The sequence below is a fragment of the Zingiber officinale genome, chromosome 1A (assembly GCF_018446385.1).
Source record: "Zingiber officinale cultivar Zhangliang chromosome 1A, Zo_v1.1, whole genome shotgun sequence".
Classification (NCBI taxonomy): Eukaryota; Viridiplantae; Streptophyta; class Magnoliopsida; order Zingiberales; family Zingiberaceae; genus Zingiber; species Zingiber officinale.
The window spans coordinates 109646903-109718991 of NC_055987.1; the positions used below are offsets into that span (position 1 = coordinate 109646903).

At 38.1% G+C, this 72089-nt stretch overlaps 2 protein-coding genes, 1 long non-coding RNA gene and 1 pseudogene across 3 annotated transcripts; 1 reads left to right on the forward strand and 3 right to left on the reverse strand.

The window, feature by feature from the left end:
* The first annotated feature begins 9410 nt into the window (after positions 1-9410).
* LOC122008948 lies at positions 9411-15280 on the forward strand (annotated as a pseudogene).
* An 874-nt stretch (positions 15281-16154) lies between these two features.
* LOC122001481 lies at positions 16155-17388 on the reverse strand. The gene has a single exon (XM_042556249.1). The coding sequence runs from the start codon at positions 17007-17009 to the stop codon at positions 16155-16157; it is 855 nt and encodes a 284-aa protein (XP_042412183.1). The 5' UTR covers positions 17010-17388.
* A 2140-nt stretch (positions 17389-19528) lies between these two features.
* On the reverse strand, positions 19529-20456 carry LOC122008956. The gene has a single exon (XM_042564895.1). It carries the CDS (start codon positions 20431-20433, stop codon positions 19570-19572), a length of 864 nt encoding a protein of 287 aa, XP_042420829.1. The 5' UTR covers positions 20434-20456; the 3' UTR covers positions 19529-19569.
* A 5039-nt stretch (positions 20457-25495) lies between these two features.
* LOC122008962 lies at positions 25496-26846 on the reverse strand. Its single transcript, XR_006119432.1, has 3 exons — positions 26473-26846; positions 25963-26037; positions 25496-25663 (listed from the first exon to the last, which is right to left on the reverse strand). It is a non-coding gene; the product is annotated as an uncharacterized LOC122008962 (long non-coding RNA).
* Between the last annotated feature and the right edge of the window lie 45243 nt (positions 26847-72089).

Consider the following 72089-nt stretch of genomic DNA (forward strand, 5'->3'; position numbering starts at 1 on the left):
GTCAGTGCCCTCAAGACGTGGTGTGATGGTGAAAACTAGGACGAACTTCTATGTAATGAAGGTATATTACACGCTCGTGATATTCAAACCCCTTGCGACGTTGAGCTGTCCATTATGATCCATTTCTGAATTTATTTTGGTGGCTCATGCAAAATTTACGTTGGTTGAAAAAAAAATAAAAAATTGATATAATCTCTTCAAGGTTTGAAAAGAAGATAATCGCTGACGAAGCAACAACAATCTAGACTAGTACCAGCCCGGATCTTCTGGACCGTAACCCTTGATTCGCTCCTAGACCAAAAGTTGTTGATAGGCAATTCAAATCTTCTGTCCCGAAACTCCTCCGTCCCTCTGTCCCACGCAGAAAATGACAAATTGGAATAGTATTTCTCATGAGAACCACGTGACGCCGAAGACCAAAAAAGTCAGAATCGCCAAAAACCTCTTCTGCGAGAAACGTGTTCGACGCAGCCTTGTGCCCTAACCCTTTCTCACTGTTCTCCTTCCCAGCTTCTGTCCCGACGAAGGCCCGCTGGTGCAAAATCCCTCTGCCCCTCCAACTGTTGACGGCAACAGGCGACACCATCGAGGCTGCTCCCGTCTCCTTCCCACCTTCGACGCGGCCCCTTCCTACGTTCGACGGTAGCAGACAGCACCCCACCTTCGATGGGAGAAGGCAGCACCATCGACATCTCCTTCCGAAGTCGACGACCTCCCCTCCCGAAGGTCGCCAGGACCTCTAGCTTCGTCTCCGGCTTTCCTCCACGAAGATCCTCCTTCGTCTCCGCCTTTCAAGTATAGTGTTCTAAAAAATTTTACTTCTTTTTCCAAGTTCTTTATCTGGTGGAATCATTTTTTATTTTATTTTATTTTTTTCTGTGTTTTTGTTTCTGCTTCTGGTGGAATCTGTATTCTTTATTTGTACTGTGTGATTTGTCTAGTTAATAAACAGACAAATTTGGCCCGTCTTACACTGCGGAAGGATAGTAACGATTGCAGAAGTTGGCCAATAGTAATGTCTGATCCTGCTTTCTCTTTTCTTTTTCATTTTTTTTGGTGAATGTCCAAATCCTTAGCGATACTTGTTTAGAGTCTTGCGTTCTTATTATGCCAATGAGACGTCTTGCACCCGAAATGTTTGATGAATTGTCTTTGTGATCTCTTACACGTTATGACAAGTTTCAGTAAATAATTATCGTCTTGATTTACCTCATGGTGGGAAGTAAGTTGGTCTTATTAACATATGTAAGCTTTATATCATGGATGTTTGTTTCAATCTTTTTCAAACTATTCACCATTGAAACAAAGAAAGAAAAGAAAAACATAGAGGGGCAAGTGTATCTTCAAAAGTCAAGAACAACAAAGAAAAAGAAATTAAAGTACGGAAATCAAGTTTAAATTTTGAAGAGACAAATAAACCAACTTGAAGTGATGAATGGACGTTAATTTCTCCAGGGTTTACTAGTTTTCTTAACTGAGAACCATCTACCTAGTTTTAACTTTTGTGTGTTTGAAGATGTTTCAGCAAAAATTATTCCATTATGCTTCCATAGGTGACAATGAGGCGTGTGCCACACTCTCCAACGAACAACGAACAACAAACAACAAACAAAAGGATTATAACTTCAAGTAAGGCTGAATTAGATTTTTTTTTTCTTTTTTTGAAAGAGTAAGGTAGAAAAACAAAAGGTCAAGTAAAGAATCGCCATTACATCTGTTGTACACCTACTATTTGAAACAAAACCTGGATATTCAACTCATCAATTTCTCTCGTCTCAGACTCCTCAAACTTGTGTGTGTAAATTCATGAATTATGAGGGGACTTGGACCTCCGAAATTTTTATAACCCTGTTGCACCTTAGTTAAACCCTTTGCCTAAAAAGTTCATACTTTTATTTAAGATTTGTTTAATATGTTCATCATTGTTTATCATTTAAAATATTCTTTGACTATGCATGTTGATGCTTAATACATACCCCCGTGCTTTTAAATAAATCATATATCAAAAGACGACTCTATTTATTAACTACACAATATTTGTCCAATGTCGACGACCTCCCCTCCCGAAGGGACATAATTTGTCTAGCATACTTATCATTATGAGGTACATTATTATAAGTTGCACATAAATTAGATGATACTTTTTCCTTTACTTTGAAGATTCAATTTGTCTCATTTCGGACTCTGAAGGGGTTCTCTTAATTAGCTCTAATTTTGTTGAATTTTATTTTTTAGGTTGCTGTTGAATGACATGATCAAGTAACAGCAGTATCGACCATACCAAATTTAAAAATGTACAATGCAGGTACTACGGACTAAGAGCATTGATGCTAGTATCTAGATCAATCAACAACCTAGGAAGACTATATTATGGATGTAAGCAACATGGATGGTTAAAGTGGGTGAGGTCTGATACTAAACTAAATGAAAACACCAGTGATATACATTCAAGGATGTTGCCAAGAGTGGAGCCGGAGGTAGAAAGTGAATACATCGCTTATCCTCGACACAATATGAGAAATTGGAATGTACCATTTATCGTCTGGATATTAGTGACAGTGGACTTATTTCTTTTGGCTGTATATTTGTTTTGTTTGTTAGTTGATCTGGTTTAGTGGTAATGTGATAAAGAAATATAATTATGGATGATGTTGACATGTGCTTTTTTTGTTTATTGATGGATATTAGTTATGTATTCTTTAGTTAGTTTCGTATGTCAACAAATGATGTTATGATATTATCTTTGCTTATCCATGTCTAAGCTATCTTTAGCACGCATTGCCGAGATTGCTTCCCACTTTGAATGTCGTTTTTGTTAATCTCAAAGATATTGTTGATATACACGACCATTTTTTCTAATGGATTTTAGTGAGCTTATAGGACTTGATCGATAGGGACAAGGAAGATGAGGAATCGGGAAGAATGGAAAAAATTCATGAAGCAAAATTGTTACCATGGCTATTTTTTTTAATATTACAAGAACAAGAAGCAAAATTGTAAGATGATAGTTACCATGGATATGGATGTACATACTATTGCTATTACTAACTTTCACACAACTATTGATACAAATTTGAAGACGTTTATGCAAATTTGATCAACAATATAGAGAAACACGATTCAATCACCGATGCATGTCGGCAGAGGAGATCGCCACGGAGATGCACCAAATGCTGGGAACGATTCAAGAGGAGGCAAACTGAAACATAGCCAACTTCGCTTCTTTTGTGCGCTTTAAAATCTTCTTCTTGCAGCATGTGAAACTAGGTATTCAATTATCAGGAGAGTTCTACTGATTGAGAATATATACAACAAATAAATCGAAATGTTGCATTCAAAATAGAACGATTCAAGAATCTGAAAACAAATTCTACAAAGTCCCTAAGTTCATATAGCTTTCAAACAAATTATGGGTTATTCGTAATATCATACACTAATAGAAGGGTTATCTAGACCATAGACTAATGGTTTCGAACGATTGCTGAATCGATCAAAACAATGGGGAATTAGTAAGTCATATAAACAACACCAATCCTAAGTCTTGATTGAAATTTGATACAGAAACAAATCACAGTGCATTTCTCTAAAACAACTGAAACCCCACAATAACTGCTTCAATCAACTTAATAGTGCATACATATGTGGAAAACACACATTGATATTGCAGTGCTAATTACTTAAGATATCATTACATACTTATTAGCACACACAAGTATATTGCTATAGTTACCATACAATTACAGATACAAAAAAATGCCCCCTAGAGTAGCATTTAAAGTGGCTAGATGTTAGCTGATAATAACACCACAAAAGCAATTTCAAGTATCATGATCTTCAAGTTTAATTCAAGAAGAAGTCGTCAGCAATTTTAACATGGTAATAAGAATCACGACTTGATCACAAAGAACAATATGGGTTAAACAAGATTACTATTTACAACTGACATATAGCAGATCAATTATTCATTCAAGACGAGTAAACAAATCTACTAGGCTAAGAAACATGCATAAGATGAAAAGATCACTCAACATACAATTTTCTTAAGCGGATAACTATAGAAAGAGAGTTTCAAATATTCAGATGGGTTCTGAAACACACTTTGCATAGCATACAAAAACCTCAACTTTGCATAACATATTATTGCTATTACTAACTTTCATACAACTATTTATACAAATTTGAAGACGTTTATGCAAATTTGATCAACAATATAGAGAAACACGATTCAATCACAGCCAAAATTGCGGACTCATAGTTCAATAAATAAGAAGAAATATGTATATTTTACAAATGTCGTTTTAGTTACTAGAACATAGTTTGACATACATTAGAATGGAAAGGAGACATCAATCATCACTCTTTGTTGCGTAAGAATAACCCTCCTCCGACCTACGATGTGCAAAAATAAGATATTCAAAATTAGGAAACAATTATCTTTGTGTACATCAATGCATGCTAATATAACATAATAGAAACATATACCTATATTGACATCAATCACTCTTTGTTGACATGCATTCCATTGTAGCAACATCCACACAATTGATGTCCCTGGATACTTTTTCCTTAGATACTCTCTAAATCCTTTCAAATTATAAAACAATTAAATATCCATTAGAAGAGTTAGTTTCTTACCATCGTTCCTGGTCATTTGTCTGAAAATAGCCAATATCAGAGTGAACCTGAGATAGTTGTGTTGACAAAAGTGGTTGAAATTGAGTTTCGGCCATACTCAAACCTTCAACACTAGGCATGCTGGATATACTTTCATAATGCTCTTCTTTAGCTTGGTATACAAAAAAAAAAAAATAGAATGATTTAATTATATATATTTTCTCAAATGAAATGGCAATAAATAAACAACACTTTAATAAGAAAGGGGGCAAAACCTTAACAATTGTTGAAGTTTGGTTATTTTTCCTCGCCGCTTTTCTTTGCTTTGAAATCTTATCTAAGCCACTTTTCAATCTCTTGCTGAAATCACTTTCTTCTTTGTTTTAATTCCTTTGACTCAAAGAGAGTTTCCTTCATCAATTTCAAACTCTCTTTCAATAGAGTGTTAGACAATTGGTTCATTAATTTATAATCTCTCATCCACCATCTTAAACATACTCAACAAACCATCTTTAACAACCTTGTAAGTGTCTTCCCTTTCTGCTGCCTTGGTAGCCAGTTGAACATACAATCCACTCAATTCTTTATATCGCATACTGTTGCAAGTTTTTGGATCCAAACTACCTTTGTTTGCAACAAGTTCAATAACTCCAAAGTATCCATCTTTTACTTTTCGTGTCCACCTTTTCAATATATACTCACTTGGGATTTTCATGATATTTTTCATCGTAAATACTTTCAAAATATGAGAACACAAAATCCCAGCAAAATCATATTTTCTACAGCTACACTCAATCTTTTGACCCCATGAATAAAGTGTAACTATATGATGATAACTCTTTTTGTGAGAAGTAACTTTGTATTTTGTATGTGATCTAATATCCTCATAAATTTGTATAATATAATCATGAGATTTATATCACTCTTGTTCAAAACACTTGTATGCCTCAAGAGTAAAAATAGAACATGCATGCTTTAAAATTTCAATTGGATACAATAGACATGGAACACTTGTATTTGATCTAAAATCAGCTTTTAACTCCTCATATCGATGATCATCAAGCAGTTTTTGGAAGTGATTGAAAAAGTCTAAAAACTTGTGTTGATAAGTGACATGCCTTTTTAGAATACTATTCATGTTCTCATTTCTTTGGGTTGTAATCATATCTGCACAAAACATATGTCATCCATATACTAAAGCTCATTTTTCTTTTATGCAAAACATACGTCTCAACAAATCATTGTCTTCAAGTGCATACTTATTCAACATCATGTTCCAAGCTGAAATAAAATCTTCTTCTTCATCAAAATCATATATACACGAGGTAAAATCTTTAGTAAACTCTTTGAACTCAGAAAAAACTCCACTCAAATGTTTTGCCGCATTTTGATAAATGTGCCAAATACACAAACGATGATGTGTTTTAGGCCATCTGTAAGTCAAAGCCTTTGCCATTGCTGTATCTTGATATGTAAGAATAATTATTGGTTTTTTTTTCACACATAGCTTTTGTAAATGTATCAAACAACCACTCGAATGTCAAAGATGTTTCATCATATAATAAAGTTGCACCAAAAATTATGGATTGCTTATGATGATTAACACCCACAAACAATGCAATTGGATGACTTTCATTGTTCTTCCTGTAGGTTGTGTCAAAGCAAACAATATCTCCAAAATTGTCATAATCAACTCTCATCTTAGCATCACATAAAAAAATATTAGTTATGAAATCATCTTCATCAACTTAAATAGCATAAAAAAAATTAGGATCATCAAACTGTATTTTCTACAAATATTCCAATACACCTCTTGTATCACCAACTATGATATTTCTTGTTCTTTTGGATCGCAAGTAGTTGTTGTAATCTTGAGGAATAAAACCTAAATTTTCCCTCTCACCTACTTGTTTCACCATAAGATTATGAGATACTTTTGGGGGGATTCCCATATCACTTGCCATCTCAATCTGTATTGCCGCAGAAGATGATATATTCCTATAACTTTTGTAGAGGTGAGTTTTGTTTGGGCTTGAAAGATAATGATTATGCTCTTTAACAAATTGCTCCACATTCAAGTTGCCATTTTTTCGACAACTAATCTTCATTTTAGCCTTACAACCAAACCTTGTTTCAGGACGATGAGATTTCACATAAACATCTCATTTGTCTTTTCCCCTTTTTCCTTGTGCACAACAAAAAAAAATCCTGTCAACTAATTTGCCCGATTTATCATTGTGGCTTTTACTCCTTCTTATACCAAATCGAACTTGTTTAACATATTTCAAATAAAATTCATAGGCATCCTCTTCTGTCTTAAATTCCATACTGATTTTTGGCATCAATTCTTCTATGATAGATGTGTCAAGACTCATCAATAACATAATAGAGTCCGTACCCTCATCAATAACATCAAACTCATTATCTTGACAATCTTCATTTGCATCAAAATTCAACTTACGACAACTTGTAGATTCAACCAATGACAATTCCATGATAATTACCATGATCCTGAACAAAAAAAATAATCAAGAAATGTCTATATTTTCTACACATATCACAATGCGAATTCTACAATGTGATGACAAAATAGTTATAGATAATAGTTACACAGATCATATTTTTTACCAAGAAATTGGCACAAATGCAAATTGGCACAAGAAACTGAAATAGAAAGAGAAAGTGCAAATTGACACAAGAAACATATATAGAAACAAACTGATTCAAGATTCAAGAACACAGCACATACTGAAACTTGCCATAACGTGTAAGAGATCACAAAGACAATTCATCAAACATTTCGGGTGCAAGACGTCTCATTGACATAATAAGAATGCAAGACTCTAAACAAGTATCGCTAAGGATTTGGACATTCACCAAAAAAAAAAATGAAAAAGAAAAGAGAAAGCAGGATCAAACATTACTATTGGCCAACTTTTGCGATCGTTACTATCCTTCCGCAGTGCAAGACGGGCCGAATTTGTCTGTTTAAAATGATTCCACTAGATAAAGATTTGAAAAAAGAAGCAAAATTTTCTAGAACACTATACCGAAAGGCGGAGACGAAGGAGGATCTTCGTGGAGGAAAGCCGGAGACGAAGCTAGAGGTCTTGGCGACCTTCAGGAGGGGAGGTCGTCGACTTCGGAAGGGGATGTCGATGGTGCTGCCTTCTCCCGTCGAAGGTGGGGAGCAGCCTGCTACCGTCGAAGGTGGGAAGGGGTCGCGTCGAAGGTGGGAGGGAGACGGGAGCAGCCTCGATGGTGCCGCCTGTTGTCGTCGACAGTTGGAGGGACAGAGGGATTTCGCACCGGCGGGCCTTCGTCGGGACAGAAGCCGTGGGAAGGAGAACAGTGAGAAAGGGTTAGGGCACAGGGCTGCGTCGAACACGTTTCTCGTAGAAGAGGGTTTTTGACGATTTTGACTTTTTTGGTCTTCGGCGTCACGTGGTTCTCACGAGAAATACTATTCCAGTTTGTCATTTTCTGCGTGGGACAGAGAGACAGAAGAATTTCGGGACAGAAGATTTGAACTGGCTGACATGATGGGATCTCATGGATCCTACCTTTATGGTCCATGAATTTCCACCTTCGAGTCGTACTAGAGTCAACGAATTCATAATCCAAAGAATCAGGGGGCGTTTGGTTTAGGGTAATAGGAGTGGGGAATGGGAATGAGAATCATTGATTCCCATTGTTAATGTTTGGATTATAGGAATAAGAATACAAATAAGGGAATGAATCCTTGAAATTGAGTAATAACTCAATCCCATGTACCTCCCCTTCAATGAGTCATTACCCTATTTTCATCAATCAAAATATTTCCTTATTCCAAAAATACCCTTGACTTAAAACTAAAATTTTCTCCATTAATATCAAATATCAAAATATATTTATTTATTTTTTCTTTCATATCACTTATCGCTCCTTGTTCTCTCTCATTATATTTTCTCTCTCATCATAGTTTCTCTCTCATCATTTTATCACACACTATCTCTCTCCTTAATCTCTCCTATCACACTCTCTTTTCTCTTTTTTTCTCATTATACTTTCTCTCTCATCATACTTTCTCTCTCCTTAATCTCTTCCATCACACTCTCTTCCTTCTTTTTTTCCTCATCACACTTTCTCTCTCATCACACTTTCTCTCTCCTCAATCTCTCCCATCACAATCTCTTTTCTCTTTTTTCTCATCACACTTTCTCTCTCCTCAGTCTCTCTTATCACACTTCCTCCTTTTTTCCTCAACACACTTTCTCTCTCATCATACTTTCTCTCTCATCATACTTTCTCTCTCCTCAATCTTTCCTATCATATTCACTGTTCTCTTTTTCTCTTACCATAATTTCTCTCTCTTCAATCTCTCTCATCACACTCTCTCTCCTCATTTTTTTCTCACTATATTTTCTCTCTCTTCATCCTCTCCCATCATACTTTCTCTCACACAAATTTTCTCTCATCATGCTCTCTCCAATCACACTCTCTTTTTTTCATTTTCTCTCATCACACTTTCTCTCTCTTCATTCTTTCTTATCACACTTTCTCTCTCATAATACTTTCTCTCTCATCATTCTCTTTTATTATATTTTTCTCTCACATTCATCTTTCTCTCACATCTAATTTTTTCTCTTAATTTCCTTTAAGGGTAAAAAAGGAAACTTTGATTTATTTCGATAGAAGATATACAACTAACTAAGCATTACTTTTAAGAGTGATATACATGCTCATACCCATTCCCATTCCACAATACAATGATTCCCATTCTGATTCCTATTCCTAGGAAAGAACCAAACGTCCCCTCAGTTTAAAGTCGACCCAAAATTGGAATATCTGAATTCTACTAGCTGTTTGGGGGGCGCTTGAGATTGCTTCGAGTCGCCAAAGCTTCAACCTTTGATGATGAAGCTCCCATGGCATTGTCCGATGACATCCTCGTCTCCTCTTCCTCTTATTCTTCGCCTTCCCCTCTTCTCCCTCAGACCAAGACCCTACACCTCAGCCAGTGCCTCTGGGAACAAAGCTTACATGACCCTCACTCAGGAGCTCTCCGACGCAATGGCAACATGCGTCGCCTCCGGCTCCATCTCTCATGGCCGGATGCTCCACGCCCGCCTCATCTTCGCGGGCCTCGAGGTCTCCCTCTTCCTTCAGAATCATCTTCTCAACACCTACATTCACTGCGGCTCTCTTGATGACGCGCTCCGAGTGTACGGCGGCATTTCCTTTCCCAATGTCTTTTCCGGCAATATCATAATCAATGGTTTCACGAAATTTGGGCTTTTGTGTGAAGCAGTGGAGCTGTTCGATAAAATGCCGGTGAGGGACTCTACTTCCTGGAACACACTCATGGTGGGTTACTTCCGTGATGTTCAGCCCTCAGAGGCGCTGAGGACGTTCATATTGATGCTCCGGGATCTTAATTGCAAACTAAATTTGTTTGCCATCGCCTTCGTGATGAAATCATGTGTCACGCTTGGGTGTCACTGATGGAGCCTTCAATTGCATGATTTTGTTGAAAAGTTAGATTTTGGAAGACATCCAGACGCTGGGGCATCGCTAATTGATATGTATGTAAAGTGGAGCCGTTGACCTATCTTCGCAAGTGTTTGGTATGTTAAAAAGTCCTGATCTTTTCTGTTGGAATTGTATGTTGTCAGGTTATGCGAGTTCCTATGAAGTTGGATGTGCAATTAAGGTGTTTGATAAGATGCCTGAGTAAGATGTTGTCTCTTGGAACACCATGATTTCACTATTGTCTCACTGTGGTCAAGAAAGAGAGGCACTTCCTATCATAATAGATATGAGTACTGAAGGATATGAGCAGAATTCTATGACATACACTTATGTTCTTGCTGCATGCACTAGTATCCTTGACTTGGGATGGGGAAAGCATCATCATGCCCACATTATAAGGTCTCAAAAGAGCATTGATGTGTTCTTTGGGAGTGCCCTGGTAGATATGTATGCTAAATGTGGTGATCTAGGATCAGCAAAGAGAACATTTGATGGCTTGCATGACCATAATTCTGTGTCGTGGACTGCAATTATTGCGGAGTATGCTCACTCAGGGCTCATGGAACAAGCTATTGAACTGTTCAATGAAATGAGAAATGTGCCTATGTCCTTGGACCCCTTCACGCTGGCAACTGTAGTTAGTGCTTGTTGCACTAATTTGGATTTATGTCTTGGTACTCAGATTCATTCTATTTCATTGCGTACTGGATCTTGTTCATCTGTTGCTGTATCCAATGCTCTAGTTATAATGTATGGCAAATGCGGCTCTATAGAAAATGCTGATTCTGTCTTTCAGTGGATGCCTGTTAGAGATATCATATCATGGACAAAGTATGATAACTGCATATTCTCAGATGGGAAATGTGAATAAGGCCCATGAATATTTTGATTCCATGGAAGACAAAAATGTAGTCACATGGAATGCAATGTTAGCTGCATATATACAGCATGGCAGTGAGGAAGAAGGTATTTGTAAAATACCGGGAAATGACGAATAATGATAAGGGAATTTTCCGGAATTTTTAGAAATTTTTTGGGTATTTTTCGGAGCTTGTATGGACGAGTTAACCGGGACAAAAATGGGGTCCGGAAAAGCCTGTTTAGGCTACCCATTTAAGCGAGGAAATGTTTTATTTCTTTTTGTTTTCTTTCTTTTCTTTTATTCCCTTCGCCGTTTCTGCCCTGTCGCGACCCGAGCCCTAACCACCTCGCGCCGACACCTTCCTTCCTATTTTCTTCCTCTGCCGGCACAACCACAGGTGGAGCTTCTCATCGCCGGCCGACGAGAGCCAACCGAGGGTCTCCGTTCCTCTCTTCTGGCCGACTCCGAGCTTTTACCCTAGCGCCGGCCACTGACCTTGAGCCCTAGATTTGTCTCGGCCGTGGAGATCAGGACGCGCCGCAGCCATCTCGCGTCGCTCCGGTCGCTACAATTGGCGCCGACGCCCGCCGCCCATCCGAGGCCCTTCCTTTGATCACCGAGAAGAGCCCCTTCCTCTCCTCTTCCGCTCACCGATCAGCCGACCGAATTCTTCTGCTCTAGATCTATTCCGCGTGGTCTTCACTGTGCCCTGCCGATGCTGCCATCTCTTGACCCGAACAACGCCGACCTCCTCCATGCTGTGTTCTAGTTCCAGATGCGGAGTCTGTTCTTCCACTGATCTGGAACAAAGATTTGGGCTTTTTAGTTTACTGAGGTGGATCTTGATGAATTGTTGATTTGGTTTGCTTGTTCTAATTCCAGCAGCAACTATCTCTTGGCATGGATCAGTGAGTACGAGGGTAGTCTTGTGCTGTGGATTTTGGTGGATCTGGCAGTCATTGACTTCAGCAAGTTTCAGCAACTTCATGTTCTTAAACAAGGCTGTAAATTGAGGTAAGTGTAGGGATTTGATATGTGTTGTGGATAATGGATTGATTTAGATATGATTTGATTATGTGGTGATGTGTAGGTTTGAATTGGAGGTTGTAAATGGTTGTTGAGTATAAATTAGGTATGTGTTGAATTGGAGATGATATGGATTACTAGATGGTCAATATATCACTAGTCGATGCATGATTAGTGTGATTAGATTTAATTGCTTAGAATTTAGTCTTGTGGATTTTATTTACCTATTTAAATTCTTATGAATTGTAGCTAAATAAAATATATTTATATTGGTGACACAGGACTTTGACGCGAGACGAGTATCTTGACGTCGTGTTCGGAACAGATTGGACTTTTCTATTGGAGGCGGGTACCTCTTGACTTATCTTTATGATATTGTCTATTGGATATGCATAGTATTTTATAGCTGCAAGCAATGATCATGTTTGCCTTGGTATGTCACGGTTTGATACCCATAGCATGATCTGTTGGGCGTTTGTTATGTATATATGTTTACGTTTCAGGATTATTGCCATGAGTACCTTGGTTCCTAGAGTAAGTGACATACCATACCTACTGAGGTTCGGACTAGGTTCTGGATTTTATTTTTCTGGCATGTGTATCTAGATTATCTGATACCTAGGTTTTTATACCATACCTGACTTGTGTACCTCTATTTGTATATCATATCTGATTTGTGTACCTAGACCCTTTTTCTTCGATCTGTGCGTATTGTTGGTACATATGCTATGGAAGGGGGATATGTTCAGGATCTAGGTTGTTATATCATAGAGCACCTGTATACCCTAGATCTGTGGATTTGACCTACTGATACTGTGGTACCCATATTATGTATATATGGATATGGATATGTTGATCAGTTTTGCTATGCTTAGTGTCATGCATCATGATTGCATGCTGTGCGATTGTCGGCTCCACTATGGTTGAGCACATCGCCAGTTACATGTACTGCACACACCACCACTCATGGGTTAGTGGTATATCAGACAGGTGTGTGTGGCGGTTCTGCTGTTTGGCTCCGTTGGTCTGAGGACTCAGCGTGGTAGCCGGCAGACAGTTCCGCTCTGTTTGGCTCCGCTGGCATTTAGTGTAGCAGCGTGGTAGCCGGCAGATGGTGGACTCTGTTTGGCTCCGTTGGTCAGGTGACTCAGCGTGGTAGCCGGCAGAGATTTCCTCCCCGTCATCATGTACCGGGAGTTGAGAGCATTGAGCTCCCCCATTTATGATTTGGGGTCATAGGACAGGAGTACTCCGACAGCATCCCGTCCACTCGGTCACTCATCAGGAGCAGTGACGACAGAGTGCACGGTTGTCACAGCCCTACCCACTCGGACTCGCCATTTGTGTGTGAGAGGACTGACTGGCGTCAGGGGTGACTAGGACGCATCATTAGCATCATATGCATTGATGCATTTATATTCTTACGATTGTGTTTGCTGCATTTGGTTGCTGCATTTTGGTTGGATGCATACTTTTGACCTGCATACAGGATTATTGACACTTTCGGTTGACGACCCTTTTGTCTGGATAGGAGTTCCTGGTGAGTACAGCTTCCTCAGTTACCTTTCAGTTTTGCGTATTCCCTATATATGATTAGGAAGCTGTATTCAATGTTTGTTGCTGTTAGATATATCTTACTACTCATGTCCATTGGTATTCGCTGAGTTGTTGAACTCACCCCGTTGATACTATCTTTTTCAGGTACGAGGTTGGTTTTGGTGTCGCTTGGAATATCCTGTCTGCTGGTACCCACGTCACATCAGAAGACTTGTCAGTTTCACGTATGTTTTGTTTGTTTATGTATCAGTTTGTTTAGCTCTGTACTCCGATTTTATTTTTGGAGTGTTGATGTTGATATGTGGTATTTTGTATTTGTTATTGGTTGTGTAAACCTAGCCGGCTAGCAGTCTTTGTGTTTTGGGTTTGTATTTGGTTTTTGTCATTTTCCGTGTTTTGATTTTGTATCAGCCGAGTAGGCTGTATCATATAACTGCGTAGTTGTGTGTATATTCCAGCCGCCTGTGGCTGATGTATATTGTGTATGTAGAAAGTTTCAGATTGTCAGCCGTACAAGGGAGGTGCTACCGAAATTTCTTCGGACAGGGACTCCTCCGGAGCGTGACAGTATTAAAATGTACATTATAATGCAACGAGAAAGTGCTGTAAAACCATATTGGGTTACATTCTCTACACTGTTTCGTGCTTGTGCAGAGGTGGCGGCAGAGAGAATTGGTAATCAAATAATTGCACATACCATAAAAATAGGGCTCAATTCCGACATATCAGTTGCAAATGGGATCATCACAATGTACTCGAAATGTGGAAAGATAGTTGAACTGTGAAAAACATTTGATTCTATTTTGGAAAAGGATTTGGTATCATGGAATTCCATAATGACTGCGTATGCTCAACATGGTCAAGGGAAGGAAACAATAAAAGTTTTTCAGAGAATGATATCCAATGGAATAAAACCTGATTACACAAGTTATGTTGCAGTTTTATCTGGTCGCAGTCATTCAGGACTTGTCGAAGAAGGGAAGTTTTATTTCAATAGCATGAGTAGATCCTATAATATAGCTCCTGGCTTAGAGCATTTTGCTTGCATGGTGGATCTTCTCAGCCGAGCTGGATTGCTAGAAGATGCGAAAACTGTGATAGGCAACATGCCATTAAAGCCAAGTGTTAAAATTTGGGGAGCTCTCCTTGCAGCCTGTAAATTACATGGCAACAAAGAACTCACAGAGTATGCTACAAAGCATCTATTTGAGTTGGACCTTAAGGATTCTGGAAGTTATGTGCTTTTAGCTAAGATGTATGCCGATGCAGGGAATTCTGATGATTCCGCTCGAGTGAGAAAGCTCATGAAGGAAAAGGGGATAAAAAAGAATCCTGGATGTAGTTGGATTGAGGTTAAAAACACAATCCATGTTTTCACTGCCGATGACCCGAGCCATCCACAAATTGGCGTTATTCTTAAGAAATTATATGAGCTAATTAAGGAGATAGAAGCAGTGGGATATGATCACAAGGCAACTTCAGGTTGTCAACGTCATCACAGTGAGAAGCTGGCAATGGCATTTGGTCTAATTAGCTTAATTACCTGAGTGGATGCATATCCACATTATGAAGAATCTCCGAATTTGCTGTGATTGTCACACTGTGATGAAACTAATATCATTAGTAACTAAAAGGGAGCTTATAGTGCGCGATGCCAACCAATTTCATCATTTTAAGGAAGGATCTTGTTCTTGTCAGGATTACTGGTGATCCGAAAGCATCACGTCTCTTTTCATTTTTTTTTTGTTAACATTTATGTATTATCTGGGTTCACTTGCAACCAGAATGCATGATTCTTTTAATCAGTGAATTCAATCTTTTATCTGGTTCAACTACGATGAATTTAATTCATCCTAGTTAGGAAGTAAATACTCAGAAGCCCAATATGTGATATTAAAACATATGCTTTCTTGTGATATTTGTGCTCGATAAGTAATATCCTTCATAACATGAAGTCGTCGAATATAATTAACATCAGTAAATCAAAGAACAAACATTTTTGGAGGATAGAATGAAAACTTGACATCCATCCTTCAAAAGATAACATAATCTAAGATCAGATTTGAGTTTTAATAATCACTGTTTTAGTATGATTGTTCATCTTGATTCCTTGTGTCTACTAATGCATGTGTGCATTTAGATTTGGAGAGACAAGAAGAATCTTTACAGCATTTTAATGAAGTTAATATTTGCATATAGGTCAATGAAAAAACCAAGAATACTTTTTAAAAGATTTGTGAGGTACTTAGTCATCATGCTTTTATCATTGATTATTCTAAACACGGGTTATTCAGTCTTAAATAATGATTTAAATTATTTCATGGATTTTCTAAAATCTGTTTTTCTTCTTCTATGATTTAGTGAATAATAAGGAAACAAATTCAGAAACAATCCAAGGCAAAAGAGAGTCCAACAGATGAGTGAGTGGCCCTTGATGTATAAATTTTGTATTTCAAGTTCAAGAACTGTTGCTTTTATACGCTTTTTACACTCAAATATAACAACAAAAATTGGATTGCATCAGCACATCCTTTAAAATGCAGATGCCAAGGTGGTGATCAGTTACTAAATGCTGGATGCCCTTCTAGACGCTAAGAATGTTGAGAATTGAAGCTCGATTCCGAATTAATCTCTGAAATAAGCTCTCCAAACCATTCTCAAGGTCTCCAAGACTGTTCTCTATTGCCATCAATTGACCTCGCACCATTGTGATCTGCTCGATGTCTGCATCTTTAAGGTTGTACGGCAAGACATCCACGTTCCAGGACTGACACAAGTTCTCACAAGCCACTCTCGTGGCCTTTGAGGAAAGTGACCACTGGCTACCTTTTGTTCTTTGTGCAAACATTGAATGCATGATTGCGCAAAGGAGAGACCTAGTGATCACGCTTGCTTCGTTCAGAAGCCTCATGATCACTGATAGCTCCATAGGTTCAGTTTCAGGTTGACATTTGCCCTGGACCTGCTTCATGTCTTTGTATCTCTTCTTGATCACCTTCTGCATTGCCTTTCTCGAACGAATATGAGCCTTCAGTCTATCTTCCAGGGAATTCTTGCCTCTTCTCCGAACCAATAACTGGAGATCCTGAATGCTTTCTTTAGTTGAGCTGACTGCATCCTTAATTATGCCAAAGAAGTCCAACAATTTGATCGAGCCATCCAGATGTTGCTGCCATGTTTTCTTCTGTCCAAGGTGGAGCAGACCTTGTTGGATGCTTGGGAGGTGAAGAAGATCCTCCATGCCATCATACACTTCACCAAGGTGTCTCAACCCATTGCAGTTCATCTCCCTCGTCACCGAAGATGCCGATGGTTCTACACAAATTCTAAGTTTGTGTAGCTCTTCTTCAACTCTGACCGTAGTAGGATTAGCTTGGGAAGGTAAGCTGACTGAGCGAACATGAAAAGTCTTCTCTTCTGTTGAAGCCGAACAGGCCATTGCTGCTTTCTTTTCAGCCAATATCTTGAAGGATTGGAGCTAGAAGGGGAAGATGATGGATCTGTTTCTCAGCCTTCTGCTCTACTTTCTTATATATATACACACTAAATGCTCATCTAAACAAGCAGACAACTAGAATCCTGGTAAGCTGAGCCTTGCATATCAGTATAAGATATGCATGCCAACACACTTTTGTTCTTTATTATACATGATTGCTACTTTTGTCTCGACCATTAAGCATAATTATGTAGGGTGCTTGCCTCAAGTTATCTGCTAAATTATGAGCATGATGGTGGATCCTGGACCATCTTTTAGCTATTCTAATTAATCTTTCTTGTTGCTACTACTACTACTTCAGACAGAATCATGCATCCTGAAGCTCGAGATGTTCTATATGTTGCAAATTGTCTTTCAAATTTATAATGTAATTAAATGATCCATTGTATTTGGAACTCTAGACATATGCTCTTGGCTAGTTTTGTTGTTGTTTCATGCCAACATATTTGCGATTCACCGGTGGATTTTTCAAATGCTAGTTGTCTGTGACTTGTACGCCAAAAATATTTATCTAGTGGACATGATACGATGTGTTATAGTAGAAGTTGGCCTCTGATCCTAATGATATCTATATTTAGGATGATGATGCTCCTTACAATTATACTCAATTTTAGAGCCTTAGAAATTTAGTTAGCAAGCGTGCTAGTTAATCATTAGGGCTGTCACAAATGCATGATGATCATTTTAAACACTGGATTTGACGTCTTATGTATAACCATTTTGTTGTCACAGTAGAACTTCATTGATTAGCTAAACTCACATATTGTTAATTAGGACCATGACCTAATACTTTTCCTCTACACTTAAACCTAATTACAACAATCCACTTCTTGCTAATCTAGTAAATCAGATTAAACACTCTACCCTATCACGACAAAAAAAAAAATGCCCTAATGTGAATTCTCTATTTGTAAGAAAACTTGGCCAATATAGGAGTTTTTTTGTCAGATTATTCTTGAGGTATCATAGAATCATTTGCTTAAGATCATTATACAATGGATAGCTAATGACAATCATCATAAGATGTATTCTTGAGTTACTAGCATTTTTGAACTATCGCAAAATTATCTTAAGATGAGGGTTAGTTATTAATTTGCTATCATTTTGCTTCATTAATAGCACAGTAAGGTGAGGTTTCTTATACCATCGTATGTTCATAACTCCACTCTATCTTTTTCTAAGAAGAAAGAATATGGAAGAGGCTAATAATTTTTCTTACACAAAGTTGATAGTAGTTCTTTATTAATTAATTATCAATGTCTGGAATCAAATTCCAACCGGATCGAATCCACCAATCCTCTGTAAATTCACGTTCACTCTGCTGAGCGCATATAAAGTTTTGACTTTATAGTAGAATTTCACCTAAATAAATGACAAATTGAAAGTATTGATAACCAATTCTTCTAATAATATTTAGTATATTCCTAATTGTTTCATACAATTGTTTAACTTGATCTTAGCCATGTGATTGGGTCGTGCTCAGGTCGAATATGACCTGATTCATCTTGGGTCATGCACGATACAACACAACTCAAAATTGGGCATGTTTAACACCCATGGGACAATCACGCTAACTAATAAAAGTAATACTGATAAGAAACAAAACTGGTAATAATTACTAAAATAAAATTTTATTAAACATTTTTCATTTTGTATTTTTTAGATGGGTTAATGTATAAAATTTTATATGAACATTTTGTAAATCATATATATTGAGTGAGGCTAGGTTTGGCACAGAAGCATCATGACCTAATTAACCAACATGACACATGGGTCGGGCACCCATCACGGAACATAAGCCAAGCCGTGCTCGGCATGGTTCAAACTATGCCAACCAAGTACAATGTGATGCACACTATTTGATGTACTTCTACATTTTTTTCCCTTATTCTACCGTGAATATGTACATCTAATGACTAGCGCATGAGGTATTGCCATTATGAGATCTGAGGTTCAAATCTCGCAAAACTGAGATAAATGTCTTCCTTATGTGCTAGTCATTATTCCAAAGGCAAATAGCCGTCCGTGATTTATCTCCTCCATGTTGGTCCTGGAACAGATTGACAGGGTGATCGGAGCGAATGTATTCACCTTTGACCACCATTAGTTTTTGTTTAGAGAGGCAACGAACATCTTTGACAGACTAGCAATTCACATGAAACTCATCTTCGTTTAGCTTTCAAGTTTCCAATCAATCATGTCTAAGATCTCAGGCCCCCTACAGTATTTTGTTTTCATTTGTCCATGTTTAGCTCATTAGATGCTGTGTTGGAGTTGAGATACAAATTTAAGTCAATTTGCAATTTGATTGTTACCTTTTGTTCTTAAATTTACTGAACGAGAAGGGAAATAGAGGATCATGATGGATGTGTAAATTCACTTGAAAACGGTATATTCTTATTTATACAACCCTACAGTTCGCATCTTACAAGCAAAATTGGAATTCATTAGCTTCTCCATTAAAATATGTGATCAGCTGCCAGGTGATTGATTGATTGATTGTCTATAAGCTGAGAATGTTCAGAAGCGATACTCTATTCTGGATCAGCCTCCGAAATAAGCATTCCATACCATTCTCAAGATCACCGAGACTCTTCTCAATGCTCTGCAACTGATCCTGCACGATCACCATCTTCTCAGCACCAGCTTCTTTGACACCCGTAAACAGTGAGACATCCATGTTCCAGGTCTCATAAGAAGTCCGACTAATAGCTCTCATGGTCTTCGAGGAAAAAGACCACCAGCTAGATTTTGCCTCCGGGGCAAACGTCGAATGTGTGATCGAGCAAAGAAGAGATACAGTGATCGAGCACGCTTCATTCAGCATCCTCAAGATCACTGAGAGCTCAGTTTGTTCAGGCACCGGTTTGCATTTGCCATTCACTTGCTCTTTATAACTCTTTTTGATCATCTTCAACAATGCCTTTCTCGAACGAATATAAGCCTTTACTTTATCTTCCGTGGGATTCTCGCCTCTTCTCCGGATTGCCAGTTGAAGATCCTGAACGCTCTCTTTCATTGAAATGACCGCGTCCTTGATGGTGCCGAACAAGTCCAACAATTTGATCGATCCATCCGCGTGTTGCTGCAACCGTTTCTTCTGCTCAAAGTGGAGCAGACCTTGACGAATGCCTGGGAGATGACAAATATCCTCCATGCCATCGTATAGTTCGCCCAGGCGTCGCATTCCATTGCAAATCATCTCTTTTGTCATCGAAGATGCTGATGATTCCATCCAGGTTCTAAGTTTCTGCAGCTCATCTTCTACTCTACGAGTGGCAGGATGAGTTTGAGATGGTAAACTGATCGAACGAACGTGAAATTTATTGACTGAAAACTCTACGTCATTGGATTCGGAGGTGGCCATTGCCGTCTTCTTCTCTGCCAAGCTCTTTGCTTTCTATCTGTGGAAAGTTTGAGTAGGAGAGTGAAGTGTTTCTGATCCTTCTGCTCTACTTATATACTTTGAAAATTCCACCAACAACTTATCTAAAAAATTGGAAATTAGGAGACACAGAGAATCCTAAATCATCAAGTCACCCATGTGATGAAAATTTAAGTCCTACTATGCAATGTAGGAGATCTGCAAACAATCCCCATTTGTTTAAAACCCACAACACATGGTTGCTATTATTCCAGTGACAATTATAATCTTTAGGTTGCTTGTCTCCTGTATATTTCTTCAAGATGCCTTGCCATCGTGTCCTGCTTGTCTCCTACCGCTCTTCCAAACTAATCCAACACCGTAGCTTGCTTCTCGATCTCACGTGTAGGTTTGTAGTTCATTGAACTTGAGCACTGAATTTATTATTTGTCAGAAAACCAATTTATATGTGCTACGCTTCTTGCTCATTTCAGTGGTTGCCTGAAAGTTGTCTGCTCCAGTTAAAATAATAGCTGATGCTGGTCGAGCAGCGAGCATGCTGTGTACCTCTGTTATGAAGAAATAAATTTTGCCGTACTTGGATGGTACATGCTACTGTCAAAATTGCAAATGCAAAATGCTTAGGCTTCAAGGTAAAGGATCTCTTCATCTTAAAGCATACTTTCTATAAGTTTCACTTTAGCAATGTCTGAATATAAGATAAAATTGCTATAGTTTTAGCTGCGGAGTCAAAAATTATAATCTGTTAATCGGTCGATAATAGAGTTTAAATATATAAAATTTTAATTATAATTTATTTTCAAGTTATACGAAGAAAGATAAATTATAAGATTAATTTATAATTGACCGTCAAATTAACTAGGGAGTAGGAGAGATCAGCTTATAACTCATCCTTCATATGTCCATTGAAAATTAATTTGTGCTCGATGTAGTTAACTGAACACCACAATAATTGATGTACCTTCAACAATAAGATGTATGGTTTGCATGGCTTGGTAGACGCTGTGACAGTACTGGCCCAACCATAATATATAATTAATGGATCACGTATATTTTATTAAATCAAGTATTTTGATTGAAGGTGATTAGGCAAATATCTTCAATCATTCAACTACTACGATAAAACCTGCTTTATCCTTTCAATCACAAAATTAAGTATCAAATCTCTTTATCTAATTAAAAACTAAACAAGATTAGGTCAAGTTCATCCTTGCGATCGATAAGGCTGCCAAACAACTAGCCAGCCATAAACTAATTCAAGAGCTGATCAAACAATGGTAAGGCAATAACCGATCGATCGAGTTGATCCAACATAAGATAAGTCATTTGATATCATTTCAAGTAGTCAACTTACTAGTAGGTTATATAATATCACATAATTGATGAGTTTTATATATTCTATCTATTGGAATCCTTTGGTAGCATAGCTGAGTTGGTCAATGTTTACAGAATTGAGCAATAATTAATTTTTTTTTTCACATTTGTTGTTTCAAGTTCTTAAATTCATACCAAATTAACCTTGTTACACTCTTATTAATTTATTAAGTTTATTTTATTTTTTTTTACTCTAAGATAAGTTTTTTAAGGTCATCAAATACTTTAAGAACTTGATCATTATAAAAAGAGTTTGAATTCATGGCAAATTGACACCATTAAATCATATTGGTCATTGAGTCTGTTTATATATTTTTTCCTTCTAATTTTGTGTCTTTTAAAACCATCAAACACTATGGGTCAAAAATATTTGGCAATAGTAAAAGGACTCAAATTTGTGCCAAATGACACTATTGCTCCCACACCAATCTCTAAAATTTGTCTGTCGACTACAAAAATTTCCAGGCTTACCGATAGAATTATCCGTTGGTATTTCATCGGTACAGCTTTGTCCCGACGGATTTTCAACGGGAAACAATCAGTTGCGAGGATATGCGTCGAAACATTTTTTCCCGACGGAAATAAAACTTTCGTCGGTAGCTTACCGATTGAAATATAATCCCATTAGCAAACCCCGTTGGACAGTTGTCGCCAACTTTTCCGATGGAATAATTAATTCCGTCGAAGCTAGGTGTAGGCCCTGTATCGTAAAATACCGACGGAAATGTGATTTCCGTCGGCAATTACTAACAGAACTATCAATTCTGTCGGCAAATAATGATACAAAATACTGACAGAATACATATTCCGTCGGTATTCTGTTAGAAAATAAAAAAAAAACAAACAACACCCAATTGTATTCTCATTCAACCGTGTATACAAATTATATATCCATATAAAATCATCACAATCGATGGTATTTCATACATATAAACATCATATTATTCAATCCATACACGCAATCATATTTTACACATATTAACAATTCATACAATCATAGTTTACAAATCCTAACAATCCATATATAGATACAAACAAACTAACACAATCCATACATATAGAAACAAACACTCCATACATATAAAAACATATAGAAACAAACACAATATAAATAAAGCATCCATATATAGATCACAATATTTTCATGCTCAAATATATAAATCCATATCATGATAACAAATACTACAAAAACAACTAATAGTGTAAAATCCTTTAGAAAGTAAATACAATAAATTATGATGAGATTGATGTATAATTCAAAATATTATATACATGTATAATGAATTTTACATTTAAAAAATAAATACCTAGATAGAAAGAAGAAGAAGAAGATGATGATGATCGTGCTGAATATGTACATCCTGACGCCTGAAACATATAATAATGTAATATTTAAAAATAAGCAGAGTAGAATAAAACAATCAAATATATTTTGTATGTAACTTGTATGATAAATAAAGATTTAAATAGTAGTTGAACAAACCTCAAAACATGCTATTCACCACGGTCTGATGGATCTTGAGTCTCTTGTGACTCAAGACCATGTGGCGTCTGGGTGCAGGCGAAATTTGCCACGATCGCTTGCATACGGGCAAAGAGAGTATCATGCTCGGCTCTCCTCTACTCCTCATCGGTCCTCCTCTTCTCCTCAGCAGCACTCCACTGGTCCATAGAAGCCATTCTCTCATCAATTGACTTCAGTTGAGTGCGCAGTTCTTCATTTTCGCATCTTAATGATTGCACCTCACTAGAAGAAGAGGAACTAGCATGACCCCTAGGAGTCCTCAAACGATCAAATGCCACTTTGGCTTGGGAGCCAAGGTGGTAGAGGGTGGAGTTTTTTGTCCTTCCACCGACAACATCATAATATATCTCATTTAGCGCGTCGGTGGATAGAGACTGTGGCTCCTCCCCCTCTGATGGTGGCTGAGAGGCCTGAGCCACTCTTTTTGTCATTTGCTCCTATATTCAAAATTATAATATTGATCAATATTTAATTTGATAACAATTGTTAAAGTTAATCAAAATAGAAATGCATGAACAAATGTAATAAAGTTAATAATCTTATGTGTAGGGTCCGGGATCGAGAATCGACAAATGACCCATCTTTCTTCTTATGGGTCTTCAGAAAGACCTCCATGCATGTGAGCTACCGAGCAAGATCATGCTCCTGTATACACAAATAATTTGGGACATAATTATACATACTAATGTAATAATAAAATAAAAAATTGTTAGAAAGTATAACTTTAAATTAGATTACCAAATCCATAGCATGTGTCACGCCCCAGAGGAGTCCCTGTCCGAGAAAATTTCGGCAGCATCTCCCCTGTACGGCGGACAATCTGAAACTTTTCTACATCCTCACATACCTCAGCCACAGGCGGCTGGAATAATAAAAACAATAAAAATACAACCACACATTCCATGCAGTTTATATAACAAGTAAACAGAAAGATAATACCTTGACTCGAAATCAACCCTACTCCACTACACTCGAAAAACTCAAATCCGATGAACTCACCTCTTCTGCCGTCCAGGCAGACATGTAGTAGAATAAATCCAAATCCAAATCCATCGACAAAATAAAATCCATACAATGTCCGTAAGTAAAATAATCCAAAACATAACAAGTTCAAAACAGTCTAGAACAGAAAAGAAACCAAAAGAAAACCAATCATATCCTCGAGGTCTGCAGGGACCAGCAACTGGAACTCTCTCCTGACAGCATCAACCTGAAAATATCCACAATGGAGGCGGGGTGAGTCCAACACTCAGCAGGTATAATTGATATACAAAGTAGGGAAATAACACCTAGCACTAATCATGCGTACAGTCTCCTGATATAAGAAAGATAAAAATATACATCTGAAGTAAACAGGAGAGAAACTGTACTAACCAGGACCTGAGTATAAGGTCAAACAGTTCGAGGGATAGGGAAATCCTGTATGCATGTTAAACATAGGTATCCAAACAATATGCAGCATATAAATGCAGCAAACACAAACACAAGCAATAAATGCATCATGCATATGATGCCAATGATGCGTCCTGGTCACCCCTGACGCCAGTCAACCATCTCACACAAAAGTGAGGCCGAGTGGGTAGGGCTGTGACAACCGTGCACTCTGTCGTCACTACTCCTGATGAGTGACCGAGTGGACGGGATGCTGTCGGAGTACACCTATCCTCCTACCCCAAATCATAAATGGGGGAGCGCAATGCTCTCATCTCCTGGTACACGATGACGGGGAGGAATCCCTGCCGGATAACACGTTGTGTCACACTACCCATGAGCGGACCAACGGTGCCTAACAGAGTCCCTGCTGCAACACACTCTGCCTGAATCGACCACTAACCCATGAGTGGTGGTGTGTGCAGATCCATGTAACTGGCGATGTGCTCAACAATAATGGAGCGGACTATCGCATAGCATGCAATCATGCAAATGGTGCATGGCAATAACCATAAAAACATCCTGACCTAATCCATATATATAGAAAAGTGCACCCTAGGTCAACGAATCATATCGAATCAAAGGTACACAGAAGGTATAAAAACCTAGGTCCTGAATATGGTGAAGCATGGTATATCACTACCCCTATAAGCATGTATAAACAAATAAAGTATACATGGGATGCAAATCAAGCAATCAATCAATCATGTATCAGATATTGGGTAGTGACTAACTGAAACAAATAAAGGACATAATTAATTCAACTTGTTAAATTCACTACTATGTATATCAAATGATATAAGTCAAAAGTACGCGCCTCCAAAAAGAAAGGATCGTATCTGGTCCAAATCTGACGTCGAGATATCGTCTCGCGTCAAGGTCCTGTGTCGATCAATATATATTTTTATTTAGCTAACATTCATAAGAATTTAAATAGCTAAATAAAATCCACAAGACTAAATTAGGGAAAACCCTAATCCGCACAATCTAAATCAATACACCCTAATTAAATCCCATGGTCAATTAGGGTTAGTTACCTTAACCCCAAACAAACCATTAGATAGCAATCCAAAGACCTAAATCCAATTACACCTGAATCTAAAACATGATCAACCACATGTTCCATTCTAAATTCATAGACCACATCAATTACAAAAGGTATTAAGATTCCTACATCATACCTCAAGTTCACAGCCATAAACAAGGTGGCTGCTGGAAATCCACCTCATTGCCCTAAAGCTTCTGTCGACAACTACCTAAAGAACAACAAAACATCCATTCAGGTGTACAATGCCATATTCTTTAAGCATCCAGTATGAACAATTTCAACATCAAAACCAAGAATTATCTACAACTAATTCCTTAACAACAGGAGACACTTAGTTATCATCCAACAATACACCAAATCCATTAAAACTATTCCCAATTCGATAGTAACCAGTGGAACAAAATTTTAGACTAATTCGCTTAAATTCAAAATAAATCAAAGAAATCTAAACCTAGAAGAGATCCATATACAGAACAGGAATAAATCTCAATCTCGGAAACTCAATTCGGCAGGGCATCTCTAACCATCCTGCACTCAACCTTGGAACCGTGCAACGAATCCGACAACCCTTCATAAGCCAAAACCGAAAACAAAAAGAAAAATCCCCAAAGACAACAAGTGTGTCAAGAACACCCAAACTTACCTTCAATCGAGACTTCTATCACAGCAAGAAAAGGAAAATCAAAGATCCTTGGAACCCTAGTCGCCTCTTCACGCCAGCGATCGGGAGAAAGGGCGGCGGTGTCGCGAGCCCAGGGAGGGGCGTCGGCGCAAATAAGAGGGGAATCGGCACTGGTGGCTCAGCGACTGTGGCTCGTCGGAAATGAGGACCAGCACTGGCTTGGTCGGCCGACGGCGCACAGAGGAGGGCGAAGGTGTGCGGCGCGATGAGAGGAGAGGGATCTGGCGGCTCTTGCTCAAACGCTGGCGAGGAGGAAGAGAGAGGAAGAAGAAGCTTGGCCGGCGTTCGATCGGAGAGGAAGAGGTAACCGCCGGCGCTAGGAGGTTAGGGCACGGGTGAATTCGGCGAAGGAGAAGAAGAATGGCACGCGGGGAAATAAAAAAAAAATGAGGGAGAAAAGAAATAAGAAAGGAAAAGTAAATAAATAAAAATCAACTTTTCCTCACTGAAATGGGTAGCCTAAACAGGCTTTTCCCGGACTCCCATTTTTATCCCCGTTAACTCGTCCGTACGAGCGCCGAAAAATTCCCGAAAAATTTCCAAAAATTCCGGAAAATTCCCTTATTAATATTCGTCTATTTTCAGTATTTTACATTCTCTCCCACTAATAAAAATTTGGTCCCCAAATTTCGTTTTCTACCATCAGCAAGTACTAACAACAGATATAGAGTATAAATGCTGAACGGTAAATAAATCACATACCTCAAGTAAAAAGATGGGGATATCGAGCTCGGATCGTATCCTCGAGCTCCCAAGTAGCCTCCTCGTCTGAATGATTCTGCCATCCGACTTTAATCAGCCGGATAGTCTTGTTCCGCAACTGACGCTCTTTTCGGTCCAGAATCCGTACCGGAACCTCCTCATATGTAATGTCAGGCTGAACTGAAACTGGAATATCTACCAGCACATGCGTCGGATCGGGTACATATCTCCTCAGCATGGATACATGAAATACATCGTGCACGCCTGACAGGGACGGTGGTAGTGCCAGTCGGTAAGCTACCGCTCCGATCCTCTCCAAGATCTCAAAAGGGCCAATATACCGCGGAGCCAGCTTACCTCGGAGGCCGAATCTCTTCACCCCTTTCGTGGATGAAACTCGCAGAAATACATGGTCGCAAATGGAGAACTCTAAGAGTCTCCGACTCGGGTTAGCATAACTCTTCTGGCAGTCTTATGCCTTTGACATCTTCCATCTGATAGTACGGACCAACTCTGCATCCTGCTGAACTCTATAAGGTCCCAACAACTGGGCCTCTCCAACCTCATCCCAGAGGACGGGTGTCCGACAAGGTCTACGATACAACGCCTCAAACGGTGCCATCTGGATAGCCGAATGAAAGCTGTTGTTGTAAGCAAACTCTACCAACGGCAGATAGTCCTCACAACTGCCTCCGAAATTCATAACACATGACCTCAGCAGATCCTCTAAAGTCTGAATAGTCCGCTTTAACTGTCCACCTGTCTGCGGATGGAAAGTTGTACTGAAACAGAGCTGCGTGCCCAAGGCCTGCTGCAGACTCTGTCAAAAACAAAACGTGAACCGTGGGCCTCTATCCGAAATAATAGTCAACGGGACACCACATGATCTGATGATCTCCCGGTAAAACAGATCTACCAATCGATCCAGGAAATCAGTCTTCCGGATCGCTAACGAGTGTGCGGATTTGGTTAATCGATCAACGATTACCCAAATTGCGTCATGGCCTCGTCGTGTCCTCGGCAACCCTACCACAAGTCCATGGTAATGTGATCCCACTTACACTCAGGAATAGGAATCCGCTGAAGTAACCCTGCAGGTCTCTGGTGTTCAGCCTTCACCTGCTGACAGACAAGACATCTAGCTACGAAATCCGCGACGTCTTTCTTCATGCCGTTCCACCAGTAGGAACGCCTCAAGTCTCGATACATACGGGTCCCGCCTGGATGGATCGCAAATCGAGAGCGATGAGCCTCCTGAAGTAGCTCCTGTAAGACCGGATGAGACTGAGGTACGCATAATCTGCCTCGGAAGTATATAATACCCTCCTCATCTCGTGTGAACTCGGTCTGCTGCCCGGAAGCTATCTGACTGCCAATAAATTGCAAATGCTGATCACTGGCCTGGGCCTCTCGGATCTTCGTCCTGATCGACGACTGAGCAACCATGGTAACAAGAATACCCTGCTCTGTCGGTCCCTGCTCCTCAAGATCTAACTCAGAGAAACCCTGAATCAAGTCCATGACTGAAATCCGGTGGCAAGCCAAAGTCCCCCTGGACTTCCTGCTGAGTGCATCTGCAATCACATTAGCTTTCCCCGGGTGGTAGCTAATGGTACAATCATAGTCCTTCAGGAACTCCATCCATCTCCTCTGTCGGAGATTAAGCTCCTTCTGAGTGAAAATATATTTGAGACTCTTATGATCAGTGAGAATCTCAAATGTAATACCGAACAGATGCTGCTGCCAAATCTTCAAGGCAAAATAATGGCAGTCAGTCACAAGTCATGTACTGGGGTAGTTCTCCTCATGCTCCTTCATTGCCAAGAAGTAGGAGACTACCCTGCCGTGCTGCATCAAAACAGCGCACAAATCCTGTAGAGATGCGTCGGTATAGAGCACGAATCCATCCTCTTCATAAGGTAAAACCAAAATCGGAGCCGACACTAGTCTCCGCTTCAGCTCCTAGAAGCTGGTCCTGCCATCCTTAGTCCAAGTGAACTTCACGCCTTTCCTGGTCAGGCGTGTAAGTAGCATAGTAATCCATGAGAAACCCTCAACGTATCCCCGGAAATATCGGGCCGAACAAAGGAAGTTGCGAGCCTCTTCTATAGACTCTGTCTACTCCCAACGGTAACAACCTCGATCTCCTGTGGAACCACGGTATACTCCTACTGATGACCGTGTGTCTCAAACATCTCACAGAAGACAACCAAAATACGCACTACTGATCTTCACATCTAGACGTTTCAATCGAAACATCTCTAGAACTATACAAAGATAGTGTACGTGATACACCTCAGATCAGGAATAAAACACCACATCATCAATAACGATAACGAATTAGGATCCAATATCCTAGGGATACCCAAATCATCTAGTCCATGAAAACATCTAAGGCTCCGCAAGCCCTAATGGTAAAACCAATACACATAATGTCCGTATCACAGACATTCCCAATCCATAAGATCCTCGACAATAAATCTGAAATATGATCACCAACGATATAAATCATCTAAGCATAGATCCTCCAGTGTGAGAGTAACGCTCCATCACAGAAAATACCACATATGTGGGAGCAACGCTCTACCACAAGAAATCCTCAATATGTAGGAGTAACACTCCACTACAAATAATCTATAACATGTATATGCAATAGATATGGGAGCAATGCTCCGCTACAAGCAATCCGAAATATGTATATGTGGGAACTCCGCTCCACCACAAACAATCCATAAGTGTCCAAGGCACCTAACTATCCAACTAGAGACTGCACGAGATCACTCAACCACAGATCAATGTGAGTAGCCTAGGGTATAACAACCTAGTAAGCAAATCAAATCTATAGTCAACTCTATCATCATCCTAGTAGATCGGTCACCCACTAATAGAAGAATTAATTGACAGGATAATACAACCAATAACATAATGTAGACATTTACACTCTACATTCAACATAGGTAGAATCATCATGATACTACCAACAATGCACCTGGCACACGTGCACACACAACATAGGTATGATCGACATAATCATCCAATTAGTACACACCAAACACACTCATAGCACAGGTATAAATCAGTATAATACCTCCAACAATACCTACCGAACCCGTGTGCATATATCGACATAGATATAATCAACAATACACCTCAACAACACTCACATGACATATGTACACCTATGCCAAGAGTATAATCAACGTAATACTTCCAACAAATCATAATCGGCACAAGTATACTCTCAAAACAATCATATAATACACAAGATACCTCAAATATTACACCCAACACATCCGCACATATCATAACTCAGATTAGATCGATAAGATACATCCAATAAAACACTCAAACATATGTGCACATTCCACAACATAATTTTTAATTGACAAATACCTCCAATAAACAATCAGACATGTATGTCTAACCACTCGGGTATAATCTACTAGAAACCCACAATAATTATATGTATAAAGGTGTACGACCCAAAAGATAAAGTCAGAATTCAAGAACATCAAGACACTCTCATTTTTTATCCTCAAAAATATCAGCCCACATAATATCAGATGAATAAGTCTCTACTCCCCATGAGAGCAAATTAATATTCCAAACATCAAATCATTATTTATCCACATAGTCCAATATCAGAGGAAGCAAATATCAATTTTGTCATCCTGTTAACTAACCACAACTAACCAGATTTATTAAAATTCATAGGCACACTCAACCGTAAATTCTCTAGCACCTGATCTATATCTGATCACCAACTATAATCATCAAATATGTGAATATCATACATGACACTTACTATATCACCATCAATGACAACCCAAATAATAGATCATCAAAATAGTTATCCACTAATAAATCATCAAAACAATATCTAGTAATAGATCATCCGACAACCACATAACATTTACTCTCATAAATCATTAGAAATCAACATATTACAATATCTGATCTCACAATATCCCTCAACCTCAAACCTTTCTCAATAATGATCAAACATGATAACTCCCCAATGACCAATTTTCATCGTATCGGGTACTCTAATATCCAAAAGATATGAGTATAAAAACTCTACTGGCTAAGTCCACAGGAATATGTAGGTATCATCCATTACCCAACTAACAATAGCAGAGGCTGGTATGTGCCTTCAACTCCTACTAGTAGTAACAGAAACTAAAACTACTGGTGGTAAGATATATAAAATCACCAGAGACTATAATCCTTGATCTTTATTAGGGTCGACCAAGATCAGTGGCTAACCCATCATATGTAATATGGGCTACAACAACCAGACAGGTACTAAAGATAAAGTGCTAATACATGTCATAACTATCAAATTAAACATCATACCTATATGTCGTCTGGAGATGTTCCGTCACTGTCCAGTCCCCAACTTCTGACCTCAAAATTCCGAACGAGAATATCGTCGGAAATCCAAATAATCTGAAACGGAAGTCCGAAACATAACCATAACGAAAATCCGTACAAACTGAAATAGACATCCAAAAATCCAGAACACCAAAAGCAGGTATCCATAACCTGCTCTGATACCAATAAATTGGTATCAGATAAATCTCGAAAATCCAAAACACGGAAATCCAACAAGCGTCGCCGAACTCTGGCGCTCTGATACCAAGTAAATAAATTGGTATCAGGTTATCCCAAACATCAAAAATATGAAAACAAAAGATCGTATACCTGTGCTTTGATACCACTAAATTGTCACGCCCCAGAGGAGTCCCTGTCCGAGAAAATTTCGGCAGCATCTCCCCTGTACGGTGGACAATCTGAAACTTTTCTACATCCTCACATACCTCAGCCACAGGCGGCTGGAATAATAAAAACAATAAAAATACAACCACACATTCCACGCAGTTTATATAACAAGTAAACAGAAAGATAATACCCTGACTCGAAATCAACCCTACTCCACTACACTCGAAAAACTCAAATCCGATGAACTCACCTCTTCTGCCATCCAGGCAGGCATGTAGTAGAATAAATCCAAATCCAAATCCATCGACAAAATAAAATCCATACAATGTCCATAAGTAAAATAATCCAAAACATAACAAGTTCAAAACAGTCTAGAACAGAAAAGAAACCAAAAGAAAACCAATCATATCCTCGAGGTCTGCAGGGACCAGCAACTGGAACTCTCTCCTGACAGCATCAACCTGAAAATATCCACAATGGAGGCGGGGTGAGTCCAACACTCAGCAGGTACAATTGATATACAAAGTAGGGAAATAACACCTAGCACTAATCATGCGTACAGTCTCCTGATATAAGAAAGATAAAAATATGCATCTGAAGTAAACAGGAGAGAAACTGTACTAACCAGGACCTGAGTATAAGGTCAAACAGTCCGAGTGGTATAGGAATCCTGTATGCATGTCAAACATAGGTATCCAAACAATATGCAGCATATAAATGCAGCAAACACAAACACAAGCAATAAATGCATCATGCATATGATGCCAATGATGCGTCCTGGTCACCCCTGACGCCAGTCGATCATCTCACACAATAGTGAGGCCGAGTGGGTAGGGCTGTGACAACCGTGCACTCTGTCGTCACTACTCCTGATGAGTGACCGAGTGGACGGGATGCTGTCGGAGTACACCTATCCTCCTACCCCAAATCATAAATGGGGGAGCGCAATGCTCTCATCTCCCGGTACACGATGACGGGGAGGAATCCCTGCCGGATAACACGTTGTGTCACACTACCCATGAGCGGACCAACGGTGCCTAACAGAGTCCCTGCTGCAACACACTATGCCTGAATTGACCACTAACCCATGAGTGGTGGTATGTGCAGATCCATGTAACTGGCGATGTGCTCAACAATAATGGAGCGGACTATCGCACAGCATGCAATCATGCAAATGTTGCATGGCAATAACCATAAAAACATCCTGACCTAATCCATATATATAGAAAAGTGCACCCTAGGTCAACGAATCATATCGAATCAAAGGTACACAGAAGGTATAAAAACCTAGGTCCTGAACATGGTGAAGCATGGTATATCACTACCCCCTATAAGCATGTATAAACAAATAAAGTATACATGGGATGCAAATCAAGCAATCAATCAATCATGTATCAAATATTGGGTAGTGACTAACTGAAACAAATAAAGGACATAATTAATGCAACTTGTTAAATTCACTACTATGTATATCAAATGACATAAGTTAAAAGTACCCGCCTCCAAAAAGAAAGGATCGTATCTGGTCCAAATCTGACGTCGAGATATCGTCTCGCGTCAAGATCCTGTGTCAATCAATATATATTTTTATTTAGCTAACATTCATAAGAATTTAAATAGCTAAATAAAATCCACAAGACTAAATTAGGGAAAACCCTAATCCGCACAATCTAAATCAATACACCCTAATTAAATCCCATGGTCAATTAGGGTTAGTTACCTTAACCCCAAACAAACCATTAGATAGCAATCCAAAGACCTAAATCCAATTACACCTAAATCTAAAACATGATCAACCACATGTTCCATTCTAAATTCATAGACCACATCAATTACAAAAGGTATTAAGATTCCTACATCATACCTCAAGTTCACAGCCATAAACAAGGTGGCTGCTGGAAATCCACCTCATTGCCCTAAAGCTTCTGTCGACAACTACCTAAAGAACAACAAAACATCCATTCAGGTGTACAATGCCATATTCTTTAAGAATCCAGTATGAACAATTTCAACATCAAAACCAAGAATTATCTACAACTAATTCCTTAACAACAGGAGACACTTAGTTATCATCCAACAATACACCAAATCCATTAAAACTATTCCCAATTCGATAGTAACCAGTGGAACAAAATTTTAGACTAATTCGCTTAAATTCAAAATAAATCAAAGAAATCTAAACCTAGAAGAGATCCATATACAGAACAGGAATAAATCTCAATCTTGGAAACTCAATTCGGCAGGGCATCTCTAACCATCCTGCACTCAACCTTGAAACCGTGCAGCAAATCCGACAACCCTTCATAAGCCAAAACCGAAAAAAAAAGAAAAATCCCCAAAGACAACAAGTATGTCAAGAACACCCAAACTTACCTTCAATCGAGACTTCTATCACAGCAAGAAAAGGAAAATCAAAGATCCTTGGAACCCAAGTCGCCTCTTCACGCCGGCGATCGGGAGAAAGGGCGGCGGTGTCGCGAGCCCAGGGAGGGGCATCGGCGCAAATAAGAGGGAATCGGCACTGGTGGCTCGGCGGCTGTGGCTCGTCGGAAATGAGGACCAGCACTGGCTTGGTCGGCCGACGGCGCGCAGAGGAGGGCGAAGGTGTGCGGCGCATTGTGAGGAGAGGGATCTGGCGACTCTTGCTCAAACGCTGGCGAGGAGGAAGAGAGGGGAAGAAGAAGCTTGGCCGGCGTTCGATCGGAGAGGAAGAGGTAACCGCCGGCGCTAGGAGGTTAGGGCACGGGTGAATTTGGCGAAGGAGAAGAAGAATGGCACGCGGGGAAATAAAAAAAAAAATGAGGGAGAAAATAAATAAGAAAGGAAAAGTAAATAAATAAAAATCAACTTTTCCTCACTGAAATGGGTAGCCTAAACAGACTTTTCCCGGGCTCCTATTTTTATCCCCGTTAACTCGTCCGTACGAGCGCCGAAAAATTCCCGAAAAATTTCCAAAAATTCCGGAAAATTCCCTTATTAATATTCGCCTATTTTCAGTATTTTACAGCATGCTCAACAATAGATTTCGATCCTTACGTTTGCCGAGCGATTTCGGTGCTCGAGCCACTTGGCTCTGTATTTCTATTAGATCGAGCCTTTTCAGTATTTTCTCGCTATCTTTCTGCAGCCCAAGTGGTTGTCTTGCACTCCATGTCGTCTCTGAAACATACGCTGACCTAGTGCCCTTTTTCCTTATATAATACATAAGGTCTCTGTAAAGTTTAGCACAATAACTATTCCATGTAGCTTTGAACTGTTCTTCTTGGCTATCTTCCCATGTATATCTTTTCTGTAATTTAAAGTATATATTTTAGTATATGAAAGGATAAATATATTATTGAATACCAAATATATTAATTTTACTTACTACAAATTCATTGTAATAAAATGTCTTTATCTCCTGGTCTATATGCCTCCATGTAGTACCATAAGTACATACTTGCTCTTTAAACTTTGCAGTGATATAAGAGGCTACCCGGTGGCCATCAGGAACAAATCTACAAGGAAAAAAATAGGTATGCAAATTATTGAAGAAACTAATGAACTTGTATTACTAATAACAAAAATACATACGTATATCCGACAACTCTAATAACCTTGTAGCCACGGGGTACTACTGTCTGCTGCTCAACCATAATAATATATCTGCACAATAACATAGCATGCATGTTCTAGTAATAATATATCTACATAATATATCTACAAACATGCATAACATTAACATTAACATCACAATACAAAAATATATCTACAAACATGCATAACATTAACATTAGCATCACAATACAAAATTATATAGAAAATAACAGTTCAGACATCACATTAGCAACTATTTAATCAACATTAATAGTTTCAAAGTCTTCATTGCTAGACTCTGTTAGTACAAATTCATCTTCACTGTTGGACATCTCTCCATCATCTATCTCCTCATAAGTGACATTAACATCTACAAGTAATTGAGATGTTGATTCAAGTTGTGTATCAATTGAATGTCTGTCCACTTCGTCATTCTGAAATGCATCAGGAATCTGAGCAGTGATGATATTCGTCATTTCTTAATCGAGTGAGACTTCATTTGACAAACAGACAACCATTCACTGAGTCTTCTTCTCTTTGTAGGGTATTCAAGATAGAAAATCTGTGCCGCTTGTACCCGAAAATAAAAGGTTCAAACTTGTTGAATCTTTTTTTTTTTTTGCATTAACCTCAACTAAATTATACTTTGGATGTATTCTGGTACCTATTCTTGGGGTAGAATCATACCATGAACATTTAAATAGCACACACCTCTTAATAGGTAATGCAGGATATTCAACTTCTATGATTTCCTCAACTCTACCATAGTAATCATACTGAGTGTTATTGTTGTCCATAGATCCTTTAACGCAAACACCAGAATTATAGGTTAATCTTCGTGAATCTTGTTAGGCCACGTGGAATTTGAGGCCATTAACATAGAAACTAGAGTAGACCTTTATTTTACGAAGGGGTCCTGATGCAAGATTCATGATCCTATCATCTGTCATATTTGATATTCTACGGTCTTTAATCTATACAATTAGTAGACATTAGAACACTACTTAATACACATGAACTTAAATATTTGATAAAATCTCCAACTTACATATATTTCAAACTATAATGCAAATTCAACCTCTAACTTTTCAGCTACGCCATCTGCATCCATTAATGGATTTTGTAGATATAGTTGTTGTTCATACAAACTGGAAAAGAAGATAATTTTAAGGTAAATGAGATATCAAGCAACAAATTAAACGGGGGATAATTTTTTAATTAGAGAAGTCAACTTACTTTATGTATGGTTTGACCTCTTCACAATTTAAGAGTATGTATGTTCTTGCAGCATAGTATTCTTCTGGAGTTAAGAATCTAGAAATAGATGTACCTATTGGCTTGCCAGGAAACTTAAACATAGAAAGCATCGAATGGTCTATTGCTTGAGCATCATCATAATTTCTAGGAACCTTGTGATGCCTGGTTTTAACATTATCAGCAAAACAATAGGAGCAGAATGAAGATGCTTCTTCAGCCAGATAAGCATTACATATTGAGCCCTCAACTCTTGCTTTGTTACGAACATTATTCTTTAATTTTCTCAAAAACCATTCGAATGGATACATCCATCTATATTGCACAGGACCAGCTATTTGTGCCTCATATGACAAATGTACAGGCAGATGTTCCATTGAATCAAAAAAACTAGGTGGAAATATGCGCTCTAACTTACATAATATGAGAGGAATGTCTATTTCTAGTCGAAGCATATCATCCATCATAAGACACCTCGCTATCAAATCTCTAAAAAATAGACTTAATTCTGTGAGGGCTTGCCAAACATTATAAGGAAGTAAGTCATGGAAAGCTACTAGAATAAGTCTTTACATGACAGTCATGACTCTTCATCCCAAATATCTTTAACCTATTCATATCCACGCAACGAGCAATATTTGAGGCATACCCATCTGGGAATTTTACTTCCTTCAACTAACTACATAAAGCATGCTTCCCATCTTTGTCTAATGTATAACAAGCCTTTGGAAATCTATTGGTTATGTCATTTTGATGCAACTCTGGTCTGTTTACTAATTCTTTTAATTCTTCACGAGATTTTGCAGTGTCCTTAGTTCTTCAGGCGCATTCACACAGTGTTGAAGATATTATCGAAGAAATTTTTCTTAACATGCATGACATCTAAATTATGTCGAATGAGTAGATACTTCCAATAGGAGAGCTCCCAAAATATACTCTTTTTTTTTCTAACTACATTGGCACATCTTAACAATGTATCTATTTATCTCATCAGAATTAGATTGAGATACAGATATAAATCCATAACTGTCTATTTGTTCAATGATTTTTTCACCTGATGTATGGAATGTTGGAGGAGGTTTTCTGACTATAACATTTTTTAGGAAAATTTTATTATTTCGCCTGAAAGGGTGATCAACAAGTAAAATTTTTTGATGATTATCAAACCAAGATACTTTCCGACTACAAGGTAATGAAAAGGCATCAGAATCTGTCATGCTGTGTGGACAAGCTAATTTACCCATTGTGCTCTATCCTGACAACATTGAATATGCTGGAAAATCACTGATAGTCCATAATAATCTAACATGCAATCTAAAATTAGTTTTACTTACAACATTATAAGTCACCGACCCTACATTCCATAAATCATTTAATTCTACAATTAGTGGTTGTAAGAAAATATCTATCTTCTCTTTGGGATTGGTTGGACTAGGAATAAACATAGTAAAGAACATAAATTCATCTTTCATGCACATCCAGGGTGGTAAATTGTACGGTGTTAATATAACTGGCCAGGATGAATATTATTGTCCTAATTGATCAAATGGTTGAAATCCATCAGCGGAAAGTCCCAATCTTACATTACGTGGTTCCATTGCAAACGAGGGAAATACAGTATCAAGATGTTTCCATGCAGAGGAATCACAAGGATGACACATAATTCCTCCTTCATGCTCATGTTCATGATGCCACGTCATGTGACAAGCTGTAGCGATAGATGCATACAAGCGTTGAAGTCTAGCAGTTAAAGGAAAGTAGTACATCACTTTCCAAGCAATATTTTTCTTCTTCTTCCCTGGTATACGAGTACGATTCTTATAACGAGGGTGAGTATAGATTTGCATTCACTCAGTTCGCTATCTTCATTTCAAAATATCATGCAGTTGTTTACACAATAATCGATCTTCTCTATAGGCAAACCTAAACCTTTAACCAATTTCTTGGTACTGTAAAAACTATCTATCATTATATTGTCAGCAGGAATCATCTCTGACATCAATTGACATATATCATCATAACATCTTTCAGAAAAATAATGTTCTGCTTTCATATTCAATAACCTTGCAGTAGTTGATAATTGCGAGTGACCTGAGGGAATGTCTTCCCACACTTCTCTTTCACTAGCCTTTAACATTTCATATAGCTGCTGATATTTAGGTGCTGGTCTTTCATTTATATTGGAATAATCAACTATGACATTCATTGCATCATGAACCATTGATTGCATTCCAATATCATAAGTTGATGAGTCATGCGCAGTAATAGTTGTGCCAGATGATGAACCACCGGAAGGCCCAATTGGTTCATACAAATAAGGTTCTCCGTGACAGTACCAATTGTAGTAATTTGGCACAAAACCATTCCTACATATATGTATTTTTATAGTATCTTCATCACGGAAAGCTCTATTTTGATATTTTTTATGATTGCACGGACACTTTAATTTGACACCATTCATACATTCTGGATGACTTTTAGTAAAGTTGAAAAATTCTTCAACTTCAACAATAAAATCATCTCTAATAAATCCTTTTTCTAATCGATTGTACATCTAAGTTTTGTTTATAGACATTATCACCTAATGCGAATACACTTTAAAATATTATTAAACAAGCATCCCTTACACAAGCAATCTAAAGCATGCCGATAGCTATATAAGTCAATCAATTAACATGTTTAATACTCACATTATTAAAATCAAGATGTTTACTATCTAAAGCATAAATTTACACAACTATAACAATTATCATAAAGCATATATAACAATAACCATAAAACATATATGCACTATTAACCAAGCAAATATGTAAATGTAATGTTTAAGAAAAAAAAATACCTGAAGACAGTAGGCTAATAGGAAGAGAGCAGCAGATACAGTTTCCTACAAAATATAAATTAAAAAATAAGTAAAATTATACTAAAATAAGTAAACAAGACAGTAGGCTAATGCCAGAGACGCGACCAACTACGTGCTGGGGCAAGAGACGCTGCCAGCCGCGTGCTGGAGGCCGGAGACGTCGCCAGCCATGTGCTGGCTGCTGGAGACGCCGCCAGCTACGTGCTGATGGCCGGAGATACGGCCAGCCGTGTGATAGCGGCCGGAGATGCGGCCAACCGCATGCTGGCGGCCGGAGATGCTGGTGTTAACCTTTTTGCATGTCACGAGGCACTCCAAATTAATTAAAATTGAAACTCATTAAAATTAATACAAGCATTGTAGCAACGAGTCCAAGTCGTATTTTTCTTTCCAAGGGTAACTAATAAATGTGTGAGTATTCTAGAATTGATTCACTTAGCAAATTGAGTTCTTCTTCAATTCAAACTAAAATCCGATAAGGTTTATTCTTTTCTACATATCACTTTCTCCTTAACTTGATCACCTTCCTTCCAAAACCAAATGAACATCACTTAAGTGAGGATTTTTATGCATCATTGAATCAAATGGTTTAATTCCTATCTCTACAATATACAATCTCAGTAACAAGGTACACAATCAAATCTCAAGTTAAGTTTTCTACAATTAAGCTCATTCACAGAAATAGATAAACTCATAAACTCCTTAAACAGAGGTAACAATCAAAACTAAAGTTGATCCATCTTCATTTAAGCAAGATCACAAGTTCAAAGACCAAAATCAGAGCAAAGAATTACTAACTACATTACAAGAGCCTACAACTATCAGCATTAGTAGCAGAATAAACCTAACAGCACTAAGGTCAATATCAGTATCAGTATCAGGTTAATAATCCGAGTTTGAAAGCAAGAATTCGGAATCAAAAACATAAAATCTCAACAGAAATTGAAATTGCAAAGATAGGTATCAGATCTGAAGATCTAAACAAAGTTTGAACACAATTCAAAGACAAGATAAAGAAAAACAAAACCTAAACATTCCACAAACCAAATCGGAACAAATCTTCTCCACTTTGCCGAAACAAAGGTGCTCTCGGAAACCTCCCCTCAAACACCCAACAAGCAATCTCCAAGCGCTCTACTATCACCAGATAACGTTCATAGCTATTGGAAACCTCCCCTAAAACTCGCATCTGACTGGTATTGTAATGACCCAATTTTCCCTATTTCAAGTTCTAAAAGTCCATAAAAATATTTGGAAATACTTTTAAAATATTCTAGAGATTTTTAGGAATTTTTAGAGTATTTTTACATAATTTTTGGAGGTCGTTTAGTAAGGTTACAAAAAGAAAGAAGTTTTAAAAAAATGTTGAAGGTGAGATTCGAACCCACGATCTCGAGTCGGACTGACCCAAGCAAAACCGGCCCAACCAGCTGAGCTACACGGTTTTGTTAACCTTATATGGTGAGAATTAAGTTTATAACATAGTTAATGATTAGGGAATAAATTGAGAAAAAGTGCGCGACTGAGGGATTGAAGCCGAGACCCCTTGCTTCGGTTAAAAGTCGATTGACCAACTGTGCCGGCGAGTTTTTGTTAATTAAGGAAAGAACGGATTATATTTAAGGTATAGTTCGGTTTAACCCTAGTATAAGAAAAGGAATTTAGGTTTCTTTTCGGAAAATCAAAAACTTCTCTCAAAAATCTCTTCTCTTCTTGGCTGCGTGACGGCGACAAACCCACAAGCGAAACCGCGACGTCTCCTAGGGTTCCTTCCGGCATCGGCGAAGCTGTCTTCCGGCCAACCTCATCCGTGGTGGTCATCCCGACAGAGAGGAGCACGCGTGAGCACAAGAGGAAGCCAAGAACTTCCTCTTGCCGAAGCCCTAGAGTTCGTCCCGATTGGTTGTAAGTCCAAGCAAATCATGGTGAGTTGCTTCTCACCTGCAGTAGGAGTAGTTCCGCGAGCTTTGATTCTTCTTTGTTTGCTTTCGGGATTTGTAGTTTGATTTTGGTAGATTCATTTGGACTGGGTGATTTTGTTTCACTGAGTTGTTGTAGGAGTGGTTTCGGATTTATGTTAGTTCTTGTGTTGATTTCGGAGCATGTTTCATGGAGCTTTTGTTGTTTTTGCTTGTTGCCGTGATCCTTAAAGAAAGAAAGGGAAGGGTTAGTTCAGTTCAAGCGGGTGGATTAGAATTCCTTCCAAGCCTTGTAATTAGTATTGTATTCAGAACTCTGAAGCTAATGCAAAATTTTATATCCATGTGGATAGGCTAGTTGGAACTCTTGACCATGACAGGGATGCCTTTCTAATATACTAACCTTCCATCATCTTGATATCATTGACCTTCTGATCTTATTGTAGAACTGATATTATTGATCATGATGAGGAATTAACTACAATTTCTATAACAAATAAAAGAAGTATTGAAAATATTACATTGTTTGATTGATATATACTAAACTTGGTCACTGATTGTACCAATAACTAATTTAGTTGATTCTTGATTTGTTCTTCCTAAACTATGAATTAAGATGACTGATAAGTTAGATGTAATTTCCTTTGCTGCTATACCAAGCTTCGCATAGGTTTAAAACTTCAGCAGATTCTAGTTTCGGTCTTTTGTTGTTTTAGGCAGTAAGTATGAAGAACAGATTTGAATCTAGGTTATCAATGATAATTCTCTTTTGTTGATTAATTTCCTTTTTGCTGCCCTAGCTTGGTTAATCTACCTTTGCTGTCATGAGTTTGTTAAAGAAGAGGAGAAGGAATTTGAATGGGTTTAGCATGTTGTTTAGATTTTTCCTATGCTGTTTAGATTATTCTCTTGCTGTTTAGTTTTCGTTTGCTGTTAGTAAAGCATGAGAAATTTTCCATTTGCTAATAATTAAGCATGATCAGTTCCCTTTGTCATTAGATGTGCACGGTGATACTTTCTAGTCTCTTTTGCTATTAGAATATCTTGAGCATGCAATTATTAGTTTCTTTGCTATTACATAAGCATGAGTTTCTGTCTTTAAGAACTATAAGCAAGAAAGACTAAGGTCTAGACTTGATTTCAATTCCAGAAGATTGAATATCAAAAGCGCACACAAGGTGTTTGCTTAAATGCCAAGTAAGGGCAAGTATAAAGAAGTTATAGTTAAAGAGAAAGTATTTTACTTTTTAATGGCATGTACCGGACACAAGGTCCAGGACATAAGGTGTTGGTGCGGGAAGCATCCGACGATCGAACCTATGTTTTGATTATGTCAAAGGGTTCAAAGTTAAGGTGTTTTGGTTTCTAATATGTTGAACAAGTTTGTAGGAAAGTCCTAAGTGGAACTTAGGCATAAGTCCTAGCTGCAGTTAGGCAAATGGAAAACCCTAGGGGGTGGTAACCCTAGGTCCTAGGGGGTGGTAACCCTAGGTAGAGGAAAACCCTAGGGGGTGGTAACCCTAGGTCATAGGGGGTGGTAACCCTATGCGTAAAGTCTTGGCAGGTTGATGGCTTCAGGCAAAAGTCCTAGGGGGTGGTAACCCTAGGTGAAAAGTCCTGGTGTCGCGAACCAGGTGAAAGACTGGACTAGCCGGGGAAGCGGATGTCCAGCAGAAAGTCCGGAAGCATCGAGTGCTGAGCAAAAGTCCAGTCGATCTGGAGGATCGACTGGCAACAGGTAAATCTCCTGAGTGGAGTAGGTGAGGACGCGTTCCCCGCAGAGGGAACAGTAGGCGTCGGGTCGACCTAGGGTTTCCGGTTGGAAATCCAAAGTCAGACTCAGACAGTCCGAATACTGTCAATTGTTACTCACTATGTTTTATCAGATTCTAACATAGTCTTGCAGGGTATTTTGCTCGGACTAACCTTTGTTTGCAGGTGAGAAACCTGCTGGAAAAAGGCGGTCCGGGCGCCCGAGATCTATCCGGGCGCCCGGGAGCATTCGGGCGCCCGACGTCCAGGCGCCCGGAAGGGATCCAGGCGCCCGGAACCGCATATAAAAGGAGGGTTGAGGTGCAACTTCAAATACAACGAATTCTAAGTGATCTTTCATCTACACGCTGCTCCAAAAGACGCTCCGAAGTGCTACTACAAGTGCCCGACGACCCGAAGCTTCAGAATTAGCATTTCTTGTTGTCGGTATAATTTTTGATAGCTTTTATTTGTACTCATAATTGTAATCTTTTAACGATCTTATAGTTGTTGCCCACCGGAAGCGATCAAGGATCGCGGGCCTTCGAGTAGGAGTCGACTTAGGCTCCGAACGAAGTAAAATCGACCTGTCTCTTTGTGTTGTCTCTTTATTTCATTTCCGCTTATTCCGCTGCACGTTTTAACTCCGATAGTTTTCCGATAATCGAACGAAATAGCCACGAGTGCTATTCACCCCCCCTCTAGTGCTTCTCAATCCAACAATTGGTATCAGAGCGGGGTCGCTTTGAATTGGTGCAACCACCATTCAAGCATTTTTCGTGGCTTTGTCGTTTATATAGGTTATATTTTTAATCTTACGCCTTTCGTTTTTTTTCCCTCCAAAATTGTTTTCAAAAAATTCATTTTCATCTTTTCACAATTGATTGGGATTAACGAAATATCGCATTTAGCAAATTTTGAAATAATATTTTTTATATTATTTTAATAATATTTTTTATATTATTTTAATAATATTTTTTATATTATTTTATTATTATTTAAAAAAAAATTGTAAATTGTTATTTCTATCTTTATTCAGCACTACTAATCCAAGACCAAGTCTTGGAACAAGTTTTTTTTTTGTTTATATTGCGTGCTAGGTTTTTAAATGGCCTATGAAGATGGATACAACATCGCAAGCCTACCACTCCTGTCCAGCGAAAATTTTGGTTACTGGAAAGACCAGATGGAGGACCAACTGAAAGCCCAAGTGGAGACATGGACCATAGTCCAGATCGGACTCATTCTCCCAATTGAAGAAGGTGTATCCATCACCTATGACAAGTGGGATGCACAAACGATAAGAAACTTCGAGACAAATGCAAAGGCAACATGTATTCTCCTGGGCGGACTATCAAATTCAGAGCTTGATCGAGTCGGAAGGTTCGACACAGCTAAAGAGCTTTGGGAGAAACTACTCAAACTTCATGAGATTCCTTCAGAGTCAGAAATTGAACAAGACTGCGAACCCAAACACGAATCTCCAGAGTCAACCTCCGAACGAGACTCAGAAGAATCAGATCAGACCGATTTCATAGCACTAATGGCTAAAGAGGAAATTGCTGAATCTGAGTCTGAACTCGAGGTAGCAACAGTCAAGGGGGAGGATCCTGTCATGACTTTGAGAGGTAAGATTGTAAATTCAAAATGCAAATATCACATAACTTGTTTTAAGTGCAGGGAGAGAGGGCACTATAAAAACGAGTGTCCTACTCATAAGACTCGGCCGACACAATCGAAGCAGAAGGAGAAAATGATCAAAAGAGGGATGGAACAAATTAAATGCTTCAAATGCAATCAAATGGGTCACTGCAAAAGACAATGCCCAGAAAGAAGACCCAATAATCCAGAGGGAGAAATCAAGGTAAATAAATTTACATTATGTGAAAATCCAGTTTTTACAACACATGATTGCAGTAGTTCAACTAATCTTGCTTGCTCAAGTATAGATTTTTCTTCAAAATTAGATACGCATGCTAATAATACCATGATTAAATTTGATTCATATCTAAACAAGAATAACTCCAAATTATTAAGTAAAAATAAGAAATTAACTTTAAGAAAATTAGGAATACAAAATAACTTTTTAAAAGATAAAATTGATAAATTAGAGAAGATTGTTAATAATTTAGTCAAATCACAAAATCTAGACTTAGATTACAAGTCTAAAGTAAAACTTAAATACTACGAAACAAGCTAAAAAGGGAAATCAAATTAAGTAAACTTAAAATTTAAATTAAATTAAAATCAAGTTAAATTCGAGTTAAATTAAATCAAAATCAAAATCCAAAGGAAGGCTCCAGAATAGCTGGCACCTCCGAACTTAATTCACTTGAAATGGGTAAAACAAGAGTAGATTACCCGGCAGGGTAATTAAGGTTAGATCAAAATGGGCTAGGTTTAACTTGACCTACAGTACTGGTGAAGTTTTTGGATGATAGTACGTTAGGGAAGCTTGGGCATCGCATGTCTAGGAAGATATGACTTCGACCTGGTGCATTTGGCCAAGTGGAACTGACCGAAGCTACCCTTAAATGGATCCTAACTAGTTAGACCAAGGTTTAGTATTAAGCTCAATGGGTAGGACTATTTGGGAAACCTCGAAGGCATGGTTACTTTAATGAGTACCTTGTGACTCACCATAGCCCAGAAGTTTATCCAAAGAATGCTTACTTGTTGAACCCAAAGCTAAACCTGAATCTAACACAAAGTTAAACCAGACCCTTAAATTCAACCATAATTCATTTCACAACAATTATAGGGTTCCCTGATTGAAAATTTAGATCGAGTGAGATGACTAGTTAATTCAACTAAATTATTTCAAAAATCTTTTAAACTTAATTTCAAAATTATTTCAAAAATCTTTTAAACTTAACTTCAAAATTATTTGAAAAATCTTTTAAACTCAATTTCAAAATTATTTCAAAATTATTTCAAAAATCTTTTAAACTTAACTTCAAAATTATTTAAAAAATTCTTTTAAACTCAATTTCAAAATTATTTCAAAATTCTTTTAAACTCAATTTCAAAATTATTTCAAAAATCTTTTAAACTTAATTTCAAAATTATTTCAAAAATCTTTTAAACTTAACTTCAAAATTATTTGAAAAATCTTTTAAACTCAATTTCAAAATTATTTCAAAATTATTTCAAAAATCTTTTAAACTTAACTTCAAAATTATTTGAAAATTCTTTTAAACTCAATTTCAAAATTATTTCAAAAATCTTTTAAATTCATTTCAAAATTATTTTAAAAATCTTTAAAAAATTCATTTCAAAATTATTTCAAAAATCTTTTAAATTCATTTCAAAATTATTTCAAAAATCTTTTAAATTCATTTCAAAATTATTTTAAAAATCTTTAAAAAATTCATTTCAAAATTATTTTAAAAATCTTTCAAAATTCATTTCAAAATTATTTTAAAAATCTTTTAAAAAAAATTATTTTGAAAATTCATTTCAAAATTATTTTAAAAATCTTTAAAAAATTCATTTCAAAATTATTTTAAAAATCTTTCAAAATTAATTTCAAAATTATTTTAAAAATCTTTAAAAAAAAATTCTTTTGAAAATTCATTTCAAAATTATTTTAAAAATCTTTCAAAATTAATTTCAAAATTATTTTAAAATCCTTTCAAAACTTACTTTCAAAAATCATTTTAAAATATTTTCAAAACTAAATTTCAAAAATTACTTTAAAAATCTTTTCAAAACTAAATTTCAAAAATCATTTTAAAATCTTTTCAAAACTTAATTTCAAAATCTTTTCAAAATCATTTTAAAATTTCAAAACTAAATTTCAAAAATACTTTAAAAATCTTTTCAAAACTAAATTTCAAAAATCATCTTAAAATCTGTTAAAACTTCATTTCAAAATTATTTGAAATTCAAAACTTATGTTTTATATCAATTGCAAAGACAACTCCATCTCACGCTCACTCATATGCTAAACATGCTTGTTAATCTAGAATGAGTGAGATGGAAAGATAGGAAAATATTTTTTGTACCTCTCATGCTTGGACTCCTGAACTCAAAAATTTATTAAGGCATTAATTAAGGGGGAGTGATTTTGAGTCGGTTTTAAAATTAGTTCTTCCTTAAAATTTTTAACTTGACCTCAAAATTAAAAACTATTTTTACTTATCTTCAAAAATTCAGGTTATTTTTAACTTAACTTTAAAATTAAAATTATTTATGACCTGGCTTTTAAATTACAACTATTCTAGAATGTTTTCAAAGCTAAGCCTTTATGTAAAACCTCTTTAAGCTAAGTACTTAATCAAGTCTTCTTTAACTAAGCTTAGTTAGATAATACTCTAAACTTAGCTATTTGGCAAGAAGTTTTCTCAAGACAATATATAGCTAAGTATTTTCAAATTTAGCTAAGTGCTTTTTAAAGTTTTTTTAAAGACAAAAAGGGAATTTAGCTAAGAGTCTCTCAAAGCAATTGTTTTCAAATGCTAAGTTTCGCTGAATATGCTAAATATTTTCCAAAACATTCTCAAAATTTCATCAAAATAATTAAAAAAAAAAACTAAGTTTTTAAAGGTTAAATACTTAACAAAACTACTATCTTCATAAGTTTAGCTAAGTCTTTGATAAAAGTATTTTAAAAAGTAAAAATCTTAGTTAAACTGAGTCTTGATCAAATCTTTTCTAAACTCCCTCTTTAAAAACTAAGAATTTAAAGTGTTGTGATATCACAAAAATTTGCTGAGTTAATTGTTAAAGACAAAAAATAACATTATCTTAGCTAAAAGTATCTCTCAAACTAAAGGAAATGGAAATATTAAGATTAAGATTACCTGTACTTTAGGGCTCTGATACCTGATCAACACCAATTAGATAATTTGATTACTATTTAACTTGACTCATGCTTGGACTTAAAGACCAACTGAATAAATAATCTAAATTAAAATTTTAGCTACTCTCTCTCTTCAACCAAAAAACTAACAAGTTCTTTTTCAAAAATAAGTATTATTTTATTCAAAATTAAGCTAAATCCCTTTTCACTTAAGCTATATTTTCAAAATTCAATGTTTGCAAAAGACGATTCATAGAGCAAAGGGGGAGAGAGGAAGTTACATAGACTATTTTTCTCTTTTCCTAGGTTTCTTTTTGATTTATGTCAAAGGGGGAGAGAGAAAAGTTAAGTAAAGAGTAAACTTAAACATAATCAATGGGAAAGCATATAAAGTTTTTTGTTTAAGTTTTTGTACTTACTGTCTTATTTTTTTACTTAACTTTGAACTGGATTGCCATAATCAAAAAGGGGGAGATTGTTGGTGCGGGAAGCATCCGACGATCGAACCTATGTTTTGATTATGTCAAAGGGTTCAAAGTTAAGGTGTTTTGGTTTCTAATATGTTGAACAAGTTTGCAGGAAAGTCCTAAGTGGAACTTAGGCATAAGTCCTAGCTGCGGTTAGGCAAATGGAAAACCCTAGGGGGTGGTAACCCTAGGTCCTAGGGGGTGGTAACCCTATGTAGAGGAAAACTCTAGGGGGTGGTAACCCTAGGTCATAGGGGGTGGTAACCCTATGCGTAAAGTCTTGGCAGGTTGATGGCTTCAGGCAAAAGTCCTAGGGGGTGTTAACCCTAGGTGAAAAGTCCTGGTGTCGCGAACCAGGTGAAAGACTGGACTAGCCGGGGAAGCGGATGTCCAGCAGAAAGTCCGGAAGCATCGAGTGCTGAGCAAAAGTCCAGTCGATCTGGAGGATCGACTAGCAACAGGTAAATCTCCTGAGTGGAGTAGGTGAGGACGCGTTCCCCGAAGAGGGAACAGTAGGCGTCGGGTCGACCTAGGGCTTCCGACTGGAAATCCAAAGTCAGACTCGGACAGTCCGAAGACTGTCAATTATTACTTACTGTGTTTTATCACATTCTAACATTGTCTTGCAGGGTATTTTGCTCGGACTAACTTTTGTTTGCAGGTGAGGAACTTGCTGGAAAAAGGCTATCCGGGCGCCCGGGACCAAATTCTATCCCCTGCGCGACTTCGCCATGTGGAGCATCCTGGTTGGTTGGCCACGTCACACTCCAGGCGCCCGGAAGGGATCCAGGCGCCCGGAACCGCATATAAAAGGAGGGTTGAGGTGCAGCTTCAAATACAACGAATTCTAAGTGATCTTTCATCTACATGCTGCTCCAAAAGACGCTCCGAAGTGCTACTACAAGTGCCCGACGACCCGAAGCTTCAGAATTAGCATTTCTTGTTGTCGGTATAATTTTTGATAGCTTTTATTTGTACTCATAATTGTAATCTTTTAACGAGCTTATAGTTGTTGCCCACCGGAAGCGATCAAGGATCGCGGGCCTTCGAGTAGGAGTCGACTTAGGCTCCGAACGAAGTAAAATCGACCTGTCTCTTTGTGTTGTCTCTTTATTTTATTTTCGCTTATTCCGCTGCACGTTTTAACTCCGATAGTTTTCCGATAATCGAACGAAATAGCCACGAGCGCTATTCACCCCCCTCTAGCGCTTCTCGATCCAACATAAGGTCCAATGGGTGGGCTCCTAGATCGCCCCTAGGCACAAGATCGCCTAGAAGTACCTTAGTAGTTTCGGGATTAGCTACCTCGACTCTTATTAAGGATGCACGCAAATTGGTACAATGCCGGGCCCAAAAGAAGTTTATTATTATTTTGAATTATTAAAGTATAAGTTTTTTTGAAACAAATGAAACGAGCTTCAAATCTGTCTAGAATTAGAAAATTAGTTTCTTGTTATTTGAAGCATGCAGTAGTAGTTTCAATTGTTTCCTTGCTACTAGATTATTCAGCATGTTTAGTTTTACATGTTTAGTAGTTTTACATGTTTAGTAGCTTTACATGTTTAGTAGCTTTACATGTTTAGTATACTTCTTTTATTGGTTTATGAGCATAATTAGCTATACAATGATTAGCATTTCAGTTAGCATGATTTCCTTTGCTATTTATGAGCATGAGTAATTTTATATGTTAGCATTCAGTTTTAGCATGTTTTTATTTATATACATGCATATCGAGTTTTTGTGAGTAGATAGCGCTCACTAAGCTTTATGCTTATAGACTGCACTTCCTCCTATTGCAGATAAAGGAAAAGAAAAGATTTAGCAAGGAAGGCGACAAGGTGGTGGTGATGAAGGTGTGTGATGGCTGGACTATGGGGAGATCAAGAGTTTGCTAAGGAATTGTTAAGACTTTCCTGTTTAGAGTTCTTTTAGTTTTCTTTAAATGTTATTATGAGTTGAGTTTGTAATTAAGTTTATTCCGCATTTGTAGTTGAGTTCTATTGATGGAGTGATATAGTTGTTTGCGATTGTTAGAGTAGTTTCTTCTTTTATTTGTGATATTATACTGCGTGGTTGTGAAAATATAGGTTCCAGCCGCCTGTGGCTGAGTATAGTTTGTTTGTATTATTGATTTGGTCACCGGTACAGGGGAGACTCTGCCAAAATTTTTTGGTAGGGATTCCTCGTGGTTTTTAATTATACCGGTTAAGTAGAGTTAGTAGTTAAGTAACGGTCACTCTTAGAGAGTAGTAGTAGTAGTAAGAAGGGTGGTCGCTACAGTTGGTATCAGAGCAGTGTTCCATTCTCCAGCATCACACACACATCAACATCATCCTTGCCGTCTCCAAGTAAGAAAGTATTTAAAATTCTTTCTTTATTCTGCTTTCCTTATTATTAACTGCAGTATAGAGTATTTGTTTTTAAGTGCTTAAGTAAGATAGAAGTTTGTTTCTCTTTTATTCATATACCTAAGTTTGGTTAGAAAGGATAAAGAATATATCAAGTCTTTCTTTCTTTACATAATTAGATGTCAAGAAGAGGACGCCCCCGTAGCGCTCGTACTAAGGACCAAGATCAGGAGAACGAAGAGCCCAGAACCCCTGGGCCTATTCTCTCTGAAGTTGTTACTCAACTTCAGAGACAAGTAGCGAGCAGCAGCAAGTGATTGCTAATCTAATGACCAATCAGAAGCCAGCTCCTCCCACTTCCCCAACCATTAATGTGGAGACCCCAGTGGTGGCTGAAGTCCTATCGGTTGTCCAAGAAGTCGCCACAACACCTAGAAGACAAGAAGCATACCTCAACCAGTGGCTGAAGCTGAAACCAGAAAGATTCTCAGGCACGATTGAGCCCTGGGATGCCCAGGCTTGGTTCAAGACATTTGAGAGCACAATGGAGCTTCTTGACTGACCAGAAGTCGAGAAGGTTGATACCATTAAGTGTGTCTCTTTCTGCCTATCTGGAGATGCTTGTATGTAGTGGGAGCGAGTTAAGAGTAAGAGAGCAGTCAACCAGATAAGCTGGGTTGACTTTGAGGTAGAGTTTTACTAAGAGTTCTTCCGCCAACGGATCACCAATAAACATTATGAGCAGTTTATAGAATTTAGACCAGGTGACCTACCAGTAGAAGAAGCGGTTAAAAGATTTAACAGGCTAGCTCACCTTTGCCTAGAGTTAGTAAGTACAATGAAAGAACGAGTCAGACTGATGCTCCTAATGCTGGGACCAGAAATAACACCTAATGTGAGTAGTGAAACTCACCGACCATAGATTGGTGAAGAGCTGGTCAGCAGGGCATTAGTGAGCACTATCTGAACAGTAACAAGGCACAACAAACGCAATACAAGCCAGTCAAGATAGAAGACAAGACAGGGGGGAAACAGAGAACCCAATCAAGTAATCAGAACTGGAAGGACAAAGATAACAAGAAAGACCCAAGCAAGAAGATGTTCGGGTAGTCTGTGAGTATCCAGAAGTATTTCCAGAAGGGCTACCTGGACTACCTCCCAACAGAGAAGTGGAATTTGAGATTGAATTGGTTCTTGGAACTGGTCCAATTTCAAAAGCTCCGTATTGCATGTCTCCAGCAGAGCTGAAGGAGTTACAAGAACAACTACAGGAGTTACTTGACAAAGGCTTCATTCACCCCAGTCACTCACCTTGGGGAGCTCCTGTGTTGTTTTTCAAAAAGAAAGATGGATCAATGCGGATGTGCATAGACTACTGAGCTTTGAATCAAGTGACAATCAAGAACAAGTACCCCCTTCCCAGGATCGATGACTTATTTGATCAGCTGAGAGGGGCAACAGAGTGTTCTCAAAGATAGACCTGTGCTCTGAGTATCATCAGTTGGAAGTGAAAGAAAGTGATACACCCAGAACAGTTTCCAGGACCAGATCTGAACACTACGAGTTTGTAGTCATGCCTTTTGGTGTGACTAATGCACCAGCGGTCTTCATGGACCTGATGAACAGAGTGTTCAGAGAATACCTTGACAAATTTATCATTGTGTTCATCGACGACATTCTAATCTATTCCAGAACCCCAGAGGAGCATGACACGCACTTGAGAATAGTTCTGCAGACCCTTCAACAAAAGCAGCTCTATGCTAAATTCTCAAGTGCGAATTCTGGTTGGAGCAGGTGGCGTTTCTAGGTCACATCGTTTCTAGAGAAGGCATTCAAGTGGATCCAGCCAAGGTAGAAGCGGTCAGCAAGTGGAAGAGACCCAAGAATGCCAGGGAGATCAGAAGCTTCCTTGGTTTAGCTGGGTACTACAGGAAATTCGTGGAAGACTTTTCCAGAATAGCCTCTCCACTAACAGCCCTCATCAAAAAGAATAAGAAGTTTGAATGGTCAGATAAATGTGAGCAGAGTTTCCAAGAGCTTAAGAAGAGACTGACCAGTGCTCCTATTCTGACTGTTCCAGAAAGTGACAGGAGTTTTGACATCTACAGTGATGCTTCCAAGATGGGCCTAGGAGCTGTATTCATGCAAGAAGGAAAAGTTATAGCTTATGCTTCCAGGCAAAGCTAATAAAGTGGCAGATGCACTAAGCAGAAAATCCAGTGCATCCCTGATGTCTTTGTCATCATTAGCCCTACCACTGCAGAAGGAGTTATCAGATTTTGGAATGAAAATTATTTATGGGCAACTCTCTGCATTGACCTTAGAGTCAACCCTGCTTGAGGATATACAAAGAAAGCAAAGTGAAGATCCTGATATCCAAAAGATCAAGCAAGGGATACAGGAAGAAGGAAATTCGGAGTTTCGAGTATCAGATAGTGGAATTCTTTATCAGGGGAGTCGCCTTTGTGTTCCCAATGATAAAGAGATGAGAAAGAAAATTTTGGAAGAAGCTCATAGTACACCTTATTCCATGCATCCTGGTTCTACCAAGATGTATCAAGACGTGAAACAGAGATTCTGGTGGTCTGGACTCAAAAGAGATGTAGCTAAATATGTCAGTACCTGCCTGATATGTCAGAGGGTCAAAGAAGAACACCAGAGACCAGGAGGAGTTCTACAGCCTCTTCCTATACCAGAGTGGAAGTGGGAAGACATATCCATGGACTTCATAACAGGTCTCCCAAGAACCACAAATGGATATGATGCGATATGGGTGATAGTGGACAGATTGACCAAGTCTGCTCATTTTCTAGCCATCAGGGTGTCTCACTCTATAGAGCAGTTGGCACAGCTATATGTTAAAGAGGTGATCAGACTTCACGGAGTTCCTAAATCTATTGTTTCTGATAGAGATGGGCGCTTCACCTCTCACTTTTGGGAGTGTGTTCAGAATGCACTAGGCACCAAACTCAAGTTCAGCACAGCTTTCCATCCACAGACTGATGGACGGACAGAGCGAGTAAATCAGATTCTAGAAGATATGCTCAGAGCTTGTGCACTAGATTTCAAGGGAAGTTGGTGCAAGTATCTGTGCTAAGCTGAGTTTGCCTACAACAATAGCTATCAGGCCACCATCAAAATGGCACCATATGAAGCGTTGTATGGCAGGAAGTGCAGATCACCCATTTGTTGGCAAGAAGCAGGTGAAAGAAGAGAGATGAAAGTGGAACTGGGCATACAGACAGAGCTGATAGATGAGACTACTCAGGCTATTCAGAAGATCAGACAGAGAATTGAGACTGCCCAGAGTAGACAGAAGAGTTATGCTGACACACGCCGTAGGCCACTTGAATTCCAAGTAGGGGATTCAGTCTTTCTCAAGGTCGCTCCTATGAGGGGAGTGATGAGATTTGGCAAGAAAGGAAAATTAAGTCCTCATTATGTAGGGCCTTACCTGATCACAGAAAGGATTGGGAAAGTAGCTTACAGGCTGGACTTATCACAAGACATGTCAGCAATACACAATGTGTTTCATGTCTTCATGCTAAAGAAGTGTCTCCATGACCCGAGCCAAGTGATTCAGCCTCAGTCAGTACAGATCCAAGAGGATCTTAGTTATGAGAGCAGACCTACACAGATATTGGACAGAGCAGTCAAGAGACTAAGAAATAAAGAAGTGTCACTAGTGAAGGTTATCTGGCAGAACCAGAAGCACGAGGAAGTCACTTGGGAGCGGGAGGATAGTATGAGACAGAAGTATCCAGAGCTATTCTAAGTTCGAGGACGAACTTTTTATAAGGTATGGGGAATTGTAACGACCCAATTTTCCCTATTTCAAGTTCTAAAAGTCCATAAAAATATTTGGAAATACTTTTAAAATATTCTAGAGATTTTTAGGAATTTTTAGAGTATTTTTACGTAATTTTTGGAGGTCGTTTAGTAGGATTACAAAAAGAAAGAAGTTTTAAAAAAAATGTTGAAGGTTAGATTCGAACCCACGATCTCGGGTCGGACTGACCCAAGCAAAACCGGCCCAACCAGTTGAGCTACACGGTTTTGTTAACCTTATATGGTGAGAATTAAGTTTATAGCATAGTTAATGATTAGGGAATAAATTGGGAAAAAGTGCGCGGCTGAGGGATTGAAGCCGAGACCCCTTGCTTCGGTTAAAAGTCAATTGACCAGCTGTGCCGGCGAGTTTTTGTTAATTAAGGAAAGAATGGATTATATTTAAGGTATAGTTCGGTTTAACCCTAGTATAAAAAAAGGAATTTAGGTTTCTTTTCGGAAAATCAAAAACTTCTCTCAAAAATCTCTTCTCTTCTCGGCTGCGTGACGGCGACAAACCCACAAGCGAAATCGCGGCGTCTCCTAGGGTTCATTCCGGCACCGGCGAAGCTATCTTCTGGCCAAGCTCATCCGTGGTGGTCATCCCGACAGAGAGGAGCACGCGTGAGCACAAGAGGAAGCCGAGAACTTCCTCTTGCCTAAGCCCTAGAGTTCGTCCCGATTGGTTGTAAGTCTAAGCAAATCACGGTGAGTTGCTTCTCACCTGCAGTAGGAGTAGTTCCGCGAGCTTTGATTCTTCTTTGTTTGCTTTCGGGATTTGTAGTTTGATTTTGGTAGATTCATTCGGACTGGGTGATTTTGTTTCACTGAGTTGTTGTAGGAGTGGTTTCAGATTTATGTTAGTTCTTGTGTTGATTTCGGAGCATGTTTCATGGAGCTTTTGTTGTTTTTGCTTGCTGCCGTGATCCTTAAAGAAAGAAAGGGAAGGGTTAGTTCAGTTCAAGCGGGTGGATTAGAATTCCTTCCAAGCCTTGTAATTAGTATTGTATTCAGAACTCTGAAGCTAATGCAAAATTTTATATCCATGTGGATAGGCTAGTTGGAACTCTTGACCATGACAGGGATGCCTTTCTAATATACTAACCTTCCATCATCTTGATATCATTGACCTTCTGATCTTATTGTAGAACTGATATTATTGATCATGATGAGGAATTAACTACAATTTCTATAACAAATAAAAGGAGTATTGAAAATATTACATTGTTTGATTGATATATACTAAACTTGGTCACTGATTGTACCAATAACTAATTTAGTTGATTCTTGATTTGTTCTTCCTAAACTATGAATTAAGATGACTGATAAGTTAGATGTAATTTCCTTTGCTGCCATACCAAGCTTCGCATAGGTTTAAAACTTCAGCAGATTCTAGTTTCGGTCTTTTGTTGTTTTAGGCAGTAAGCATGAAGAACAGATTTGAATCTAGGTTATCAATGATAATTCTCTTTTGTTGGTTAATTTCCTTTTTGCTGCCCTAGCTTGGTTAATCTACCTTTGCTGTCATGAGTTTGTTAAAGAAGAGGAGAAGGAATTTGAATGAGTTTAGCATGTTGTTTAGATTTTTCCTATGCTGTTTAGATTATTCTCTTACTGTTTAGTTTTCGTTTGCTATTAGTAAAGCATGAGAAATTTTCCATTTACTAATAATTAAGCATGATCAGTTCCCTTTGTCATTAGATGTGCACGGTGATACTTTCTAGTCTCTTTTGCTATTAGAATATCTTGAGCATGCAATTATTAGTTTCTTTGCTATTACATAAGCATGAGTTTCTGTCTTTAAGAACTATAAGCAAGAAAGACTAAGGTCTAGACTTGATTTCAATTCCAGAAGATTGAATATCAAAAGCGCACACAAGGTGTTTGCTTAAATGCCAAGTAAGGGCAAGTATAAAGAAGTTATAGTTAAAGAGAAAGTATTTTACTTTTTAATGGTATGTACGGGACACAAGGTCTAGGACACAAGGTCCAATGGGTGGGCTCCTAGATCGCCCCTAGGCACAAGATCGCCTAGAAGTACCTTAGTAGTTTTGGGATTAGCTATCTCGACTCTTATTAAGGATGCGCGCAAATTGGTACAATGCCGGGCCCAAAAGAAGTTTATTATTATTTTGAAGTATTAAAGTATAAGTTTTTTTGAAACAAATGAAACGAGCTTGAAATCTGTCTAGAATTAGAAAATTAGTTTCTTGTTATTTGAAGCATGCAGTAGTAGTTTCAATTGTTTCCTTGCTACTAGATTATTCAGCATGTTTAGTTTTACATGTTTAGTAGTTTTACATGTTTAGTAACTTTACATGTTTAGTAGCTTTACATGTTTAGTATACTTCTATTATTGGTTTATGAGCATAATTAGCTATACAATGATTAGCATTTCAGTTAGCATGATTTCCTTTGCTATTTATGAGCATGAGTAATTTTATATGTTAGCATTCAGTTTTAGCATGTTTTTATTTATATACATGCATATCGAGTTTTTGTGAGTAGATAGCGCTCACTAAGCTTTATGCTTATAGACTGCACTTCCTCCTATTGCAGATAAAGGAAAAGAAAAGATTTAGCAAGGAAGGCAACAAGGTGGTGGTGATGAAGGTGTGTGATGGCTGGACTATGGGGAGATCAAGAGTTTGCTAAGGAATTGTTAAGACTTTCCTGTTTAGAGTTCTTTTAGTTTTCTTTAAATGTTATTATGAGTTGAGTTTGTAATTAAGTTTATTCCGCATTTGTAGTTGGGTTGTATTGATGGAGTGATATAGTTGTTTGCGATTGTTAGAGTAGTTTCTTCTTTTATTTGTGATATTATACTGCGTGGTTGTGAAAATATAGGTTCCAGCCGCCTGTGGCTGAGTATAGTTTGTTTGTATTGTTGATTTGGTCACCGGTACAGGGGAGACTCTGCCAAAATTTTTCGGTAGGGATTCCTCGTGGTTTTTAATTATACCGGTTAAGTAGAGTTAGTAGTTAAATAACGGTCACTCTTAGAGAGTAGTAGTAGTAGTAAGAAGGGTGGTCACTACAGGTATCACCATCAACCAAAGAAAACAGAGCTTGACTCTGAGAATACACAAATCAGATCGATCGCCCAAATCTATCCAATGTAGCTGCGGAATGGGATGTGGAAAAGGTACAAAAACTCCAAGAAACCTCCCTCGAAGCTATGGTGGATGCGGAGATCACTGATCGGAAACCTCCCCGATCGGCAATGTGGCGGTGGACAGAATCAAGGCGCGGCTGAGAAACCTCCCTCGACTGATCTCTGATCGCTGGAAGATGAACGTCGAAGCTTGATGATCGTCGTCGGAGAAAAATCTAAGCTCACGGATCTGGAATCGGAGAATGGGAGTCTCGGCGTCGCGCGACGAAGATGATGGCACTGTAGCAAAATATCGCGAACCGAACTCAGGGAAGCACTGTAGCTTCTCAAACGTTTTAAACCTCTCCTCATCTGATCGGACAGTCCAGATTGACTTGGGCTCGATCAACGGTTGGATCATCTCGGATCTGAATCAAAACTTCCGGATCTTCATCAATGGATTGGATTTGCTCCTCCTTAGGTCGGATGGACTAGATGCTTGACGGATGGCTCAGATCTGCTTGATTATAGATGAACGGTCCAAATAGCTCCAAGGTGTAATCGCCTCATTAAGCCCTTGATTTGAGCACAAATGCAGTCTGATCTGATCGGGTCCATGACCCTTTTGATGCCTACAAAATAAGAATCAAATATTAGCACCAAATACCATGATTATAAGCCAATTTATAATTAAGTCCAAAGTCAAATGCAATATTGAGATATGATGCTAATGTGAGATTAAACTATGAATAAACCAATAAAAATATGCATTATGATTCAAAATAATATAGCCAAAATCATGGTTATCCAGCCATGTGCTGGCTGCCGGAGACGCCGCCAGCTACGTGCTGACGGCCGGAGAGACGGCCAGCCGCGTGCTAGCGGCCGGAGACGCGGCCAACCGCATGCTGGCGGCCGGAGACACCGCCAGCCACGTGCTGGCGGCCGGAGACACCGCCAGCCGCGTGCTGGCAGTCGGAGATGCCGCTAGCCGCATGCTGGCTGCCGGAGACGGCGCCAGCTGCGTGCTGGCGGACGAAGACGGCGCCAGCCGCGTGCTGGCGGCCAGAGATGACGCCAGCAGCGTGCTGGCGGCCAGAGACGCCGCCAGCCGCATGCTGGCGGTTGGAGACGCCGTCGTGTCAATGAGGAAGAAGTTTACCCAGAGAAAATCGCCTGTCGCCACCGCTGTCGGAGACAATAAACGCGCGCGTGAGAGAAAAGAAAGGGATCGCGCGTGCCCTAGTAATTTGCAGGATTACCGACGGAATTTGATTTTTGTCGGTAATCCCCAACGGATTTCATATTTTGTCAGAGGTTACTGATGGAAATCAAATTCCGTCGTTAACCCCCGATTTTTCCCTGGCTTTTTTGGTTAGAAACAAGGTTCTTACCGACGGAAATAAAATTCCGTCAGTAAACCTGACTTTTTCCCACGGAATTGAATTTGTGTCGGTAACTATAATAACTAGCAACGGAATAATATTCCGTCGGTAAATCAGGAAATTTTTATAGTTGCACGTCTTTCAAATTTTGAGTCATTTAAATTCATCACACTTTTATCTAAAAGTATTTATTGATCGCCCAGTGTTTGCTAAAGGAACATAATTGCACTCGTAGTAATTTTCTAAGTTCGTGTATACATTTTTCGTTTCCTAATTTAGAGAACTGTAGACTATTAAACACTTTTAAGCTCAGATTCATTTTAAATAGGCGTCATTGTACCCCTAATAATTCTCTCAATCTATTTATGCCTATTTTTTTTTGCTTAGATTTAGAGTCACTAGAGTTGCAATAATGTTCGTTTGGTAAGAAATTGAACCTTTTAAAACTGTCAAATACTTTTGGTAAAAAGTTCTTGATTGCCATAAAAGACTTCAATCAAGGGGTTGAGGACAAGCATAGACATATATAAGGAACTAATATGGGTGCAATGGTATCAATTTAACACAAATTCAATCCCTTAGGACCATTAAACACCTTTACCTTTAAAGAGCTTAATTACCCTAAGGAACTCAATATATCAAAATATACAATTTTTACCAATTTTTAGAGGGTTATTATAAGGTTGAGGGTTTGATTTTTAATTGAGAGACTCGGTCAATTGAAAGGATACCTTGTTCTTTATTCTGGTATTACTTCTAGTGAGCCTTACCTGTAAACAGACCTCACAGTTGAACTATTGCCCCAACTATTTTTAATTTTTTGGTTAATCACCTACCTTATTTGGCCTCCACAGGCCTTATATGGCCAACATACTTTTTATTCCTTATACATTTACTGTTTACACAGAAGTTACTTAGAAAAGGATTGAAAAATATTATAGCAAGATAAAAGAGACAAGATGAAGGGTTCAAAATGTTTCGATTTTTGAGAGGGAAAGGGGAGAAGCAAGGTTTAGGGTTTTTAATTTTTGACAAGGCAATGCTATAGTATAAAAAATAAAAAATAGTGATGGGGGGCATTGTTACGGTGAAAGTTGTGTACAGACGCAGAGTTGTGCAACATATTAGCGGTGTGTGTGCGCGCACGTGCACACTATCTCTATGCATGCTTAACGTTTTTATTTTCGAAAAACATGCAGTGGAAGCATAATAATTTCCTAAATTATTACAACACTTATCACACACAACCACAAGGATAAACATGTGTAAACATAATCATAGAAAAGCTTTATTTAGAAATTATATTCGTTGTATGACATTTAACGGGAATGTCATCAACTAGCAACCCTCACAAGGATTGCCTCTATTCGTATCCACACCGAGATACTTTTGAGACTGTAAGTACCCCGTGTTGGTTTTAATACGGTCAACTAAGTTAAGTTAGACTTTGTGTATTTGATGCCTTATGTTTGAGTGTGCAGGGGGTTTAGGAATACAAGAAGTTCAGCAAAAGACGCAACGAACGAGAATGATGACATAAGAATCAAGTTGACGGGCTCAGTGCATCCGAAGGACAAGAAGCTACGGAAGAGTACACCAGTGGAGCAAGAAGGACGCGAGCGACACTTCTAAGGGATGAGAAGCCGAAGCACAAGACTGCTCGAGGAGAAGGTCAGAGTTGGGTTTAGGTAAGCTCAACTCTGGATGGCTGGAGGATCACCCGTTCGACTGGAGAAAAAGCTGGACGAGTCAGCAAGATGTTGACTTGTCCGATTGCCTGGAGCAATTCCAGGTGCCTAGACGTCAAGGTGCTCGGACTAGTCTGAACACCCGGACGCCTTGGTGCTGAATAGACGCCCCGTCGTACAGTCATTATTGTAGATCACTTTAGAGGCCATGTCAGTAGTACTCTGGATGCTTAAACCAGTCCACGCACCCAGATAATGATAAAGTTTTATCAGCACACTATTGTATAGCCATTATGAGCAGATAAGAGGTACAGCTAGAGCTGCCCGGAGCGGGTCCAGGCACCGGGAGTCGCCACATCAGCAAATGACTATTTCGACCAGTGGGCTATAAATAAAGCCCTAGTCCTCTTCATTCAATAACACTTTTTCTATACTCAAATTCTTTTATGTTCTTTATTGTTCATGAGCTGTCAACATCTTGTACGAGGTTTCTTCGCCTTGACTTGTGTCGAAGAAGGAGTTGACTTAAGAGCTTCATTTGCCTTGGATTATCAATCTCTCCGGTTGTAAATCAATTAACCATTTTACCTCGTATTTCTTTCAGTTATTATATATTTTTTTTATTGTCTAAGTTAATGTCGAAAGAAAGAGAAAAGTATTTCGATTGTTATTACAGGGCTATTCACCCCCCATTTAGCCGACCACCAAGGGACTAACAATTGGTATTAGAGCAAGAGATAGTTAGAAGGACCAACCACCAATTGAAGCAAAGAAGAAGATGGCTAGTGCTATCATTCACCTGCCTAAGTTCGAGGGGGGCTTTGCTCACTGGAAAAGAAAAATGGAGGTATTCTTTAAAACTGACTTTGATATATTGCTAACAATAAAGTATAGTTTTGTGGAACTTCACAATAACAACTGTGACATAAAAGAAAAGATCACTAGACCAAAAAGGAACAAGCAGAATTCATGGCCAACTAAAAAGCAGAGTTCCACCTGCTTAGTGTTCTGCCACCTCAAGAGGTCAACCACATCGAAGCTACACCTCAGCCAAAGAACTCTGGGAAAAATTCTTGAAGCACCATAAAGGCACATTTGAAGCAAAGCTTGCACGATGAGACATTCTTTGGAGTCAACTAACAAACCTCCATTTGGAAAAAGGTGAGACAATGACACAACTACATTCGCAGATCAAAGATCTGATTACCGGACTGATCAATCTCAGCGAAGCGATAACTAACCGGGACTCAATCTGCTATGCACTCAACACCTTTTCTAGAACTCCAGAGTGGATCTCGATCATAGATGCGTATTATATATTAAAAGATCTAGAGTTAAGTACGCTAGAAGGCCTCTTTCCATCATTTGAATTACATGAATCTAGATGTGTAGGTACAAGAAAAGAGTTGAGTCAAAATCTAGCATTGAGAGCCAACAAGAAGGATCAATTTGAGTCAGACTCATATCTTGATGCAGACCAAGAAGCGTATATGGTAAGAAAATTCAAAAAATTTTTTATATCTAACAAATTTAATGAGATGCAGGCCAAGAAAAATCTAAGAAGCAAAAGAAAAGTTTGATGTTACAATTGTCATGAAGAGGGGTATATCAAGGATGACTGCCCAAAGCTCAAGAAGGAGAAAGACAAAGAGTTAAAGCGATCAAAGTACAAGAATCTCAAGGCCACCTGGGATGAAAGTTCTTCATCCAAATCAGAGATAGAAGCTTATGCTGGACTGACACTGATGTCTAGTCATGAATAACCAAGTAACTCAAAAGCTAGCATCAGTGAAGGGGGAGCCACATCATAAGAATGCAGTGATGAAGGGGGAGAATCCAATTTCAGATCCGATATGGTAAGTGACGTATATCTCTTACCTCTTGAGCAGTTGTATTTAGGAATAAAATCTATGCCTAAGTCACTGTGTAAACTAAAAATGAAAAATGAGCAATTGAAAAAAGGAAAACCTAGAAATAAAAATAATCTTAGCAAAATCCTATTGATTAGAAGTTTTAACAAATTGAAATTGAAAATGCTAAGTTAAAAGAGAAATTAGAATAATTAGAAAACGATGATACATGTTCACATGTTCATAAACCTATAAATTTTTAGGAACTAAATTGGTATTTAAGATATCATAAGGGTCAAACTACAAAAGTATCACAAAAATACATTCTTAGAAAATATCTTTAATCCAGTAGGTGGGAACTTCTATTGGGTTCTAAAATTATGTCTACTTTAAAATTTTCTTTAAATTTAATTGATTTGCTAGACTGAATTTTGATTTATTTAGAAAAAATATTTTTCTTGCAAACTTTTTGTTAGCATTTCTTATTCAAAATTTTTACAATGATAACACAGTCAAGTCTCTATTTGGATAATTTTTTTTTGAGATTTTTTTGATCGTTAATGAATTTTTTATGAATATTTTTTATCAAAATATTAATTTTTAATATAATTTTTTTTTTAAAAATTCAATCTTCAAAAATTTATTTTTTCTGAAGATATTTGTATTTTACATACTAAAAAAATGTAAAAAATTTTTTGAGCTCAAAATCTATTTTTAAATATTTTTTTAGAATGCATATCTCTGTATAAAATAATTTATTATTACTTTTATTAATTTAGGTTATTCTTGAAAAATTTAACACTATTCTAGATTATTATGTTTAATAGTTACAAAAATTTTCAAAATTTTTCAAAGATTAAAAATAGTATTAAAATTATTTTTACAAAACTTGTTGTTAAATCATCAAAATTCAAATTTTAAAAAAAAAAATTCGCATAATTTTTTCACAAAATAAGTCACTATTTATGTAACCCTTAGAAAATTTTCCCCAATTTATTTTTGATGCTTACCTCTATTTTTAATATGATCAAAGGGGGAGAAGTAAGATTAAGTTTAGGGGGAGGTACAATTTTTTGTATCAATTGTTTTAATTTGTAAATTTAAATGTACTAAATTGCATATTCATTGAGTTTACTATTTTGGTTTAACCCTAACTTAACTTGGGTTGATTCACATCAAAAGGGAGAGATTGTAAGCACCCCATGTTAGTTTTGATGTGATTAACCAAGTAAAGTTAGTCTCTACGTGTTTGATACCTTGGGTCTGAGTGTGTAGGGACTTAGGAAAGCAAGAAATTGAGCGGAAGATGTGACGAACGAGAAGGATAACACAGGAATCGAGTCTGCAGGCTCGGTGTAACCAAGGGATGAGAAGCTGTAGAAGAGTACACCGGTGGAGCGAGAAGAACGCAGACAAATCTTTTGAGGGACGAGAAGCCAGAGCGGAAGACTGCTCGAGGAGAAAGTTAGAGTTGGATTTGGGTGAGCTCAACTCTGGATGGCTGGAAGATCACCCATTTGACCAGAGAAGAACACGGATGAGTCAGCACGAAGCTGACTTGTCTAGGCTCTCGGACTAGTCCAGGCAGCTGGACCAGTTTGGGCGGCCAGATCGCCTTGGTGTTTAATAGGTGCACCATTGTAGAGCCTTTGCTGTGGATCACTTTCGGGGTCACGTCAGTAGCACTCTGAGTGCCCCGACCAGTCCAAGCACCCGAATGATGATAAATTTTTATCAATACACTGTTGCAAAGTTGTTGTGAGCAGATAAGGCGCATAGCTGGGGGCTCTCGGAGCGGGTCCAGGTGCCCAGAGTTGCCACATCAGCAAACGACTATTTTCGACTAGTAGGCTATAAATAGAGTCATGGTCCTCTTCATTCAAACAACACTTTCTCTATATTCAAATTCTTTTTTGTTCTTTATTATTCGTGAGTTGTCAACGTCTTGTACAAGGTTTCTCCACCTTTGACTTGTGTCGAAGAAGGAGTTGACTTAAAAGCTTCATTTGCCCTAGATTAGCAACCTCCCCGATTACAAATCAAGTAACCTTTTTGCCTTGTATTTCTTTTAATTATTATATTTATTTTTTATTATTGAAGTTAACATTGAAAGAAAGAGAAAGGTATTTCAATTATTATTATAGGGCTATTTGCCCCCTCTTTAGCCCGCCGCCAAGGGACCAACAGAGACGACTTCTCAAAGCCACAAGTTTCATCTTCATTTTGGTACTAGTCAAAGAAGGAAGACAACATGATCCAAGAGAGAACCTCGGTTTGATTTGATGCCTAGAGACAAGGGCAACCTAGCGAAAAGGACAACCCAATAGTACCAAATTGAGATAGAGGACAACAACATTTTGCTACTGTTCGGTGGCCTTTAGAGCTGTTGCTGGTGGCTTTTGGGCAAGAGGTAGAGGGCAGGTGGCAGGTGGCTAGGGGGGATCAAGGGAAGTAGGTAGGTAGGTTCCTGATGGCAGTAAGAGTTGCCGACGGTGGTTGGATGCAGTGGTAGAAAGGGGTACAACCCCTTGGGTCGTCGGCGTAAGAGGTGGGTGACACCTCTTTTTTGGGTGACACAAGAGAGGGGGAGGAGGGGAGGAAAACCTAATGCAAGATTAATATTTTCTCCTCATGGAGAGGGTTTTATACGCCTCCATTAGGATTTGATAAGTAAGATAAAACACATACCCATTAAACCTACTTGATTTATTATCATTAAGCATGGTTCAAAACTAAACTAACTTGGTTTAAAACTAAACCAAATTTTCATTCATTATTAAACTAAAATAATTTTAGTTCATAACTAAATCAAAATGGATCTTACTTGCCTACAAGATATGTGGCCCATTATTGCTTTTAGTCCAATAAATATTTTCTATATTTGTCTCTTCATTTGGTTCTACCACACTTAATTTCTTTCAATCTGAAAATACTATTCTCAAACTTATTTTACATCTTTCAGATATACTCATAGGTTCCTAGTTATGTTGATCGTTTATAATTAAACTATTAATTATGAATCGATCATGAGTAGAAAGAATCTAGTAGTACATCATGGATTGAAAAATTAAAGTTGATCCCAGAATAAATTCTAAACCCTTCAGTTGTAAGGTTTTTCGGGCCGCGAAAATCGCTTTTTCGCATCGCAGAAACCCTGAATCACCCTAGCCAACGGATCTCATGCGAAGAAAAGATTTCAAAACAAAATTACGAGTATGAGTTCCTACTTAGATCTACTCCTAGATCTACATGAAACGAGTTATACCTTTGAAGCGAAGCCCTTCGCGTTCCTGCTCGTCCAAACGGTGCCGGATCTCAAGAGTATCAAGATAGATACTCCTCTAGAAGTATCCACACGGACTCGTAGGTGGAGAAAAACACACAAAGAGGTGTGCTAGCACCTATGTGTGGTTCGGCCAAGTTGAGGTGGAGAGGGAGAGGAAGAGAGCTCCAAGAGGAAGAAGAAGGAATAATGCACTTGAATGAGGAAAATCAATTTCATTCCCATTCAAAAGTGGCCGGCCATATTCAAAGTGTAACTCCCAAAAATTGCATTAAGTGCAATTAATGTGAAGCTATTAAAGAAAATGGCTTTGTAACTTCCATGAGGTGGCACCCATGATGATGTGGAGTAACATCATTGGTCCACATCAATGCCAACTCACCAATGAGGTGGCATAAAGTCAAGTCAAACTTGACTTTTAATCTTCCTCTCAAGTCAAGTCAAACTTGACCAAATCTCTTCCATGGTTGATCTAATCTAACCATTTGATTCAAGCCAACTTAATATAATGAATCTAATTCATTAAATTAAGTTGATTTAATGAGTCATAATCTAAATTAGACTCATTGAATACATGAATCCACTTGAGTCCAACTCAAGTTAGCCCAATTAAGATTACTCTTAATCCAATTTGATTCATCAAATGAATCTAATCCTCTTGGTTCATCATATGAACCTAATCTCCATCTAATTGTCCTTAGTGTGTGACCCTATAGGTTCTTGTAACGTTGGCAATGCCCTAAACCCATTTAGGAGCATAAGTAATGAGCGGTATCTAGCAATACATCATTATTACCCAAGTTACAAGAATGTTGAGATCCAACATCACCTTGTGACTACTAATTGTGACTCCTCACAATATATGACAAGTGTCCTTCTATCCTAGACATCTAGATTGGTCAATGTGAGGCATAGACCGTGTCATCCTCTGACCAATCTAAATCTTGAACTCCAAGTAGACTCACTAAATCAAATGAGCTCAATATCCTATATTGACTCATTTGGGCATGGCCATGCACTTCGTGGTCTCACTCTATCAAGAATACCGATGTCTGTCTCGTCATATAGGAGGGATAGATCCCATCCACATCACTCACATCCCTCTGTATAATTTGTTATATACCCAGTAATCGCCTTTATAGTCCACCCAGTTACGGGTGACGTTTGACGAAACCAAAGTACATAACTCCTTATGTAGGGATCTATGGTGACTTCAGGTCTAAGGACTAGTAGTCATACTAATAGCCACATGAGAAATTATATGACACTCATATAACGATCCATGATACTTTCTCATGGCGGGTCATTCAGTATACATTCTCTAATGTATACCCATGTGTCAACTTGATATCTCTATATCTATGACTTGTGAGATCAAGTCATCGAGTTGACCTACATGCTAGTCTTATTGCATTAACATTGTCCCAGAATGTTAATACTCGACTAGGAATGATTAAGAGTAGTGTTCCCTATATCATCTCACTATCGGTTCAACTAACCGATTGATATAGGTGAGAACCGTCTACTCAAGAACATTATTATACTTAGTTTATTTGGCACCAATACAAGTAAGTATAATAACCAAAATCCAAATGCCTTTATTTATATAGAATATGATACAATAATTCCAAAATACAATCATCAAATGATTGGCTCTAGGGCTCTAGCTAACAATCTCCTACTAGCACTAGTGCCAATCAGTGTAGGCTCTAAGTGTTGGAGTGTATACTGAAAGCCTAAGCTTTTGTAAACATTTGTCTTGAATAAAGAATCACATTTGGTCAAATTATCTACATTTGTTTGTAGTTGTTCAATTAATTTATATTGTAGATAACATTACTTGTGGTGTCACATGCAGAAGATAATGTTATCAGTACCTTATAAATTATAAACAGTAGCTCACGACCAAAATGGAAAGGAAAAAACCATTAGAAGGTCGTAGTGTAATTAGGTATCAGTTTATCTTGACTGTATAATTACACTAGTACACTTAGAGTGTATTGAGTAGGACCATTTGAGGTCGTTTCTTTTATATTGACTTTATAAAGAAACAAAGACCTCGGTTATTATGGACGTGTGTGCTCTTAATCCTGATATAATAACAAGCACATATATTTGATATTTATTTCTTTAATTTATCAATGGGTGAGATTTAGTTCGATGAATCAATAAGCCCGATAAGTTGGGAAATGGTATCACTTATAGTGTGTGTTGTTGATTATAGAAGGAAACTGTGTCCTAGAGATACTAGGTTGATAATGTCCCCAAGAGGAGCTCATAAAGATTGTCATGTTAAACCCTGCAGGTGGACTTAGTCCATCATGGCGATAAGGTTGAGTGGTACTACTCTTGGACTTAGATATTAATTAAATGAGTTGTCAGTAACTCACGTAATTAGTGGACATTCGATATCTTAAACACAGGGAGACTAACACACTCATAATAAGAAGGAGCCCAAAAATGTAATTTGGGATTGGTGCGGTAGTTCAATGATAGTTCTCTAGTGGAATGAATTATCATTGATAAAATTAAGTTGTGTGTTCGGGGTGAACACGGGATGCTTAATTTTATCGGGAGACCAAAACCAATTCTCCTCTCGGTCCCTATCGTAGCCTCTTAGTTATAGAGTTCTATACCCACCTATACCCACCTTCTATACCCACCCAATAGGGGTCGGCCAAGCTAGCTTGGGAAACAAGCTAGGGCCGGCCTAGGTATAAAATTGGGTGGCCGGCCCTAGCTTGAACCCAAGCTAGTGGGGGCCGGCCAAAATAAATTAAAAAGGATTTTAATTTTAATTTTTATTATGTGGAAGAAATAATTTAATTAAAGAGAATTAAAATTAAAATATCTCTCTTGTAAAAGATCTACAAAAGATTAAAGAAAGAGATTAAATCTCTTTCCTTATTTGTAGATTGGTGAGATATTTTATTTTCTTTTTAAAATTATCCACATGTTGATAAAATTAAAATTATAGAAATTTCCTTTTATCAACCATGAAGAGATTTTTAAAGAGAAATTTTATTTTTAAAATTTCTGGAAACAAATTAGGAAAGTTTTAATTGTTGATTGAAACTTGTCCAATTTGCTTCCCATTGATGTGGCCGGCCAATGTAGATTTAATTGGGAAATTTTGTTTTATTTTTCTCAATTAAAACATGTCAAGGAAATTGAGGAAATTTTATTGTAATTAAATTTCCTAATTTGCCTAGGCCAAGGAATATAAAAGAAGGGGTGAGGGTGCATTCAAAAAAAAAAAAAAACAACCTCTTTTGTTTTCTCTCCCTCTTTTGTTCCTTGGTGTGGCCGGCCATCCTCTCTTTCTCTTCCTCTTGTGGTGGCCGAATCTCCCTCTTCCATTGGAGCTCTTATGGTGGCCGGATACTACTCGGAGAAGAAGAAGAAGAAGGAGAGAAAGCTAGCATCTCTTGGAGCTTGGTTAGTATTTTGGTTTTTCTCCTTGGTGAAGTTTTCCTTTGTGGCCGAACCTTGCTTGGAGGAGAAGAAGGTGGTTGGTGGTTTCTCATCTCGGTAGATAGTTGCCCACACAACGTCCGAGGTTAGAAGAGGAATACGGTAGAAGATCAAGAGGTTTTTCTACAAGGTATAACTAGTAATTTTTCTTTCCGCATCATACTAGTTATTTATGGAAATAATACCAAATACAAGAGGCTTACGATTCTAGAATTTCGAATATGTTTTTCGATGTTGTGTTCTTTTATTTTTTTCTTTTCCTTGTGATTTGATTGTTCTTTTCGGTTAACCTAAAGTTATTTTAGGAAATTAAATATTAGCTTTCCAAAAGAGGTTTTGTCTAGTCGGTGGTGGTTGCTCCCATATCCAAGAAGGCCATGTGCCTCGCCACGTCAGTACTGGGAACCAATTATGGAAATTAATATTTAATGGAATTAATAACTTAAGGTGACTTGGGTCGAACGTGTTAAGTTCCGCAGGAGATCCAAGTCAAAACCTAAAAGAACAAATAGATTAAGTTTTGGATCAAACGTGTTAAGTTCCGCAGGCGATCCAAAATTTAATTTAAAAGAACACATGGTAGCTAGGAAAAGGTTCAAACCTTTGTACAAAATTTTTGTACAGTGGAACCCTAGGTTTTCCGAGTAGCAACCAACAATTGGTATCAGAGCTAGGGTTTTGCCTCTGTGTATTTGGTATTAGGTTAATTATGCACATGTCATACATAATTTAGGCAAGTTAATAGTAGGATGTGCTAACTTTGTGGATGCAGGATCCAACTATTATGACTTTTAGTTATTATGTGTGTGATTGGACCCTTGGACATGTCAAGGGCATTTATATGTGTGTGCATGATTGTATTAAAATACAACTGGAGCTGTATTTAGTTTTATTAGGATTTTATTTTTGATCTAGATACATGTGCATTCCTTTTATGGAATATAGGATCAAAAATGTAAAATTCTATTTATGTCGCAGATCGAATCTTGCAAAGCATGGAACCTTCTAAGGACCAGAGGCGCAGCGGAACGAGGAGCAAGATGGATGCGACAGCTAGACCCGGTGGTAGTGGCCAAATATGGCAGTAGCTTGGGATGACAACACACGGAGGACAACTAGAGATAAAAGCCATAATAGTTGAAAATTAGATTTTCTATTTATTGCTTTTATATTGTGCTGTGTGTATGTGTTAGTTTACATGCTTAGTAGGCTAGCATAGTTAAAATTCCTCATTTATAAATAACTAAGTGGGAGAGGGTTTTTTAAATAAATCCCATGGTCTCCATTACTGGTTTGTAAGTGATGCAAACAAGCTTGCGCGTTGGCTCTGAGTGCCTTCCTCCATAACGGATGAGCTTGTTTGTGGATCACTAGAACAGACTTCCATTTTTGGATGACTATAGGAAATTAATTAAGAGCGTGTGATCTTCCCCAATGGAAGGGGCATAATCTTATTAATGAACTTAGTGTCAAGTAATGGTAAACACTTAGACACATCTAATAGTATCCTCCCCATCGGAGTCACTGCTATTATTTATGTGACCAAAAGACACCAACTATTAATTTTATTTGTCAAAAAGTTAGGTTGACAAGATAATAAAATTAATGGGATAAAACCCTCCTTTTATAAATGTTGAATTTGTATACGTCCACACTAACGTGGCATACAAAATTCACGGTGTTTTGAGGTGTTGGTTAATTTAAAATAGTATTGTTTGAGGAATCAATATTATTCTAAATTTAGAGTTCTGACCAAAAGTTATTTGTGATTCTTAGGATGTCTTTCAACCCACTGTCCATCATACTTCAACAGAATAGACTTACTGGACCAAACTACATAGATTGGAAAAGAAACCTGGACATTGTTCTTACTGCTGAAAGCTATAAATTTATACTTGCCCTGATGCACCTACTAGTGAATCTACCCAAGAGGAGATTGAATATCATAGGAAATGGGTAAAAGCAGATGAGATGGCGCGGTGTTACATTTTGGCTTCAATGTCAAATGTATTGCAACATCAGCATCAAGATTTACCAATAGCCTATGATATTATGAACAATCTCAAGGAACTCTTTGGTCATCAGGATAGGGCTTCTAGGCAAGAAGCCATGAGAAAGATAATGACAGCCACCATGCAAGAGGGTACTCCTGTAAGGGATCATATCCTAAAGATGATGGCTTATCTGAACGAGATACAGATCCTTGGAGGAGAAATTGATGGGGAAACCCAGATCGATATGATACTCCAAACGCTACCTAGAAGTTTTGAGCAGTTTCGCCTGAACTATAATATGAATAAGAGGGTTTATTCATTAGCAGAACTTCTGACAGAACTTCAAGCAGCAGAAGGATTATTTCGTCACAATACTCAAATTCACTATGCTGAAAATGGTTCTACTTCTAAACCGAAAGGAAAGAAGAAAAAGAAACAAGCTAGTTCAGCAAAGAAAGTGAATAAATCTCAGAGTACGGGATTTAAAGCTGGAATGAAGAAGCCGAAGGGCAAGTGCTTCATCTGTAAGCAGGCAGGACATTGGAAGGCGGACTGTCCTCGTAGGAACCAAAACAAAG

Coding starts and splice junctions, on each gene's coding strand:
- LOC122001481 (XM_042556249.1), bottom strand. CDS start 17,009: ATGGCCTGTTCGGCTTCAACAGAAGAGAAGACTTTTCATGTTCGCTCA.
- LOC122008956 (XM_042564895.1), bottom strand. CDS start 20,433: ATGGCCACCTCCGAATCCAATGACGTAGAGTTTTCAGTCAATAAATTT.